Raw genomic sequence first — 69,944 nt, forward strand, 5'->3', positions numbered from 1 at the left:
GTGTTACTTATATTGTTATAGACAGCTAAACCCCTTCAACTATGCAATGAATTTTAAGGCTTTTCACAAAAGCCTTTATAACTCAAAGGAGCCTTTTCAACACACAACATAATTAAAGTCATATTTTCCCTGAACAAGCTCATTTCTAATGGAAGCCTACTTCTCTTGTTTTGATGAAGAAACAGCCCTTCAGAGGTGTAGTTTTCTGTGTGAACCCTTGCATCAGACTGCTGAGGTCACTGTAGCTCGTGTGTCCCTTGGATGGTGTCAGGGTTAGTGCTCTGTGATCACTGACACAGAGTCATGGCAGATTGGGTTTCAGTCATATTAATCTGGGTTAAATGGTAATAATGGAATGCTGGAGATGTTCCAGAACTTTTGTCACTTAACATGTCAAATTTATTTTGGGGAGAGCATCTGCTTATAGCCATTTGTCTGGTTTTATTACCAGTGTGTCATTTTTATCTGTACACACGTTTTTTTGTGTTAAGTGATTTTTAACTACATTGAAACAAATCCTACAAGAAAGTGAATACTTTTCTAAATGATGGATATGTTTTCACTGTGGATCAGTAGTGTAATTAATGAACTCCGTTGCAGATTTCATAATGGAATTTATTGTATTTCAGTTGGTAATAAAGTCTGTGAATAGTTAACAGGTCAGCCTTGTTGTTCCCTAATCATAGAAGAATGAAATAACCTGAAGAACATGGTCCTTTTAAAAAATATGCATCAATCTTCTGAAATCTGTCTTTTCATAACACACTTTTTTATAATGTTTTAAGTTTCTTGTCTAAATATTTGGAGAGAATATGACTTTATCAGAGAGAATTCAATATCTTGTCTACTGGACTGTAAAATATATGTATGAAATAAAATTAGTTCCATTGGTCTTCTAGTGTATTAAAGTGCTATCTGAAGTTGTTACCCTGTTTTGGCAAAAAAAAGAAAAAAAAGAAAAAAGTTAACTACAAACAGTTGTTTCTAATGATCAGAGATCTATTTTAGTAGTCAACTGAAGGTTTAGTTGTGAGCTTCAGATTTTTGTGAACTCCAGATGTTGTGCGGTGTTTCTTTTTTTCTTTTTTTCTTTTTTTTTTTTTTTTTTTAACAAACAAAAGGAAAACTACAAAAAAGTCCCAACCCTGAGGAATATGTACACTGGAACCGTAGTGGTAGCTTTCAGTATTGTAAAGAGATTGTTATATACAAACCTTTTTGCTGTTTATCCTGTATGTAATAAAGTCCTTTCTAGATCCTATGTGAACAGAAAAGTGAAGCGGCTCTCAATCTTCAGCATGTTTCCTCCTCAGCGAAGACTTGTGTAATGTAAATTGTGCCATGTTATTAAAAAATGTGAACTAAACTGCTAGGTGCTTCTTTGTGTGCAGTACCCCATCGCTGCTATGGGGAGGAAGTCCTTTTTCCCAACAGTGGGGTTTTGTTCAGAAGGAGTAGCTGTTAAAATTGTAAAGGAAATGGCAAGCTTTCCCAAGCCATCTTACTGGAATCCTTAGAGCTATCAGGGAAAAAGAAACAGAAAGGAGACCAGATCCTTGGCTTGTCCAGATTCTTTAAAATATAATAGCACTCTACTTGGAGTAGATTTTAATTAGACCATAATCTTGGTCTGCTGGATGCACATGATTAAAAAGCTGAGTTACTGAAGGGAGGCAGGACTGGATGGCCACAGGAGGATGTAACTGCTGGAGCCAGTGAGAGAGGCCCCATGAGGCAGGGTCTGATTGAGAGCATCATCTTCCAGGCTCATTCATCCTTACACAGGAGCCTGACAGCTCTGGCAGCGTCTTCAGGAGGGAGGAAACATGGTCTTGATTGTCCAGGCTCTGATCCTTGTCCTCCCAGGTGCTGAGCAAACTCTTGTTGATGGTCCTTAATTCCCAATTAAGCCAATGAGCCTTTGCTTCCACAGTCCAGAAAGCATCAAGGCATTTCAGTCCCTTTTAATTCAATTTCAGTGCTTCATGCCTTTGAAGATCCACGTGTCAAGTCTTCTTGTACTGGTGATGCTCAGAGGAATATGCCTGAAAGGTGTAGTAAGAGATGGAAAAAGATTTTTAATGCTTTTAAACTTCTTCAGGTACATTCACTGCTTTTCAGAAGTTTGATATAGGGATGTTAGCTTGTAGGTACAGACAATTTGATCTTTTTTGAAGGGTTTTCCATTCAGGACATTTGTCTTAAATCTTCTATTTTTGAATTCAGTTGTGTTTAAGAAATTAATTTCATTTAAAGACCATGCCAGCTACCATCTGTGGGAATGAAATGAGTCATGAGGGTATTAATTCTGTAGGTTGTGTGAGATTTTGATCATAGAAAACCCTTACTGTGCTTTATAGCAACCAGTACTTTGCTTTAGGTTTTCAAGTCCCATCTTCCCAAATTCCAACTAATTTTCCACAGAGCAGCTTCCTGTCACTAGCTGAGATGCCAAATAAAATGTTTAAGAAGGGAATCTTTGAAAACAGTCCTAACATTTGTTTCCCAATATGTTGTTCATTTTATGTCATCCTTGGTCTCTTCTTTTTTAACTTCCTATGTTTGGATCTTTGGTTTTCCTTACCAAGACTTAGCTCCGGCTCGGTTTTGTGCTTTTCATACCTTACTGCTCCCCTCTTTTTCAGTCCTGTCCTCTTTCATGGCCTAGGACAGCTAAATCTTACCAGATTTTTTTTTTATAAAAGTCATAGCTATTTTACAGTGCTGTTCCTTTTTACCTTTGCCTGTAAGAGCTCATAAAAACTGTAGTCCTTGCTGGACTAGAAGATAGGCAGATGGAGGTTGGGGAGGATTTTTCTGCAAGTCTTTTCATTTGCTGTGTCTGTGCCTCATTGAGGAAATGTTTAGCACGGTTCTTGCAGATTTGAACTCTCATCATGGCTTCACACATGCCGGTGACTCTGCTGAAGGGCTCTGGACATGGACCAAGGTCACAGAGCAGTGGTGCTGCACTTCCAGAGGAGCTCCTTGGCTCGCTGCTTGGTTTCTGGCAAGGAAGAAGAGTGAGCAGTGGTTCAGAGACCAAAGACTCCAGTTACACAGGGTTTTGTTACCGCCATGGAGGCTTGGTTAAGTCCCACCTGGATAAACCAGCTTCCTTCTTTGGACTCCACCTGCCCACTTTGGAGTGGCAGTGCTTGAATTCAGAAGGTGATCTGGAGCTCGATCCCAGTTAAATGGTCAGAATTGCCTTTGGAGTGTGACTCTGCCTGAGCTCTGGATGGAGGCTGGCCTCTAACTCAGCTGGTTGGGAATTGCATGTAAACGAGTGGTGGGGCTGCCTCCTGCCCTGCTGATGTCCTGGTCCCATCAGATCCTTCCTGCACATGTGAAAACCCAATCCTGGCCATTCCTTACATGAAGCTCTTTGAGACACAGCCTGTCTCTTTGACTGCACCATGATTGGTGCCCTGTGAATGCCCCTTGGTTGGGGCAACTGAGCATTGCGCAGTGCAGCTATACTGCAAAAATTCTCTTAGTTATACTAAAACTGAAGGCTTCAGTGAATTAGCCATGGAAACCAGTGTAAAAACTCCACATTTTTGCTAGCCAAGGAGAACCAGAGCTGCAGGTGAGGGCTGACTGTTCTCCCTGTGCCCTGTCTCCAGCTGAAGGGGCTTGGACTGTTTGTGCCTGTGGGCAAGTTGAAAGTTCCCAGCTGACATCTGTTGGGGTCACACCCCTTTCTTGTTTCCACTGGTATCTTGCACAAAGATACTTCCTGGTCATAAAATAGATTCCCCCCCCCCCACATTTGTGCACTGTGAGACTGCATACAGCAATAGGTATTTCTGGACATCAAAATGCACATGTGCTGTCAGGTACAGTACCAGGGAAGAAGTTCAATACAGCAAGGAGTATAAAATCCTGGTGCCACCCTACAATATTGCACGTCTGTTTTGCTGCCATCTGATGTTTGCTGGTTCTGGTAATACAGACTTCAGTATAGCATTATCCCAATTTAATAAACAGGAAAAGTGCTGCTGGGAATCCCAAACACAGTCACCAGTGTGATACCAGGCACCTACTGCCTGAGTGATCTCAGGAGTCAGCCAGGGCAATTGGGTTACTGCCTGAGCCACTGGGGAACAGAGAAAAGCCTTAATCAGGCAAAGTGAGGAGTCAAGGGTGGTAGAAGATGAGGAATTTCTGAGTTCCTCCTTCAGTTTTAGAAACTACTTTTAACCCTCCATATTAACAAATTGTGGCATCTCAGACTGCTAAACTTACCTGTGAAGGAATGGGTTTTACCTATTTGTTGATAAGTAGTTCAAGTATTGACCCAATCTGATAAGGCTGTGGTCATTCTGGTTACAAAGGGCAGATTTGCTCTATTTTATCACCTAATGTGGCTTGTTTGATTATCATATTGCCCAGTACTGAAATTCACTCTGAGTGCAGCATTTTTCTTGGTTGAATTTATGTTTGTCTACTGAAAAACTTGAATTTAGCCCTAGGAACTGAGCCATCCACCCCCAGTACAATCATCTTTGTTTCAAGACAAGATAATTCAGCAAGAATTGAATCACTTCATTGCATAAAGATGTTACCTATCAAATACACAATATGTTTATTAAATGTATCTTTTGCTTTGCATCTTCAAAGTCCTTTAATAGTTTCCATTGAATCAGTGTCATTGTGGGGGTTTGTTTTATGCAGCAGAAATTCCATTAGCATCAAAAGCTTGGGAATTTTTTTTCTTTTACAGACAACTGAAAACGCAAGTATAAACTTCTGAGGATTTTCAGTAGTCCCTGTTTTGGGGCCTCAGTGTATTTGGGGTTACCACGGTGTGTTTGGAGTTAATTTGATTAAAAAAAAGAGGGGGAGGTATCAAACAATGTTCAGTTATTGCCAGCCAAAAGGAAAGTTTTGTCTCCATTAATCCTAAAACAGTGAAGCAGAAGAAGATTTGTTTCAGCCTGTTAGATAAAGATGTTGTTCTGCAGTGGTACCGCAAGAGGGTGGTTAGAGAGCCTGAAACACGTGTAGGCTGTGCTGGAAGAGGGGACGGCTCTGCTGTTCTGGGCAAGGTAAATGTAGCTGTAAATGGTTTTTATGAGAGTCTGCTCTGTGAGGAGCTCTCGTGTTCCCCTGCTTGAGTGACAGAAATCCCAGTGGTGCAGTGGCAGACGCTGCTCAGGCTAACTAAGGAGTGACCTTACTTTGTCACATTTAATACAAGGGACTAGAAGTGGTCCGTACCCAGAGCATTCCGCTCGATAGAGGCAATTGTATTTTGGAGAGTTAGGTTTAAATTGCATGGTGCTACAGAACAGCAACAAAGCACATTGTGCTTGTGTTAAGGGAATAAAAGATGCTTCTCTATAGCTCATAGCAGACACAGAATGAGTTAGTGTAAGTCAGCTCAAGGAGCTGGACTCAATGATCCTTGTGGGTCCCTTCCAACTCAGGAGATTTTATGATTCTATTCTATGACCTCCTCAAAGTCTCAGCACATCTGTCTGTTTTTCCCATTACCTGGCTTTTGAAAGGAGTAGCCAAGGACTAAGCAAGATAATTGCTTCATTTGGAGATGGGGAAAGAAATTAATGCCAGGTTTTCTAAGGACATAGATTAAAATGGTTTATTGAAAATCACCAGAGCCGTCTGCATCAAACCAGCAGAAATCTTGGCTCTGTTTTTTCCTTTTCTACCCTCACTGCCCTTGCCATGTGAATGAGAGCTAACCCTTCCCTGGTGCTGCTCTCCTGACTCTTGGAGGGACGAGGGATGAGTGGGCCGAGGAGCAGCAGAGCATGGCCCACATCACTCCAGCTGCTGTCTAGCCAGAGGAGGGGGGCTGGTGGAGCCTTCCTCTTCCTCCTCACACCAGCCATCCCCACTCTGCCCACAGCAAGTGCCGGACAGTGCTGTGTCTGCCAGCTGGGTGTCCGAGAGGAGCCAGACCCCAGCTGATCCCAGGGCACTGTGCTGTGAACTCAGGGCTGCTTGGAGGAGAACTGGGCTCTGCCTCCTCACAGCCCGAACCTGGGGACCTGCACTGCTCTCCTGGAGGCACAGCAGCAGGTAAGAACAGCATTTGCCATGATCCGAGCTGCAGTGAGGTGGGAAACTGTGCTGAGGAGATGGGGGCTCGGATCTGAACCCCCCAGAGAGGGCAGGGGCACCTCAGCACCCCAATACTGGGGAGACTCCTGGCTGCAGCACCTGCCCCGAAGGCAGAGCCTCACAGAAAGAGTGAGTGGGCATTGGAATGGCCTGACCAGAAAGGCAGTGGGGTCACCATCACTGAAAGTGTTTAAGAAAAGACTGCATGTGGCACTTAGTGCCATGATCTGGGGGACAAGGTGGTATCAGGTCATAGGTTGAAGTCGATGATCTCAAAGGTCTTTTCCAACCTAGTCAATTCTGTGATTCTGTGATTCTGTGGTTCTGTGATTCTGTGATTCTGTGGTTCTGTGGTTCTGTGGTTCTGTGGTTCTGTGATTCTTTGGTTCTGTGGGTCTGTGGTTCTGTGGTTCTGTGGTTCTGTGGTTCTGTGAACCTGTGACTGGCAGCCCTGGCCAACATGTCTCATCCACCTCGCAGCATTATCGCTGGGGCTCGTTGTCAGTGGAGTCATGCTATTATAGTCATTACGGTTTTAAATGACTCATTTTCCACTTAACTGTATTATTGTGGCTTACAGAGCATCTGGAGCTTTGCAGCAGTAAATACATCACTGACTACTACAGCAATGTACTAATCTGTGACTTTGAAGAATCTCTTTAAGAAAACACAGCCGGGGCAGGCAGGTGTCGGTGTGCCTGTGTGGGCCAGCCCTGCTCTCTGGGGCACCTGTCCATTTTACTGGACCAAAACACAGCTAATCATGATGTGCTTTCAGGAACTGCTGGAGCATCTTTAGTGCAATTTGATACCGCCTGAATCTGGCATTTTTGTGGAATAAAATGAGAGATTCTTGTCAGATGCACACGACACCCTGCACTGCTGCTGAAGCATCTAGGCCTGTGAGTTTTTGGTGTACTGGGGAACACCGTGGTTCTGCCCTGAGCAATCCTTTCTGAATGACCGGAATAGTCCCCTGCTGATATAAGTAAGGACTCTTTAGATCATATTCTGTTTTTTCTCCTCGGCTCCCGCAGGTACGACCCGCTATGGAGCTGCAGAGGGCAGTGTGGGAGAGGGAAAGGCCGCCCAAGATGGCGGCGCGGCCGCGCTGTGGCACTAGAGGGAGACAGCGGGCTGGAAAAGCGGCCTTGGGGCCGGGCGGGTTTCGCCCTTGGATGGATCCTGCCCGCCAGGAGCTCTCCTGCCGTGCCTCGAGCTCTCCACAGGTCTCGGCATCTCCCGCTCCCTGTGTCAGAGCTGCGAGGTGCTCGGGTGGGAGTCGGGCTGGCATTCGTTTTGATAAAGGCACCTTGAGAAACATCTTGAGAAACGCAGCAAGTTGAAGCACAGGCTGGAAAAAAACACACCGTCTGTAAGTTCATGTGTCGCCTGAGGTGATGGAAAAATGAAGTGGGAAAGGAGCAGGTGTGACAGGCTGGGGTTTACATGTGTTCATTTATTTGCCGTAAAATGAGTCACCAAGCGCGGTTCTTTCTCTGCCAGCACCTCCGAACGACGGCTCCGGGCTTTGGTCCCGGTGCCCTCGGCCCTCAGAGGGACAGACCGGAGACAGCACCAGAACGACCAGCAAAGGTCACTGTCGTGGACTAGCTAGTCCACATAAATCTGGCTAAAAGTAAGAATTAAAGAAAGGAAAAAAACTTGTTTAGGGAAGAGAAGGAAACCCCCTACAAATCCTCTCTTTGAAATTTTTGTCACCCACATTTACCTTGTTGCCTCTTCCCCCAATAACCTGTTTAATTTCACACTTTTAACTTGAAAAGAAAGCAACATGCTTGGGTATAAGGGAAATATTTGATATTTGGTGGTTTATTTCTTCATGTAAGTTGTATTTTGTTAGACAGGTTTAAGCTGAAAAAGTTGCTTTTTCTCCTAAACACCATCCTGACACATTTGGACAATACTCCTGGGCATGGAGTGACTCTTGGGGATGGTGCTGTGCAGGGCAGGAGTTGGGCTCTGATCCCTCTGGGTCCCTTCCAACTCAGCAGATCCTGAGTACACATTAAAGCCTAGCTGTTTGTAACAAAAGAATTATATTTGAAACCTGGGGGTAACTGGTTTTGGACTCTTTTGTAGGAGCTGGGCTGGATGATCCTGATGAACACCTTCCAGCTCAGTACATCCTGTAATTCTGTGACATGGACTGAGGCAGCCTGTGGGGCTGGATGGACAGCAGGACAGCAGGGACAGGCAGTGCTCACTCATTTCTGACCCAGGGTGGGCTGCATCCTACACCTGGGGTGGAAGAACCAGGACCTCCAGCATTTTTGAAGTGGAAATTGTGTGTGCCGCAGCGTTGTGTACATTTACTGTGATGGTGGGACTTGTGAGCTCTGGGATCCCAGAGATACAGCCATACTGTGTGGAATTGTACATAAAATTTGTTCTCACACCAGTTGTGAGCGGTAAATTGTGTATTGCTTTCTAGTGCGTTTATTCAGATGACTGCATGTTTTAAAATTTGATTTCAAATCAAATAAACAGAGGCTTCAGGTTTGAGATCTGCTTCTGTCTTAAGAGGAATATTGAGAATCTGTGACTTTGTTTTTTTTCCTTTTGATAAGACTCTCCCCCCTCTGTCTCTTGTAAAGAACTTTTAACATTTATTATTAGGAATTCTATATGAGAGGTTTCATAATGGTCTTTTTGGTTGTCTCTTTTTTTCCCCCCAGTTACAATTTCTAATGATCATTAGCAATGTAGTAAGTCTGTCCCGGAGATTACTTAGTTTCATCTTGAATTTGGAGGGATTACAATCAAAGTGGGCATTGGATTTTAAGAATTATCCTGTAATGAATGCAAGGGCTCTATAACACTGCTATTTCTAAACTCTGTCAGCTTGTTCCCTGCCTCTGCAGCTTTGGCTTAGCAAACTTTGCTCTGAATAGTCCCATGACTACTTGATGAAACAGAGAACAGTCTATTTCTAGTAAATCTCACATAGAGTAGGTGGATCTCTGTCTAATTGATCATTTACATGAGTTTCTACAAAATTCTGACATCGGGACTACTTTGGGATCAAAGTGGGCTTTGGTTTTGTGCATGTCCCTTTGACAACCTTCCCCCCTAATGTACAGGACTGAATTTCCCTGTCACTAAAGGGCTGAACCAGGAATGCCCTTGACTTTTCCTTCCAATATACCTGGCACACAAATGCCTGCAGCATTCTGGTGTGTGAGCTCAGCACTTTGCCAAACCTGAGAATCCAACAGAAAAAGGAGAAGACAGCTCTGCAACGCTACACTTGGTGATTCATGCTTTTGATTTTCATTTTAAATGTATCCCATCAGGGAAACTTCACACTTAACTCATCAAGATAGCAAAAGGCCCTCACAAATATGTTCTGGTGGGGGCAAAGACAAAATGTGATGATGAATTTTAAAATTGTAGGGTTTTCTTTTATCTAGAACACTAGATTGGAGTTTTGGCTCTATAGAGGAAAATTGGTTCGCCGTTATCTTGTCTTTTTGGCATGTGGCTGTCTTCAGGAAGTTCGGGTGGATTCTTTGGATGGCTTTTTTATTGGCAAAGAAAAGCCACCCAAAAGATGCTTTTGGATGAGCTAGCACCTGTGTAATGTCTGATGTGTAAAAACCAGTGCTATAACTTGAGGCTAGGGAAGGATTTCGTGTGGGGATGTTTATGCTTTGGAGGAAGGGACCCAGGATGGTCCAAGTTGGAGATGAACAGAAGATCTAAAAAAGAAATTAATAGGAACTCAGTTGTAAAACAAAAAAAGTTTTTAATGTGAATTTTTGAACCTGTAAGTGTTTCAAAGACAGAGGCTGATGATATTTGTGAATTTTTTCTTCCTGTAGGTAGCTGAAAACCTGTTGAAAGTAATAGTAAACTTTCTCACTATTGAACATCAGAGAAATTCCAGGAACTCCTGAATTTGTCACAGGTATGGAAAAGTTTATTAGATGTGTTCTGGGAAAAGTTAGGGCAAAATCATCTATTTTGATTGATTCAGTAAAGCTGAACAGGCTGTCTGCCAAGGGCACTATTTTGGGGTTGTGATGCCCTAGTTTGCCTTTGCAGGTCAATAAGAGACTCTCAGATTTACATAGTCTTTCCAGTACCAAGATGAGCCAATTATCCAGATTTCCTCATGTGTATTATCCATTGTATCTCCATCCTAAAGATCTATGCAAACAGTAAACATCACTCTTCTGGGTGGAGAATGATATTCTCCTGATAATTTTTAAAGACTAAACAGGAAATGTAATTTTGAAATGTTTACCCACAGTGAGGTAATAGTTTCTAATGCTCCAGCACAGCCACACTCTAAGGTTGTTTGCCAACAGGGCAAACAGAGCTGGGACCATACCAGCTTCAGGAAGCAGGGATCAAGCTCTCTGTGGATCCCAGTTTCCCTGAGTGTATTCCAGAGCAAGCCAAGCCTCCCTGTACTGCTAAGTCAAGAACGGGGTCTTTGCAGTAACCAGACTTTCAGGTTCCCAAAATGCTGACATCTATCAGAACACAGGATCCCAGAGAAGTTTCTACTGAGAGTATCTTCCTTTGAATTATGACCAAAGGCTCCCCTCTCATGTTTTCCCTGAAGGGTGCACAGACCTTGAATTTGAAAGTTCTGCCAGCTTCAGTAGACACAACTTTGCTAAGGCTGGTGCTGCAAAGTTAAACCAAAAGCCCTTCAGGTGATTTATGTGTCTGCTCTGCCTGTGATGTTGTGAAATCCCTGCAGCCTAGCCTGAGAGTCTATGGGGAACTGGCCCCTGTTGTTGGGAGGGAGTATATTCCAGGAAGCATTTTCATTTTGATTCATTGCCTTTTTCCAATGTTTTCCTGGAAAATTTTCATCAGCTCTAACTCTGCCTTGTGTCTTTGGTAGCAAACACCCCAGGGCCCAGCCTGGCACACGGAATGTGTGTGTGTGTGGCACTCAGGCCTGGTTTGGGCCAAGCCTAAAGGCCATCACAGAGCTCCAGCTCCTCAGAGAGCCCTCTGGGCCTGGAGGGTTGTCCTCCAGCACAGGTAGCACATCATATGTGGCTTAAAGGGTTTGGTGCTGTGCTTAGGCACTCACAGAGCTGCCAAAATGGGAGTGAAGGGGAATTGCTGCCTAACCCAGCAGGAGGTGCCTCACCCCAAAGCAGCAGCTGCATGTTGTGCATGGTGACCCTCAGCTGTCCCTGTGGAGCTATTGCATTGTTCAGATTTGCCTTGTTTTGGGTCTGAGTCAGCTGTGCCAGGTTCTGTAATGCAGGAAAAAGTGGCCCAGGTATGGAACAGCCAAGACTGTTCAAAGACAAGGCTCCAGCTGTGTTGTAATAGGATGGGCTTTGGTGCCAAGAGTTTTTTCAGTGGTTTAAGGGTTGTGGTTTTGTCAGGCAGTAAAGAAGCACTTTAGGGTAGGATTTGATGGATGCTCAAACCAGTAGCTTTCAGGTGAGCTTCTCCCACAGGTGGAAGGTGATGGAAGGTGAGGAAGTGTGCAGGTGTTAGCTCTTAGGCTTCTGAACATCAAGCCTGAACTGGCTTGGGGGAAGGGGGCGGGGGGGGATGGCGCTGGAAAGTTTGCTCTGTTTCTTCTCTTTCAGCTGTCCTAAACCAGACCAGGATAATAAATTTAGTATTTCATTGGATCTAGAGAGTAGTTGAAGACTTGAGGGCAGAGCTTTGTCCATCTTGTGGAGGGTGTTTTTATTCCCCAGAGTCAGGTGAGTCATGGGCTTTGCTCATACCTTGTATGTGTTGAGCTGATCGTTTAATGGTCAAAGTGGCCTGTTTGTTTAGGATCTCTGTGTCTCACAGACTAAAGTATTGTTTGGTTGTTTGGTTTGGGATTTTGTCATGTCTCTAAGAGCAGTTTATGAATGGGGAACCTAATCAGAGAAACATGAAGTTCCAGACTGTATAGAGCTGGTAGAGGAGGAGGAGGTGAGCTTTCACCTGTGGTTCCCCAAGTCCATCCTTGTCACCAGCCTGGCTGACACCACTGTAGTGCTGGTATTTTAAGTACCCAGGTGACTCAAGAGTTAGGAAGGAGAGGAGGGATGCAGAGTGACACATCCAGCCCCAGAGCTGGTCACTTCAAACCACGAATGATTGTAGGGTTTAAAGAATTCATTCTAACACTGCAGGTGCTTAGGCTCCTCTTTGCAGCAACAAAGACTTATCCCTCCTGGGTTGCACTGTAGCATTTTTGCCTGCCCTAAATTCACTTAATTTTAACCTAATCACTGCATTTTTTAGTGTTTCTGTGCAAGCACCACATTGCTGTCTCAGCAGTAGTAGTGAGGAGTTGAAAGGAGTTAATCGTGCTTTGTAGCTCAATGCCTTATGGTTTATTATTAAGAATAAAGACAAGCGCTCCACTCTTTTATCTCTAATGTGCAGTTAACTTAATTCCTAATCCTCTGAAGAGATGGTGTTCTTCCCAACATTTTGGCTTCGGCCTTGCTTTCAAGCTGCACATGAAACTTCAATTCTGAAATGCTCGGTGCAGAGAGAATTTTAATACATGCATGCATAAATCAGTCTTCATGAGCTTCCCCTTAACCATTCAAGGAGAGTTTTCCTTTCCCTCTGTGCTTACCTGGAATTATTGCTTAGCAGGCTGCTTTGCTGTTCCTTGTGTGTGCAGCGGCCACTGAGTCGTGGTGCTGTGCACACATGGCCATGGGCTGATGGGATGTGAGCTCAGTTCTTCCCTTGCAGCATTGGGAACTGTCCAAAATTCCTGTTCCTCCTCACTGCAAGTCCTTCTTACCATGGCTGCGACCTCCTCCCTGTTATTTCCACAGCTCCCTGCTCAATCTGACTGCTGCAATATCCGCTGAGGACAAGGGGACTGTGCTAGGAGTTAATAAGCTTTTGCAAGTAGCTGCAGTGTTAGAAGGATGGGTTTATTCCTTGTCAGTGTATTACAAAGCAAAGGTATTTAGCAAACAGTTTAACAAGCAGAATTTTGCATTGTCCTGTTCACTTGTGGAGAAACTTGTCGCAGTTCATTCTCTGGGATAAATACTCCAGAAATTCCAAGATGACATCTGTGCTCATGTTCAATTTTCAAACTTACATAGTCACCAGAGCCCATTGTTTTAGAGGATTGTTTTCATTGCTCCTCTCTCTTGGGTACATTTAATTTTAGCCTCTTGCAATCTTTCTGTTCCACCAGCACATTGATCTTGCTCCACTCAGCTAATTGGATTAACTCATTTGCTCCATTTATTGTACAGTATTGATTTGATAATACCAATCTTCCATCAATGTAATCTCATATTTTCTCTGGCCTCATAGCAACTCTGCTAAATGCCCCTTCTGCCCCACCTTTACACTTGGACTTCATATAAAATCACAACAGTGATTAAAAGCCCTGAGGCTAATCAGGCTTTTCCCTGCAGGCCTGGTGTGCTCTGCTAAGCACTGATGGCTGAGGTAAAGGTGTTGGATGATGTTCCCACGTCTCTTAATAGCTGCTCCATGCTGACACAAGTGACCTCCCAAAACCTTGTGTTTCTGCAAGTACTCAGTCTCTTGGATGCTTGGCTTTGGTACCTTTGGGGGAGGCTAAATACCTCAAATATTTGCTTGCCTGTGCTCACTCTTCAAATGTTCAAACTTCTGGCAAGAGCTCAACACCCAAGTTCCCTGGTGACCTGTGAAAATCTCCAGGTGTCTAAAGCATATAAGTCTTTAGCTTTCATAAAGTCCAGAAATACTTGCAGTGAGGCAAAGTTTGAAACACTGAAATTAGCAGCAGCTTTTCAGGAATTGTGGCAAGACAGAATCTGTGTAGATCCTGTTTGTAAAGAAAGGGGTTTGCTGTTTGACAGTCAGGTGAGCAAGTTCAAGTACTTATGGATTCTGCAGAGTTTGAAGCTTCTTGTGCATCAGCTTTATTTTGATTCCTGAAAAAGCATGTTATGTCAATTGCATTCTCTAAAAGCCTGGAATTCTGCCCTGGGCTGGTCAGTGGATTTTCAAATGAGCTGAGACTTTCTCCGGGCTAGCCTGGTTTTACTTGTCTTTGGGTGGCCTCATCTTGTGGGAGGCTCCAGCCACCTGCCCCAGGTGAGGTGGGGACTGAGGACCACCAAGACTGATCTTTTGCAAGGAGCTCCTTGGGGTCCTGGCAGTTCTCCTGTTTGCTCCAAAACAGGACTCCAGTAATGACTTATTTGGGCACAGGGGAGATGGGAAGGCAGTGTTCTGCCTGTCCCTTTTTGCTGTTGATTCTCAGGGCTTGTTCCCACTTAGACTGGCTGTGCAGTCCAGAGCAGAGGTTGATGCTCAGGCACAGGGACTGCAGCTTCTTTTTCTGTCTCACTTTGCAATTGTCACAGGGTTTTAAAGGACATTTCTATTATTCTGTGGCAGTTGTGAAACACTGCCATGGTCTGACAGCTTCTATGCCAAATCACTGCTCATCACACAGTTGAATTTCTCTTTTACTTTCAGTGTCAATATTTCCTTTCCTGAGATCCAAAGCCTCAGCTTAAGTGAGGAGAGGACAACCATCAGAAATTAACAGGCTGTAGACATGAGGGGTGTGTGGCTGCTGTCACAGGGATGCCAATAGAAGATGTGATTGTGAGGGATTGAGGGATATTTTTTTTTGTGCTATTTGATATTACATTGACTGAAAATTTGGTTATTCCCTCAAGACCTTGGGTAGAAACAGCTAGACTGCTGAGAGGGGTGGGGGAAACACAGCAGAAAAACTGCTAGTTGTACCTGGTCAGCCTAAGCCATTCCTTGAGAAAATAAGTCTTTTTCACTTCCTTCCCTTGTGACAGTTTATCTCTGACTGAGGTTTTTCTTCTACTTATTAAAAAAGAAGTAACCTTACACCTCAGAGAAAGGATTAATACTTACTACTCCAACTAATTCCTCTCAGTTCTTTGAAGGAGCAGTGCAGGAGCTGACAGCAGGTTTTGGGAGGCCCAGCCCTGGGCTGTGGATGGCTCAGGGGCTGCACACAAATGTGTGCTCAATCTGGGACTGTCTCCAGACATTAGTGCAAGGCTCTTGAGATGGGAATAGAAAGTATTTAGGGCAAGACTTAGAAGGAGCAGCTGAGGTCACTTGTCTTGGTCAGCCTGGGTAGGAGAAGGCTGAGGGGGCTCTCTGGCCAGGCTGCACATACCTTGGGGTTAGTGGAGGGGAGGTGCTGGTCTTGCTCTGGTGACCCCAGTGGGACATGAGGAAGTGGAGACTGGGCATTGGGAAGGGCACTCTGCAGAGGGGTGCTTGGTCCTTGCATGTCCCCAGGGAAGTGCCCATGGCACCAAGCCTGCCGGAGTTCAAGAAGCCATGGAAGACATGTCTAGGAGGTTTAGTTTTTGGCAGTGCTGCAAGGAGCAGGGAGTTGAGTCATGCTCATGGGTCCCTTCCAAAGTGGGGGATTCTGTGATTCAGAAGATCTTCAGATTCAGATTCTCTTGTTTAATGGAGTAAACACTGCCAGGCAAGCAAGCACCTCAGCCCAGCTCAGCTGTCTGCACCCTGTGGAGGTACAATGGGGTGGAAGTGTCAGTCAGGTGTTCCTGAGTTGGGTAGAAACAGGTTCATTATGGCCTGGACATGTTCACATCATGAGACAAAAAGCCTCTGCTGAAAGGCTGTTTTGCAGTGGGTAACTTTGTTTAAAAAACTTCAAATTAGGGCTTTTTTCTGGTAGTAGCATCTCTAGAATCAAGTCCTGCTTGACAACTACCTGAGAGGCATGGATGTCCTCTGGTACAATTAAGCACTGTCCAGCACAGCATGACAGGGGTCTGTTACTTCATCTCAGAGCAGCTAACAAGCAGAGAGTGTTTGTCAGTGTTTGATCAGGGGATTGGTGTTAAAAGCCAGATTATTATAAAAATGGGGAAAGTTTTATAGACATGAAAGTGTCTGGTTGAGCAAAAATAACAGCTGCCAGGTGGCTTGTGCTAACCAGGTAAATAGGGCTAAATTATGGTTTTGATGCAGAGCTTGAGGAGGATATCCAACAATTTAATAAGCTCCAGGAGCATAAGAAATTCCTAAGGGCCCACTCTTGCAATGCACTCTGCAAATGGACTTAATTGAGTTGTAATGAGGCCAGTTATGGGCAACTGTTCCACCTGCATGCAGCTCATTGCAGGACTAGGTTCAACTCACAAGTGCAGCATATGTTAGAGCAGTATTTAGAAAATTCCAAGTTGATAGAAAGCATCAGAACACCTTATTTCTGCTTTAATTCACTTTGCCTTATAATGCACCTCCCTGCAAAGGGGCAGCTGAGAGGAGCTGGCTGAACCCAACCTGCCCCAGGAACGTTTAGGCTGAATCTTCTAAGGTGTTCATGTTATGGTCTGGCACAAAGTGGGTCCTGCTGAGAAATTATGCATCAGTGTGTGGCTAAAAATTACCTGGGAAGGAACTGCCATAGGAAAAGGTTTGTGGTGGCCTTCTGGTCTTCAAAAGCCATGGAGCCAATAGACTGTTGAAAGTGTGGCACACTTGTGTGTTCCTGCTATAAACAGTTGGTTTTGTTAATAAAAAGTAATATGTTCTTACATCCTTAAATGTTAATAGCCAGCAAAGTGCAGGAGAGAGCATTCTGATCAAGATTAAATTAATTTTTGTTAAATTCCTGATAGTATTTACACACTGACTATTGAAAAGAGCAGCAAATACCTTTAAATTTTTATTTAGAAATAAAATGGGCTATGGGGCTGACTAATACTGCTGAGGATTGGGTTCCAATTATGGGACATATCAGAGGGGCTGACAAGCACAATTCCCTGAATGGGATCTTGGAGGCAGGATGTGGTGCTGCAGTGATAACTTATGCCTTACAGTTTTCATCCCAAGATGCTTCCTCTGGAGGCGAGAGAACCATGTTGGAGTAAAATGCATGACTTGATTTCATCACATTTGGAGTGAAAGATAGGCAAAGTTTGAGGTTCCTTTATTAAAAACAAGTTGAGGTTATTTAAACTGCATCCCACACATCAAGTGCTTTTCTCCACACTGCTCCTGTCCCATTCTATTGAACTTGCCCTGAGGCTTACATGTAAGTCTCTGCTGAAATATAATAATTGCTGTCTAACCATGTCTTAAATAGGTAAAAATGATTTATCGATACATAATAAACAGAGATAATGAAATATTTAATTCATGTTTTCTGAAAGTCTCATTTATATGTGTGTATCAATTAGAGTTTGCATTTAAACAGAATTCAGAGTAGTAGCATTCCATTCACTTACTCTAAATTAGATGGCAGTATGTTTCACTTAATATAAATTGTGTGTGATTACTTACAATCAGTTTAAATCAATAAGTTTGTGATGGATTTTTACCCGGTGCTGTGGTTTCTCAGTAATAAATCCCTTGTTTAGTCCAGAAGGCATTGCTTCTTTTGGCAGCTTTCCATGCATTTCAGTAATGAGTATTGGATAGGCACAGTTTCAGCAAATCAGCATTTAAGAAGGAAAAAAAAAAAGCCCCCATAGAGGATAAACACATTAAAAAAATCAATTTACCTCAACTAGTCTCAATTCAAATTAATAGAATACTCTGCTCTGAGAATCTTGGAGTCTGTTCCTTGTAGCTGAAATTTGTGTATATCCTGGCTTAATAATGTGTAGGCAGGGAATGGGAATGTGGTCTGTGATTCAAGGCTTGGAAGCTTTGTTACAAAATCCTGGGAGGACAGGTGTAGGGTATTATTTTGCTTGGTTGAACTTAGTCACAAGCTGGCTTGACTTGTTCCTGAGGTCGTGCCTCCCATCTGCAGAAACCATTCTCTGCCCCAGAAGAGAAGACTCCCGTGGCCTGGAGGAGGATGCTCTGGAGAGCTTGCATGGTGGTCATAGAGGGCAGTAAGAGATATCCCAGCTGCAGAGGCATGCTGGGGTTTTAAGAGGACTGAAGAAAAGAGCCCGAGAGGCAGCAGGCACTTAGGGATGGTGACATCCTGGATGCTGCTGATCACCCTGAAACAGGGCTTGCTGCAGAGATGGGTGTGGAGGTTGTTGGTGAGTTCCTTGAAGATGAAGGAAGAGGTCAGAGAAGAGATCAGTGAGAGGGGACCTCAGCAGGGAGGGCCCAAATACTGCCCCTGCCCAGGAGGCACAACTCCTGCCCTGGGCAGTGCCCAGCCCTGATCAGGCTGCCCAGGGAGGGGCTGGAGTCTCCCTCAGCAGGGATACTGCAGAGCCCTGTGCACACAATGCTGTGCCCTGTGCTCTGGGATGGCCCTGCCTGAGCAGGGAGGTGGCACCAGGGACCCTCTGGGCTCCCTTCCAGCCTGGCATTCTGTACTGTGGGCTCTAGGGATGATGGAGCCCAGTGACAGCCAGCCTGGCTGTGCCACTCATGGGTGCAAGGGACAGTCTTCACCCCACTTACTGGTGAACTTCTGACAGAAAATCTCTTAGTCTAAAGCATCCCCCATCTCAATCACAGGGTGATGGTGGCAGTAATTAATTGAGTCAGAGTGGAGAAATTGGTTTTCATCTTCCTGAATGGAAAGCTGCTCCTAGGCCAGGAAGCTGTTCCCCATCTATCCTGTGGGCTCTGTTCCCCAACTCATTCCTGCTGATGTGTGGCATCTGCATTGTTGGGCTCTCTCCATTTCACGCCTGAGCTGCTGGTTAGAAAAGGTGCACACTGGCACAGTGCTGCTTCCCGAGCCCGAGCAGCCTTCACAAAGGGATTCTGAGAAGAAATAAAGCGTGGAAATGAATTAGGGAAATCCTGAGCTTCAAAGTGTGCCAAGAAGTCAGGGAATGCCAAGTATTGCATGGGATGGCAGCAAGGGAGCAGTGTAGGGAAGGGTCTGTGGGCAGAGAGCAATACAGTGTAAAACAAGCCTTTGTTTTGATGCAAACACAGTTCAGAGATGACTTGCACAAAATCACTGAACTTTGATGCAAGTCTTGGAGTTACGGATATGTGCTGTCATTTGCTGGGTGCTTTGTTTTTCTGTATGAATTGTCTGTCTTTTCATTCTTTTCTGGAGCATGAGGTTTTTTGGGAATCAGGTTGGCAATTGTGGGGCTCCTGCATCCAGAAGGGTGGTGAAGGGATGTTTAGCAGCATGGGTTGCCTTTTATTGTTTGAGGTTCTGCAGATCTGCTGACCATTTTGGTAAGAAACAGCAGCTGTTGGTGGTTATTTCTGTTAAGCAGAACAAAGTGTACTGAAATGGATGTTGTGGTCCTTCACCTGTTTTCTCTGTGATGGCACAGAGGTGCTTCATTCGTGTTTGTTAACACTGACCTGTGACCTCGATGTATGTGCTCTGTGTGTGCTGGCTGGAGTTGTGTCCCTGGTCTCTCCCTGCTGCTTTTTCAGAAATACATTATTAGTTCCAGAAGGTGAAGGATTATTTTGTGTCTGGGCTACCTGACTGCTCTGATTTGTCAAGCCATCACCCCTGGATGCAGGCCTTGCATCCAGGCTGGCACCAGAAGGACTGTTCAAGGTGTGCACACAGGTGTGTGGTTTAAATTCATTTGATTTAGAAGATTTTAGAGTGGTTTGGGTTGGAAGGGACCTTCAGGATCATCAAGTTCCATGTCCCCTGAGAGTGACCCAGCTGTCCCCTTCCAGTGCCTTCCTTCAGACTTGCAGTGTAGCAGTCAGTCACTTCCACTGGAATGGAAACTTCTTTGAGAAATCCTTGCCTGTGAGCCCAGCTGAAAGTGTAATTATAGCACAGGGGAGACAGGGTGCTGTAATTGAATTGTTGCTGATAGACAGTGAAAAATGACTGTCCTTTGAAGACTGTGCCCATCCTTTTCTCTCTGTCGCCCTATCTGTTTTGAGATCAGTTTGTGGTAACCACAATAGCTGGCATTTCTCATCCCTGGAGCCTTTCAGGTCTCATCCCTTCAACATAATAACTACTTGGACTTCTTGACCTGTGCTTTAAGCCCCTCTTGAGGTGCTCCAAGGAGATACTTTAGGGAAGAAATATGTTCACTGCAGTCACAAGCTCCCTTCTTCTCTGCATGTGGATACTACAGCAATTGCTCAACAGCAGGAGCTGCTGATAAAGTGTCCTGTCATTGTCAGTGAAGGCTCTGATGTTCCAGTGCTGGGGCACACCAGTTGCAATGGTGCCTCAGGGGCTGTGGTTACCTTCAGCATATTTACCACATCCAGAGTAGGGCAGATGGAAGTGGCTTTCTGTGAGGAGTGTTCCTCTGGCACAGAGCTTTGCACCTATTTCTGATGTGTGTTATTGGTAAAGACCATTTGCCAGTGCATCACAGTTCTACATGCTTGCTTTTTTTTTCCCCTGCCTTTTAGACAAATATTTGGGTGCCTGCAAAGATTTTGCATTACTGCTGGCAAAATCCCTCTCCATAACCACCTACACTCCTGCTGAAGCCTCTGCCTGAGCAATCCTACTGTCTTTAATAGGAAAGGGTGCTGCAGGCAGTGGCTGAATCCTGGGTTTTGTGGGATGGTTTGGGTGGGGTAGGGAAAGACATTCTCAGTAAAAGCAGTTCCTAAACTTCCTCCTCAGGAATGTGAGCTGGTGGTGCAGGGTGCTCTCATGGAGCAAGGGGTCTTCTCTCCTCTCTCCCAGTGCAGACTGGTGCAGAGCAGTGTAATTAGCAGGTGCCTCATCCCTTGAATCACAGCTGGTCACTGTAAGGCTGTGTGAACAGACTTGGTTCCCCCCAGCCTTGCATGTGAGGTGTGGGTGGTTGTGGTGTAGGTGTGTTTGAGCACCTCGAAGTTTGCCATTTGCAAATGTGGTTTCTTCCCTGCCTGTTAGGGCAGCTGTGCTTTCCTGCAGTCATCTCTGTGCTGCTTTTCATCTTTGGGTGGCTGTGCCCTCTGCTTCAGGCTTGCTCAACATCTTTGCCACTGTTCCAGCTGATCTCTATTCCTGTGGATGATGATGATGCAGTTTAATGTTGTGAAATTTTGGAGGGGACTTGGACTTGCCTTGGCCTTACCTTGTGTCCATGAGTAATTTCTGAGAAGATGCTGACTGAATGATGCTGAGCCCTGACAGGTAATGAGGCTGCAATCAGAGGAGGCAAAAAATGTTCTCTGCGAAACTCCTTCTGTTTGTGCTCATTTCTCTGAGGAAGAATGTGTAAGTTGACAAATCTGAAAAGCAGGAAGTTTTGGTTCCTTTCCTCTCCTTGAGAGAACAGGACTGTCAGACCAAACTCCCCTGGCTTGCTGGGGAGTGGTGTGCAGCAGCCTGGTGTCACAGGCAGGTGATTCTACCCAAATCCTGCCCATCCCATCATCTGACACAAAGTGTTTGTGTGGCTGAAGTTTGTGTGAAGGCAAACTGCCTGCAGAAGGGACTTGGAGCAAATGGAAGTGTTGCTCCAGCAGGACCTGATCCTGCTGTAGTTTGGAAACCCAGACAATTACAGATGGATTCATTTACTGCTGGGCTACTGAAGAGTCAGAGAGTCAGCTGCAAGTGCATTCATATTTCCCTCTCTCCAGTCCTAAATGGTTTCTTCTCTCTCCATGAAGACCTGGAGACAGTAGCTTCTCAAAATACCTGCTGATGAACTGAGCCACCTGCTAAAGAAAACAAGTTTCTTTTACAATTCTATTTTCTGTTGTCATGTACTGTTGTGTCAGACTGTTTTCTGCAAATAACTTGCAGTTCTTTTGGCAAGAAAGGGCCTGACAAATGTGCAGTCAGGTTCAACAAAGCAACTTCTTAGAAGCTGAAGACTTTCCACACATAGAAGGGACAGATTCCATGCACCCCCCTTGCATCCCCATGGCATTCTTAGGTTAAGGAATGAATCATGGACATTGAGCAGTCTATATTAAAAGGGATTGTGAACATGTTTCTTTTCTTCTCTCCCTCCCTTTTTCCCTTTGACTCCCTGTTAAGGTGATGGTAGTAAATTTTTATAGCCAGCAAAGATGTGACATGGGCAGGTAACGACCAATGAACTGGTGTTGAATGCAGGAGCTTTGGAAGCTCAGGTGGGAGTTTGTAGGTTATCTACAGACAAAGCTCCTTTTCATAGCAGCAGTGTGCTCAAAGAAGATGCTGGGGGTTTGCCATAGCTCTGCTGCCTGACATTTAGCAGCTTGTATCCCATCCCTGCCCCCTGACTTCCAGAAAGGATTGTCTGCGTGGTTGCTGCTGTAGCCTGGCTTCATTTCAATTGCAAACGGGAGCTATTGGTATTCCACAAATACCCGGTTAGGCACTTGGGTTTCTCAGCAGAAGGGGAACTTAAAACAAGAAGAAACAAGAATGGACGTGAGGCTCGGGATAGATGTCTCTGGGAGAGCTCGAGGCTTTGCCCAGAGGCTCAGATTTTGTCACTGACCTGGGCTTCCTTCAGAATTGCCCCCCCCAGTATTCTTCCCACGCACTCTTTCCCTTTGTTCGAAGGCAGGCTTTGAACTGGTGTTTTATTCTCTGCCTCTTTTCTCTGCTGGGCACAGGGAGGATTCCTCTGCTGCACTCCCAAAAAGCAGAACAGAACGGAGAGCTGGGGCAGTGCCTGTGGCTACTCTGGGAGTCAGCAGGTCTGGGGCAGGAGGGGGGATACCGGGAGCGATCCCACTGCCCTCGGGGTGCCTCGGGCTTTGTCCTCCCGTTTCCCCTCCGTTTCCTCGTTTCCCCTCCGTCCCGTCCTTGGCTCCAGCTGGGCCATGTCAGATGAGCACGGATAAAGCTGCAGTGCCGAGTCCTGGGACCACAGCAGGCTCTGGATGGAGCAGCGCCGAGGAGAGCAGCACTTGGCTCTTGCCGTGGCTGAGTGTGGCTGAAGAGCATAAATGATTCGGGATGCACAGCCTGTGGTCACTTTCATCTTGCCAGGAGATGACCCTACCGTGTCCTTTCTGGGTGCTTTGAAAATTTTCTGGAGTAGAGTGTGCTCTCCTGTTCCAGTGAGAGAGGAAATTTTGGATCTCTGTACTCTTAGCTTAACAGTGCTTTTTATGCAGAAAAGTGGCTTGGTTTGGTTTTTCCCCTTTCCTTTCTATTTTTTTTTCGGTAGTTGATTTGAAGTGGTTCCAACCTAACTTTAGACCAAAGCTTTTCTCTCTGTCCTGAAGGGCTGAAGCCATAATCAGTACTTGCTCATTTAAATTCTAAAAATTACCTTTCAAATTTTACCTTTTCATTTCTTTTGTGAAGGTCTTCTCAGCCTTTTAAGGGATGAGCAAACACAGTTTCAGTAGTGCAGGGTTGGTAAAAGGCCAGAGGCGTTGCAGGTAACTTTTGACATCTTAGCTACACAGAGCTGTAGAGTTGGTTCCATGTCCAGGGAGTGTTGGTGGCTCAGGCTAGGGAATATTGTTTCTTGTTCACTCTTTGTGGTTTGTTTTATTTCTGGAAGCTGTGCTTGGGTAAAAGAGAGCAAGGTACTACTCTGTTCATCCCTGGAATGATGTGTGCCACGGGGCTGATTCCTGCCTGGAGAGCTGCAGTGCTCAACTGGGAGAGACTGAGGTACAGGGCAGCACCCCTGAGCAGCAGCAGTGAGGACAGGGAGCAGCCCCAGAGCTGAGCCCCAGACTGGGGAGCCCTGATCCCTAGAGAGGCTGAGAGGGAGGTGGAGAGAGATGAGGTTTATCCCTGCCTCCCTCCCTACACGTAGCTCACCTGGGAATGGCAGTACTTGTCTCAGACCCTTTGCTTTGGATCTAGCACACCTGCTGCATTTATGTTTTTGCTGTTGCAGCATTTAATCTGCTTTGGTTTGTTTTCTCCTGAGCAGCTCTGGAGGTTCAGTGTGCTCCTGGTATTTTTGCTGTGTTCACTTGAAAGGGAAGGTGTAGGCAGCTCCATCTCCCAGCTCTCACTGACGCAGGATCTGTCACATAAATCCAAGCATCAAAATGTGTTTGCTGTGGAGGCAGGGCTGTTTTTGATTATCCACCTTATTACCAAATCCATTGCTCTCAGGCAAGTGTGGGGATCCTTTCCCTTGCTAAAGGCTGTACACACCGTTCAAATAACTTTGACAAACTACACATTAAACCACACAGTTGTGGTTATTCCCCCTTCTGCTACTGTTGGATAATTTTGCTGTGGGCTTTATGAAATGAGTAGGTAGCTGTATTCAGCCAGAGGGCTGCAGATTCACCAAAAGGCCTTCACAGGCTAATGAGCTTTCTCTTAATGGTGTCATAAAGCTGATGCTGCTGGAGGTGTAATGTCACTTCTCAGCTTGAAGTCAGATACTTGCAGATGTGCCTGTCGTGTTTCCCAGCTGAGTTAGCCCCTGCCAAGCAGCAGAACCTTGTGGGAACTGTTGGTGACTGAGGAGGATGACCAGAAAATAGCCCTGGACACCAGCCCACCCTGTGTTATACAGGGAAGAGACAGCTTCCAACTGCACACATGCATCAGGCCTTGGAAACTGGGAAAAGCAGGGATCCCTTGGTGAAAAGAAGCTGTTTTGGCAGGTGTCCTGTGTGCCATGCAAAATCTCTTGAAAGAATTAGATTTTAGGGTTTTTTTCACAGAGTCCTGAGCAATGCCAAAGGACTTAAAATATGACAAACTTTTTTTGTTAATGGCCAAGTTAATGAAGCCCTGAAGTGATTTGTCTTTGAAGGTTGTAGCATCTTCATCAGTGGTGGCTGCTAAGGTCACATTGGGTAATGGGTAATTCACCTTTTGGGAATGGTGGAGATTCCAGCTGGCCCTGTCTGGGGCAGGAAGACAGATGAGAAGGATTTATGCTCTTCCTGCCCCCTTGTTCAGTGTTCAAACTTTGAAAATTACCCATGCACCTTTATTGTGGTACCTGCTTCCCTGAGCCTCAGCTGTTTCCCCTTCCCAAACTGGATTTTGAGCAATGCCAGTCCACACTTGTGGTGAATGGTGCTGCATTGTGAGGGCATCCCAGGCCACCTGCAGGTCAGAGGTGCTGTTCACTTTTGGAGAGCAGTGCTGGGAAAACAGGGCATGGTCTAATACTCTGAAAGGACTCCTCTAATTCTTTGAGGTTTTGCGAGTTTGTGGTTTATGGATGGAGTCTATGTGAACCTTATCTCCCTCAAAGTTTGAAGAAAACATCCCTGTGCAATCTGGTTTAGTGAAGGGTGTCCCTGCCCATGGCAGGGGAGGTTGGAATGAGATGAGTTTTAAGGTCCCTTCCAACCCAAACCATTCTGGGATTCTGTGCTCTCCCTCAATCAAAAAGTGGCAAGTTACATAAAGGAGGGGGGTGTGTAGGGAAAGCATACAGTAGTTTTTGCAAGCAATTAAGTAGGTGATAGCTTTTTTGGCTCTGGAAAGAGTAAACAAGTAGAAAATGACCGTCATTTGACAGCAGGAAATCTATTTTTTTGTCATTACTGTATATTTGAGACATCAGTGAATGAGACTGTTTAAACCCCGATCAGCCACCAATCCATACAGGATCACTTTTTTCTTTCCTCTTTCTTTTAATTTATTTTCATTTCTGAGATTGACAGATTCAAGTATGAAAGGCTTTAAATAGGTGATCATTCTCATCTCAAGGCTTTGCCTGGCTTTTTAGTTTTCAAATCTCATTTTGGAACACATTGCATTAAATTACATGAAATTACCAAGCACTTTAATTACTTTCTTTTAAAAGCCCAGGCCATTCTTATCTGCTGCTATTGCTTACAGGCTGCAGCATAGAAAAGTGATTTGCTGATGCAATACCATGTCCCTTAATTGTATTGTGCTCCAGGAGATGAGGAGGAGTTCCCATCCATGGCTGTGTGAGCTCTGGGAGGCACAGCACCCCAATTCCAGCTTGCTGCAGGGCTCTGACAGTGCCCCACATGTGAAGGGCCTGAAGAGCCAGCTGTGTTCCTGAGCTGCTTTTGCAAAGAGAAGAAGCCCATCATTGATTTGGAGATGGAGATGAATGGGTTGTTTCATCCTTTTAGGTGTTGCTCCTAATGCTGTCGGTGTTGCCTTGCTGCTCTGAAGTTTTGGTACCTGGAAAGGACAAGTAAAGAAAAGCAGAGCAAAATGGAGCAAGGGATGAATTTACAAAGCTTCTAATTAAAAAAATATCAATGAGGAAAGCATTATTGTTTGTAATTGGAACAGACTGTGGGATCTTCCCATACAAATTACCATTTCTAATTGACTTGTAGGAGAGTGCTCTCCCTGGTTTTCCTGCAGTGGTGTTGCTAGGAAGTGTTGCTAGGCAACCCCTCAATGACTGAACCGACCTTTAAGATAAATATATGTATTTTCTCCCCATTTTGATGCTTGAAAGCAAACCTCTATTTTGTCTCTGTGCTGGCCTTTCTCTGGGCAGGAGGAGTACTTTGGGCAGGGGGTTGCTGGATAATAGTCTGCTTAAGATTTGGCAAAGCTTTTCTGTTGGCACAACCTTTTTGTCTGTAACATCCTCAGGAGCTCAATTTTTTTCCTTGCAATGTGAGCAGCAAAAGTTGACAAATAATATCTTGAATTATTTATCTGATTAATGTAGTGATCTTTATTGAATAAATCATTGAAGAAACCCTTCTCACTGTTCCCTCAGGTGAGCAGGAGCAGGCAGGGCAGAAGCAGAGCATGAAATAGCTGTTGGTACAGTGTGACAAAGAGGATTTAAACCCTCCCATGTTGCTCAGGCCTTCTCCTAAGCATCCTGCTGGCACAGTGCAAAGCAGCCACTGGGACCTGTTGGGAGTGGTTTGCTCTTACCAGCTGTCTATGAAGCAAATCTCTTGGTTTGTTATTCAATTCAAATCAATTGTGCTCATCATTTTTTGAATGCTTTTGCCTCATGAAAAATGTGTCAGCTGTTTAATTTTTTTCTTTCCAGGGGAACAACTGGAATAATCTGTATGGCTCTAATTTAAAAGTACCTCTAGTTAAAGACAACTTGCAGAAAGGTATAGAGGTAGTCTGTGTTTTTCCTTGGCTGAGGCTGACAAATCAAAATGCCAGGGCTTGTGGAGGAGTGTTGAGTGCCAGCCATGTAGGAGTTCTGAACTTTGGTCCTACCAGAGACCTGAAATGGAGCTTTTGCTCCCCAGAGCACCCAGGGGAGGTGGACATCCCTTAGGAATCCCTCTCCAGCTCAAAGCAGGGAGTAGGAGGAGGGTTCTGGGCAGACCAGGCTATTATGGTGCTGTTCCTGTGGCAAACCCTTGGCTGAAAGAAGATAATAGAAGTCAAGGTGAGGGGAAGCATGAACCACCTGCAGGTTCTGAGAAGGAGGGAGAACAGAGCAGCCAGGGGCTGCAGGGAGGCAGGATTGGCTTGGCCAGTGCTCAGCAGCCACAATCTGCCATGTCCTGGATCTTCTGTCCCCTGCTTTTCTCCCCCAGCCAGGCCTGGGAATGAGAACACCTCTAAACTTCCCAGTAACTTCCCAACTGTCCCTGGGCCCAAGTGTAGCCAGTCTTGGAAGATGCTGTCCTTTACTTTTGGAACTATTTTTGCCAACCTGCTGCAGCCGTGTTGAACTTCAGATCTCTTCTTCCCCATCCATTGCCCCTTATCTCTGCTCTCTGCAGAGGAGACCCCTGATTTCTGGCAGTGTTACAGGCACCCAACTGATGCAGTGCTTGTTCTGAAATAAGCCCAGTCCAAACTAAAATAAGCCCTGGATTTTGCTTTTCAGGAATTTAGGGATTCAGCCACTTTGTATATAAAGGACAGACTGTTCCAGCTTGTGAGTTATCCACCCTCTGTACAATATCTCCTGTGGAGGGGGGAATTTTCCTTCTGCTCTGGCTGCAGCCAGGTTGGAGTAGCTGTGTCTGAGACAGCAGTGGAGGTGAGAATGAGCCTGCCAGGGAGGAGCAGCAGAGCCTAAGAGTGAATAATGCTGCAAGAATTTCTGAAGGAAGGTGGCTTTGGCAGCTCTCTGTGCAATGCAGGACCTGTTCCTACTACATGTAGCAAGGACTTGGGATGATTAGCATGAAATTGAATTGTATTAATCAGTCTCAGGCAGGAGTAGAACACAGAAGTGATGAGCCTGTAATTTCATTCCTTCCTATCTCTTAACTAACAGAGCTGCAATCCCAGCTCAAAGGGGAGCAGCCACTCCTGGTGGTCAAGGGAGAGTCAAGGCTCTGAGTGCCCTCTGCAATGGAACAGGATTCTGATTCACTGGAGCAGCTCAAGGCTCTCCTGGTGATGAAGTGGAAACTGGCTCATTAGCATTTGGTCTTGTCCTTGCCCTTAGCTCAATGTCTAGGAACAACAATTGTTTTAAAATAGGCTGGAATGGAAGCATTAGATGACTGGGACAGGGTATTGTATGGATGTGAATGTATTGCATTGCCAAATTTAAAAATCCAATAAGATACCTAGTTACAATCAACAAAAAATGCAGTCCTGCATCAGAATGTACAAATGGGTGTCTTTACTCCTTGTTCAGAGAAAGTATCAAGGGTTTGTGGAAAGTCCAGATTCTGCAAAGACTTAACTTTGGTATGTGTGTAGCCACAATGAAACTGGGGGGAAATCATAGAATGAAATCATTGAGGGTGGAAGGGACGTTAAGATCATCAAGTCCAACCATTCTCTTAACACTGCCAAGGCCACCACTGCCCCATGTCCCAGGTGCCACATCCACAGGGCTGTTAAACCCCTCCAGGAATGGGGACTCCACTCCAGCCTTTGTCAATGCTTGACCAACCTTTAGGTGTAGATGTTTTTCCAATATCCAAATCTAAACCTCCCCTGGCCCAGCCTGAGGCCGTTCCCTCTCCTCCTGTCCCTGTTCCCTGGAGCACAGCCTGACCCCCCTGGCTGTCCCCTCCTGGCAGGAGTTGTGCAGAGCCACAAGGGTTGTGCTGAGCCTCCTCTTCTCCAGGCTGAGCCCCTTCCCAGCTCCCTCAGCTGCTTCTGGGGCTCCAGACCCTTCCCTGGACACACTCCAGCCCCTTGAGGTCTGCGCTGTCCTGAGGGCTGCCCCCAGCACTGGAGGTGCCCCAGCAGTGCACCTGGCAAGCCCTGCCCTGGTCCTGCTGGAGGACACTGGGGCTCATCCAAGCAAATTTACTCTTCTGAAATTTGATTTCTGGAGGAGAGAAGATTTCATTGTTTTTTAAGTGTTTAATGGCAGTCAGTTGCTAAACATTTCAGCGAGCATTTCCAGTTGTTTTCAATTTATGGAGACATAGTTGATGTTTTGGTTTGTAGATCACTATAAACTTGGACATTACCAACAAATAAAATATAAATTTATATTTGGCTTTACAGTGTTGAGTAACTATACTATACCTCAATCCTTCCTGCAAGCCACTGTCCTCTAAAATAGGAGGCATTATTGTGGTGGTATTCAGAAATCACTGAACATTTACTGTGTGTTGTTCAGAAATTACTTTTAATTGAAATAGAACAAAACTGGCAAAGCTACGTAGCTGGAGAAAGTATTCAAAATTCCACAGCTTGCCACAGAATGCCACAGCTTTCAGAATATATTGATTTTGCCACATTAAACACGATATGTGATGCCAGGGCCCAGACTGAGAACTTGTAGCATGAATAATTTACCACCTAGATGAGTGAGCCTGTCTCCAGCAGTATGGAGAGAAACAGCCCTGTGAGCTGAGGCTCTGCTCTCAGAGCCAAGAGCTTCCTTGGAGGGGGGAGCACGTGGTGTTCAAAGGCTTCTGGAGAGTGAGAAGTTGTGCACAGCAAGCAAGAAATGTCTCACTCATGTCGTGGCTTCCCTTCCCCGCCTGAAGATGTGGGAAGTTCTACGGATGCATGTCTGACCTGGGCAGAGTTCCAGGTGCTCCTGCTTTGAGGAGGCAGAGAGCTCTGCAGGGCAGGGCTCAGCCAGGAGAGAGAGATTTGCAGAGCTCGGGAAATCCTGCTGCTGCAGGCAGTGAGAGGCTGTTAGAGAGCCTTTGGGTTCAAGGATGGATCTCTCTGGAACCGAGGGTTTGCTCACACAGAGACTCTGACCCAGGGATTGTTCTGCAAAATGAATCATGAGAATTGCAGGTGCTTCCAGTTCTGTGGAAACATAAAAACTTGGTACCTCACAGGACTTCACCAACACAGATGGTTTTCCACAGAGCTGCTCTCACATTATGAGAGGTTTCTGACTTGCCCATTTTAATGGCATTGTTACTTGCAAGCTAACAATTCTTCTGTCCTTTTCCCTCACCCAAATCACCCAACACTCTGCCTCCTTTAGTCATTCCTTCCTGTTTCTTAAGGGGAGGACAGAGAGAATGAACCAAACAAGTGAAAATGCACAACAACTAACATCATATATTTTGAATAAACCAGCAAGCTGACACTTAGTGTGACAAGTGGAGGAGGAAATTGGAAGTTGATAAACAGAAATTGTTAACATTTTTCTACAAGGAAACTGTGAGAAGAGAAATGGTGGTGGAATGTCATTTCTTCTTTCTCATCTTCCCTGTCTCCTTAGCCTCCCTTTGCATGGATTTATCTGAAAACTTGTGGTTCAGAAAGTGTCACATGTTCCTGATCAGATCCCCAAACCAAGGAAGCTGCAGACCTGGGCTCATCCCCTGCTCTGCTGTTGTTTCTGAGCACATGGTTTCACTGCCCTGGGCCTTCAGTTTCCCACCCTCTGTGAAAAGGGTACCTCACACATCAGTTCAGATGCAGACCTGCAGGAAATTCATGGAAAGAAATTTTGTACACTGGATTTGAATCCCTGAGTGGGAACCTGACAAAATTTTTGAGGTTTTTCTAACCACAATTTTACCAAAATTTTGCTGTCTTCTGAAAACCAGACGCAGTGTGGGAAATTAAAGAACCATGAAACCTTGGGATATGTAGAAATGCTAATAAATAGATTGTACTGAATGGTTCAGGTTTTGGATTTCCAGAATTAGCCATGCCAACCTTTACATTAATTTGGGCTTGGTTCTGAGGTACAAGTTCTTTGTCATAACATCAAAGCCCAGATTATTCTAATTACTGTTGTCAGTGCAAAACTTGTGTTCAATCCTAACTTTGCTTGAAGGAAGCCTCAAATGAATTGAAGTTCTGGTCTGGAGTCATGGTCGTGCCTGGATGCAAAGAGTCTCTGCTTGTAGCTGTTCAGAAAAAAAGGACTCCTGACTGTGATTAGTGATACAGCAAAGAGGTGGTGTTTGGGCCATTGTTCTGACTGAACAATTTAATCAAATATTATCTTGTCAGAGGTGTCAGATTTTGTAATTTTTTTCTTCTGTACTAGTTTGAAGACAAACAGTGGGAGATTCCAAATGAGAGTAACAATTGAATAGAAAAATTAAAATAAAGGCAGAAAAACACTGTCTTAAACTGACAGAGTTAGGATAAAACCTGACACCCTGTTGGTCAGGGTGTTGGCAGCAGTCTGATTAAATGGTGGCTACAGTCCTACTGGAGTGATGAATGTGGTTCTGTTGAAGCAGTGATCCTGCAGAAGGGTCTGGTCTTCCTCTGAAGGTGCAGTGGTGGTTATGGAGCTCTTGTCCTCTGGGAATGCAGTAGGTAAGGCTGCCTGTGGTGTTGCAAGGCTCAGACTGTATCCAGGTAGGAATGCTTGGTTTCTCCCCCTGGGTGGAGCATGTCCCAATGGGAAGATGGAATTTATGAGTCATGCAGTGAGACCTCATGGCCCATTAGCAGAGACAGACCCCAGAGTTATCAGGGATGGGTCATGGAGGAGATAAGGAGCACTGCCCCACCTGTTCTAACAGCTTATGAAGGTGGTAAACAATACGTACTTTTGGTTACATCCTGCCTTGTAATCTCAGACATCTTCCCATCAGAAATCCTTGCCTTTGGGATTTCTTACTTCCATTTTACTCTTCCAACCCAACTGAGAGGACAAAAGCAAAAGCTGAGCTAGGGGAGGGTCAGGTTGGACACCAGGAAGAATTTCCCCATGGAAAGGGTGGTCAGGCACTGGCAGGGGCTGCCCAGGGAGGTTTGGAGTGCCCAGGGAAGGGCTGGATGTGGCACACAGTGCTCTGGGCTGGGGACAAGGTGGGCATTAGGCACAGGGTGGACTCAATGACCTTGGAGATCTTTTCCAACCTTAACGATTCCATTTCCCAGGAATTATTATATTTCCCGTGTTTCCACTATGGTGCTTCGTACAGGATCTCTCCCAGAGCCTTTCAAAGGCACCAGGGAGAGGAGGCTGTCCTGGGGCAGACCAGTGTGGAGCCACCCATGAGTCCCTGCTGTGTTACTGCTGGTGGCTCTGCTGCCTGGGAACAACACATGGAACTGCCCCAAGGGGCTCTGTGGCTCATTTTTTCATTTTTGCTCAGGTTTTGAGCACCCAAACCCACAACCCCCAATGGAACTGCTGAGAGCTTGCATGAGAGTACAACCTTTGCCTTTTCATTTAGCCTCAGACCTGATGTAATCTCCATTCCAGCAAGGAGGTGTGTTCTGAAATTAAAACAACCTGGTGATAAGTTTAGAAGGGTGATAAGTTTAATAGTATTCATGAGTTTAATCTCTCTTGACAAACTGAATTCACCATGATAGTGAAAGAGAGGCGTTACCAGGCAATTAAATTGTTTTAGGTTTCAGACAAGGACTTTAATGGATGCCTGATACTCTGCTTTAATACTGGATGATGCAATTATTTCCTGTCAAAAACTTTCTAAAAAAAATATCTTCAATCTTAAAAATGTATTTTATGTGCTCATTAAAAATTATTGGAGAGATGCTAGAGAGCATATTGCTAACTCCACTTTTCTTTTTAAATGAGAAGTCTTGTTCATTGGAAAACCAAGTCTTCATTTTTTTAAAGAGGGTTTTCCACACTGGATTAAAGAGCCTTCTGGGTTTAGAAGGCCTTGCTGAAGCATATAGAATATATTGGTTAAAACTAAGGAGCTGGCTGTGAGCCTCTAGCTCCAACATCTGTTGAAGAATGAACAGAATAAAAAAAGCATAATCACTGTGAACAAAGAGGGAGATAGGATTCTTGAATTGCTGAATGGGGCTTTCTGGTACCACAGTCAGCACAGAAACATTTGAACAGTCCCCAGCAGTAAATTCAGCAGTGGAGCCAGCATCTGTATTCTTTTATCTGCTCTCAGATTGCAGGGAGTTCCCATGTGCTGGGTACAGCCTCGCTGCCACATGGCCAGGGCTCTGTTTGCTCCTGATAACCTTGTTCCCAGCCCTGCAGGAGAGGGGCAGGACAAACACCTGCAGCCTGGGGAGTTCACAGAGCACACAGGGCTGGGGCTGCTGGGATGTGGGTCTGCACCAGCCTCTGGCTCTCACCTGAGCAGCTCCTCCAAAAAGGATCCTCCTCTCAGTAATGTCAAAGATTCCTGTTAGAGCTGCTCATAGACACAGATCTTTGTTCTCAGCAACACAGAGAGAAGAGCACAAATGTGGGCTGAAAGGCACCACATTCTGGGATGAGAGAGCTGCATCTATGTCAGGCTGTAAGGGGGAGAGCAAGTGTGATGGCCCCCAATGTCTTCAGTAACCTCCTGAAATGTCAGTGGTGTACAGAGCCACAGCAGAGTCAAGGTCCAGCCTGCAGCTCCTCCTGAGGGGCAGCTCCCATCCCTGCATCTGGGACAGGGACCCGGGGAACAGCTGGAGATGGGCCCAGGGCAGGCTCGGGTTGGATTTCAGGAGAGGTTCTTCCCCCAGAGGGTGCTGGGCACTGCCTACACTCCCCAGGGAATGGGCACAGCCCCGAGGCTGCCAGAGCTCCAGGGATGCCCAGGCTGGGATTGTTGGGGTGTCTGTGCAGGGCCAGAGCCTGGGCTGGATAATCCTTTGGGTCCCTTCCCACTCAGGACATTCCATGATTCTACTGCTGTTTATGTGCTCTTGAAGAGCAAGAATTTTACATGATTTTCTTCTGCTTCCTCCTTAATCCCCAGGGAGACACATCAATGCCCTGTATCCACAGAGTATATAATAATTTACTGTAACACATCAGATTCATCTTCTAGAGTCTATATGGAGAAATATTTTAGGAGACTGAGGAAGTTGCACATGTTTTTTTATTCTCCACAAGGGTTTCTTTGGCCTCTGGAGAGGATGATTCCTTGCTTGAAAAAGAGCCATTCTTTGGATGTATTTGGATAATGTTGATTGCATAGACTCTGTGACTTGCTTGTGAACGAGCATGAAAATTAATCTCCTTCTTAAGAGGGTATATAGACAAGGGGAACTTGAGAGATTGTTGCATCCTGTTTGAGGATATATCAAGTGAATAGAGCCTAATGTTATTCATAATGATACATCTCTATCTGACATTAGCATATTATACCTGTATAGAGACTTAAAAACCTATTGCTTCATTAGTGAAGGGCACGTGCATGTTTGCTGTAATGCTTCAAACTGTCACTTTGGGCTCTGCTTAAAAGGACAAATTAGGCACTTCTGGATTTGACTGAAGGCAGCTGAATATATTGCTCATAAAATCTGGTGTATTAATTTGTCTTTCTGAGAATCATCCAGGGGTGCAGCTCCTGTTTTGAGGCCTCAGGCACACATCTGAGCTGTGGATAGAAAAAGCAGGATGTGTCTCTGTTTGCTCAGAGGGCTTCTTGGCTCCATGAATCAACAGAGGCTTTCTCTTAAGTAAACTGAGGATGTGAACCTTTGGATAAATGGCCAGATTTATGCCTCTGACTGTGAAAAAATAACAGGGACAGCCATAACCTTTGTCTTGTGCTCCATTGCTTGTCTTTCTAGTGGTACTGTCAAACCACACTGACAAAACCCACCGAATTAAGAATTGCTCAAAATGCATTTGGTAAATGTTGAGGCTGTCTTGGGTATTCTGCCCTCTTTCCCAATACTAAATTGAAATAATAATTAGCATCTCCAGTTCTGCCTTCTCTCATAATTAAGGGTTTGCATAACTGGGAATCCACAATTGTTGGGAAAGCAGCCTTTGGAATCCCTAAGGATTTCTTTTCCATTTTTAAATCATAAACAATGTTGGTGTTGACCTACATAGCCTCTGATTTTTCTTTTTTTAACCTAAATTGCTGCAAAGGCTACTAATTACAGCATACTGAAAAGTAAATTACCAAGCCATCAGTAAAAATTACAATAAAATTTCCCATAACAATAATAAGCCCTTTTCGGGTGTGATTTATTTTTGCAACAATTACTGTACAGTCTCCTGGAAGATGTATTTCTGTGTAGTTAATATAATAAACATGTATGCAATTTTCCATTTTAGTGCCTATAGATTGCTTCATTTTTCATCTGTATTAGGCTATTCTTATAATTTCCTTTGGGCTTTTGAGAATGGCAGACATCAAGGGAAAATTGGAGTGCTAAGTCCTGTGGGAAATGCAAAAAAGCAAATAGATCAGAGTCGAATGGAAGGACTGAGTTCAAGTGCACTTGCATCATGAGAATTTAAACTGCCTTCCAACCTTTTGGAGATCTGAAAGTATTTTATTGAAGGAACTTTGCTTTTATGTGTTTTACTGGGAAATGAATAGTGATTGTGAGCCAGGTCCTTGTGCATGTAAGAGAAGTGTGTCCATTCTGCTCTGTTTGACAGCCTCCAAGCTGACAAGGTGAAGATGAATGTGTTTTGCTCTCAGCTGTATCATTTGAAAGTCATTTGAAAACTTAGGTGCAAGTTACTGTAGCTCAGGAAGTTTTAAATAATGCAAGCCTAGTTCCCAAAATTCAGATTTGCTGCTTCAAATGTCCAGGGTTGCAAGGCACACTGCTGCCAAAATATAAGAGAAGATAAATTCGCTTTTATCTAGCACATGTGAAGTGAGAAGCACCTGGTTTAGTTCAAATCAAGAATGTGTACAATTAGAGAGAGTCCAGAGGAGGCCACAAAGGTGATCAGAGGCTGGAGCCCCTCTGCTGTGGAGACAAGCTGAGGGAGTGGGGATCCTGGAGAGGAGAGGGCTCTGGGGTCACCTCTTTGGGGCAGTTCAGGGCCTGAAGGGGCTTTAAGAGAGCTGGAGAGAGGCTTTGAAAAGGGCATGGAGGGAAAGGGCAAGGAGAGTGGCATCAGACTGAAGGAGAGCAGGGTGAGATGGGATACGGGGCAGGAATTGTTCCCTGGGAGGATTTACAAGGCCCTGGCACAGGGTACCCAGAGCAGCTGGGGCTGCCCCTGGATCCCTGGCAGTGCCCAAGGCCAGGCTGGACAGGGCTTGGAGCAGCCTGGGACAGTGGAAGGTGTCCCTGCCATGGCAGGGGTGGCACTGGGAGGATCTCTGAGGTCCCTTCCAACCCAAACCATTCCCTGGACTGCAGTCCTTGTCCCTGTGGTGAATTGTTCCCCTTTGCTGTCCCCTCAGGCCTCCCTGTGGGGCTGTGCTCACAGGGACAGCCTCTGTCTTCAGTCAGTGTTAATTGCAGACTTGAATTTATCTTCACATCTCTCAGTGAGATAATTAAATATCATCTTATTAAATAGCCTGAGTGCTGCAGTACCTGTTAGTAATACAGACTGGGATAATGGAGTTAATTTATGTTCCACTGGCAGGGGTAGCTATAACTTCTTGCTGGTTTAATGGTTACTTGTGCTTTTACAGCCACTTGACAAAGACAGTCAGGCTCAGGATTTGGCTGCAATTGCAGAGTGCAGGAACAAAATTGGAGCAAAGGAGCTGACATACAATCTTCTAAGACTACATTATTCTGCTGAAATCAAAGGTGTTGAGCAGGGACATGGATGAGAGAACTCCCAACTAAATTCATTCAGAGCTCAAGTTAAATCTCCATCCTGAGCCAAGTCACTTAATCCAGTCTGTACCTAGTGGGGGGAGAAATATTACACAGGATGGTTCACCCAAACCATTTTAGAAAGTGCCCAGACTGGGGTTAGTGAGAGTCAGAGAGAGAAATCCAGTCTGTCCACTTTGAGCTGAGCACCTGGAGTTTTGTTACAGAAAATGGCAGATTTTGAATGGGTAAACTGGTCCACTTGTAAGGAATATTAGATTTTCAGAGGTGCCCATGTGAAGAATTTCCAGATCCCTACTTAGCCTTTCGGAGGTGTTTTGCACACCTGGCCTCTTCAGCCTGCACTGCTGGGAGCTGTAACTGTTCCACAGTGAAGACCTGTGCAAGTTCCCTGGACAAAGTCTTGTGCCTTTGTCATTTTGTGCATTGCTTTTCTTAGTGCACAGAGCAAAACACTGTAAAAAAGTGGTTCCTTGAGAACATTTATTTTGTGCCCTTCCAGAAAGCTCAGGTTTAAACATGGGGTCAAAATCAGATATTGAGCAAATACAGAATTTAAGTTCAGCTCTTTGCTTTGAATGAATTGAAAACTCTTGATTGCATTCTGTTCTCTGCTCATGATTTGGCACTCAATGCTTTCTACCTTTGCGAAAACTCTTCCACTAGCACTTCAGATTCATGTGGGTCTTCCAAGGCCACCAGCTCCCACTGTCTTGAGGAGGAAAAAAGACTTCTAGCATTGACATCTTTTGCCTGAAAAGGAAAAAATGCAATCTTTTTTATTGTGGGCTTCTCTTGTGTGAAAGATCCTTTTTTCCCTTGATCACCTCCGGGCCCTGCAGATTCTCTAGCAGGCTACTACCTCAGCCATTTGTCATAAAGGGTTTATTATTAGATGTTACAGCTTTTGCAAGCTGCTCCTCCAAAATGGCTTTTTTGTAAAAAGAAAAAAAAAATCACCTGGTTTGTAGTGGCTGTACAGTCAGCCTGCTGGACTAGTTCAGGTGCTCTTTATTTGAGGTACAGCTTCACCTTGAAGCCTCGGTGTGGTGTCTTTACATAACCTTTCTGTCATCTGCAAGGAGTTTGCTCTTTGCACTTCTGAGGGTTTTTTCTGAGCTTGCTTTGAGTTGTTCTTGATTGCAGCACGAGTCTCTCCCTTTTCTGTTATTCCAGGGTGGACCTTAAACACCAAGGGATCTCCAGGAAGAGCTGAGACCTCAGTGCTGGCCAGGGCCATGTCAAGAGTTGCTTTTCCTATGGTTCCTTAATTAGGAATATTCCTAATAAATATTTCTTCTTAGTGGAATAATCATTAGCAATATGGAAAAATCAGTCTTGGCATTATGCTGTTAAATATGACATTTACTTGATGCACATGGGGACACTGGATTCACTCTTTACAGCTGCAGTTTTTGCTCCTGTGTTTCTCTGGTCTCTCTGAGGCAGTTGGCAACTAAATCTGGTTTGTTTTTCTCTTTTAGAGGCCTGGAAGATGCTACTGCTGCCATGTGTGCAAGAGTGAGTTTGTGCTGAGAGCTGCAGCTGGGACCAGGGGCTGCCCAGCTCTTGGGGCAGTGTCTGTGCACAAGGGATTTCTAAGTCAATCCACCTGAAACTCATCCTTCTTCCAGGTCCATGCTTGTTAAAAGCAAGTTCATACACAATATCAAATGCCCTCAAGGAGAGGGATCTTTGCAGCTAAGACTGGGGGGTTGAAACACTGTAGAGCACATTTTGTATGTACCAGCCTTGAAATCCTGATCAAAACTCAGAATTCCTCACTCCTGGGTCTCACTGTGCCATTGTCCTAGGTTACAATATTAAGATGTATTCTATCCCCATCCTCAAGAGCTGCTGAAACCAGGATGGGGCATTGTTTCTTCCTTATCTGCTGTTACTGGGCCCATCAATGCCTGGACTCAGAGATAACTCCCTGCAGGAGCCATTTCTGTTCAATGGACCCCACATGGCTCAGAGCGATATCAGCCCATTGGGAGATGCTCTGCCCAGGGGGGAGAGCTGAGCATCCCCACCTGGACATAATCTGGGCTTTGGGACAGAGCAGGCACTCTTCCCACTGCATTCCCAGAGGAACAGCTGCCTCTTCCACTGGATCTTCGGAGGAAAACTACACCCTTCTACAGGATCTGCTCCAACAGACCCACACCTGCCACTCCAGGAGGGCTGCAGCCATCAATCCAACTGGACTGCTCCCAACAGGGTGTCAGCTTGTATTCTGACTTTGTCAGGGGTTTTTCTTTTGTATCATTGCATGTATTTTGGTTTTCCTTTTCCCTTTGACTAATACATTGTATTTCTGACTTGGAGTCTCTCACTGGTTTTGCTTTCAAACCAGAACAGCCACGCATGTGATGGAGGTGGCAGTTGACCCTTTTGGCCTCACTGACTCTGACTCTCCAGATGTTCCCAATTCTGCTGCAGTGCTCAAACCTGGCTCCTGTCCCCAGGTGTGTCACCCTGTCCCTGCCTGGGTGGCCATGAGGAGCTTCCTGATTTCATTTCCTTTCTGATTTTCAAGCAAGTCTCCCAGAGAGTTGCACATAGGTCCTGTTGGCTGGGTTTTGGGTGTGATACAAGTAAGGAAGGGTTTTCTGCTGAGGAGGAGATAAGCTCAGAAGACTTGAGGATGAGAAATCTAATTACCATTCTGCTGTTGCTCAGCATGACCTGTTTAACTTTCAGTCACTTCCTCAAAGGTGACTGCAGGTAAGAACCATGAGTTTGGTTACTTTGCTGAAGCAACTGGGGGCTATCAAAGCCTGGCATCTTTATAGGCTACTGTTCTGTTTTATAGAGGGAAAATATAAATTTTCTAAAAATTAAATGTGTAGGACAAAATTGCTTAAGTAAATTTGCTGAGATAAGGCTGGAGTGTTTTAGTGATGAGTTTGGAAGGAGAACTAAAGAGGAGGGTGAGACAGAGAAATCTGAGCAGGCAAACTGAGCCTTGTCTGAGCTGATGCTGCTCTCAGGAGTGCCAAGACTTTCTTTTAGCATATGGGAAGTTTTATAAGGACACAGACTGAGGCAAAAAGCCTCAATTCAAAGATCATCCATCTCTTCTAGTGCTAATAATTTCTTAGCTTTTATCTCTTGTGAATCTAAAAGCACTTACACAGGAATTGGTATAAATTTTCCCCATTAGCCTGTCGTCACCTAATAGCTGAACCAGAAATTGAACTGGAGTGCTGGTTGTCAGTCTGGTGGAGCAGTGGGCTCAGGTCTGTGCCAGGCTCTGACTGAAAAAACTGTGGGGGTGGCATTGCTGTCACCTCTGCCTGTTCCTGGCATCTCAGGCTGTTCCAGACTGGTGTTTACAGCACTGATCCTGATGGTCTCATGGTTCACCACACTGCCAGGGAACACAAGGAAAACAGCAGGTCTGGAGCTTTTCAGCCAGTTTGCTTGTTGTTTTTGGTCTGAGCAAGAGAGAGAGGAAGGCAGGTTTTGTGCCTTGGGAAAGCAAGGCAGCCTGGGAGGTGATTGTCTCAGCACTGTTACTGTCTTCCAGGGGTGTTGAGTGGAAAAATCTTCCAGGGGTGTATTACTGTTGTTGTTGTTATTATTTTTAATAAGTCTCCTGAATCTATTGTTAGAAGATAAATTCCTGTTAGAGGTCCTAAATGTACTCAAGAAGTCTGTAAGGGAACCCTTGTATCAATTTGTGTGTGTGTCTGAGGCATGGTCTGGCTGGTTTGGAAGCAATGGAATATGACAGTCAGAAGCCAGTTAAAAACAAGTGATTTCAGTAGAGGAGCTAATGTCCCAGTGACTCCAGGCTGATTAGCTGCCTGCTCTCCTGGATCAAATTACTTACCTGCAAGTAAATCATTTCTGAGCCCCCCCCAGGCAGGTTCTGATGTTCTCAGAGGATTTGGGCAATGTGAAGTCCTCACAGTGATCATGAAGGAGGTGCTCTGTCTTCACCCAAGCAGCAGATAAAACCTTCCCTTGGTTTGTTCAGTAACACAAATGTGTGTCGTATCTGCTTTCCTTTCATATCTCCTTATTCCAGTTGACATCAAGAGTCAGATGTGCCAGATATGCTTAATCTGGAAAAGAGTGTCAGCAGGATCAGTGTTTCTCTGCTTTCATATTTCCTGCCCTTTTAATATTCAGAGCTGCTGATCTGATTTCTCCTGGCCATACTTCTCTGTGTGTTTTTTTTTACTATTTCTGTTTCTCTGGCTTTGGGTGTATGACCGTATAAGCTTGGTTCTTCCAGGAGGTACAATAATAAATGAAGTCTGGTAAGTGGCATGAAGGTGGAAACAACGTTGCAGGGAACATCTTGTCTGTGACTGTAGGGCATTTGTGAAGGTCTGTGTTTATTTTAGAAGTGCCTTGGTTACTGCTAGCTTGCCTTTGCTTCTTCCACGCTTAAAAAGCAAGCAAAGAATTTTCATGCAGTAAACAGAAAGGTGGCACTTTAATGCTTTAAATAGAGATTGGAAGAGAAACCATTTTTCCACAATGAAAATATTGCATAATGACAGTAATGGTGATAATATTTTTTCATCAGAAATAACACTTGAGATCATAATACTTCAATACTTTTGAGAGGAAAATCTTGTCACTTTAAATGCTGCATTGAAATTTTTCTTCTACATTTAGTGCAAGAGCCTTAGTTTCCAGGTTGCTGGGTGGTAGAAGGCAAGGATAACACCCTCTCTGTTCCTGGAATTTATTCTCTTTGTGCTGTTTTGGGTAAATCTCACATGTGAGTGAATCCACTCCTCAAACAGGTGTCAACCACACAGCTGCCTCAGCTGTGACTTTGCAGCAGCTTTGTGAAAGGGTGCAGGGACCTTTCCCAGGGCTGGGAAATGGGAATTGCAGTAGGGAGATGTTGGTTGCTGGCCTGACCAGAGTTTCAGCCTCACTGGTCTGTCTCCATGGTGATATCTGAGCTGTGGCTCGACAGGCATTTGCTCTGGGTTGTTTTCTGGAAGGTCAAACTGGAGCTGATAGCCAAGCCATGAGCCTGGGGAGCTGGGGTGGGAGGCTGGGGCTGCTTCCAGTGGAAATGGGTCTGCCAGTTCGGGTCTGTGGTCAGGCAGCTCCAGGGAGGTCAAGGCCCAGCTCCTGCAGCAGAAGGGCTCTGTGGAAAGCAGACCTGGCACAGCAGATCCTGGTACAGCTCTTGGGAGGAACTGCCCCTTCCTGATGTCTCTGGAAAGAAGAGTCTCTCATGCGGATGGGCTGACAGACAGTTCCATACAGACACGAGACACAGGCAGAGGTGCCCTACAAGACCAGCCCCACAGAGGGTGTGTAGGACCCCAGTGGAGCTGCTTGGCTTGGGCAGGCTGAGCCAAAGCTCCCAGAGCAGTGAGGGAGGGTGAGGAGAGCTCCAGGCTTGCCCATGGCAGCCTGGCCCAAAGTGCAGTGCCACAGAACCCCCAGCAGTGCCACCTCCCATCACCTCTTCCACCAGTGCTTGCTTCTTCTGGGCTTGGGAATGAGCCAGCAGGAAAAGGGAGTTTTATTTGAACCTCTCTGAACCTCTCCCCATCCTTAAACTGGTACAAAGGAATTGGAATCATGATGAATTGAGACACTCACTTCTACTGAGGGCTGAGCTATTTGTTTCTGAATGGAGGGGAGAGGATGAGGTTTTGGGACAACTTTCTGTTGTACTGGTTTATAATGAAGCAGAACTCCATTTTTACATAAGAACAAGGAACTGAGATGTTTTAACAGTGGTATTTTGCTTGAAAACGAATTTTTCATGTTAATTACACGTCTGCAGAGCAACTCTTGTATATTGCACTTGGTGTTACAGATGGCACGGGCTGGCCCCTGAGAGCCCTGGTTTGAATCATTGCCCCTCTGTAATAGACTGTGAGCCAGCCATGTGTGATATTCTTGACAAGGATAAACCCAGCTGGCTCATAGTAGCAGAAACCAACATTTATTTCAGTCAGTTATTGAGTGATAGTCCTTTCAGTGTTGCTCTTGTTGCCAAGTTTGCTTTCCAAAACCCCTAAGGACACTGCTGAATATTGTTGGGAGCAGTGATTTTTTCACACTCCTGCTTTTTGCCACCATCTCAGACTTACCTTTACTTTCCAAGTGTAAAACTGTTTTCTTCATTGCTTAGCAAGAACATTTTGACAGAATGAAAAAAAAAATTAAAAGTAGGGGGGAAAAAGTAAAAAAAAGTAAAATAAAAAACTTAAATAAATCTGGGAAGCTCTTCCTGACTGTTCTGGAGAAAGTGCATTCCAGAGGTCGTGGGATGGGTATGTGAAAGGGAGAGTAGTTTGCTGCATGTGATATGTTGAGTTTGTTGTTTTTTAAAACAGCCAAAAGAAAGTACATGAGCAAGAATGCAGAATTTCAGCTCATGAGAACTGGAAACTGAAATGGCTCCGGGATCTGGGTCAAGAGGAAAACCTTGGTGAACTTCTGCATAGAACAGATACTTCCCTAGAGCCACACACTGTGCTTTGCACAAGTGCAGGAGAGCCCAGCATGTGCAGGGGCTCTAAGGAGAGTGAGGTGAGTCAGCTCTTGTGGGCAGTGGAATGGGGAGGGGACAGCAGCACAGCCTGGCTGGGCCAGGAGGGCACTTCAGCCCTGCTGGAGAGCTTGGGCACAGGGCTCACCTCACCTCACCCCAGGTATTCTACAGACTTGACAGAAATGCTTTTTACAGTAACACGGAGAAATATCTCTTTTAAAAAGCATGAATTAAAATACGTAGGTAACAGAAAAATACAGAAATGGATATGAAACATATGAAAAACTTGATTTGCCTATCAACTTGTAAAATGTAGGCTTTGATTTTTGAACATAAGAACATTTGTACATTAAAGTTAGCTTAGTTTGAGTTTGTTGTTTTTTCCTCTTCCATTAGTGCCTGGATTTTTGTTTTCCTTACTGACAGTCAGTGTCTCATTCATTCCTTCCTGTTGGACCCTCAGGATCTGTGAGCACATTTGGATTTCATTGTGCATGCAGAATTCCTGGTTATTGCATTTGAAACACATCCTGGATGGAGCCACTGGACATGTAAACCAGGTGCTGAAAGCTGAATTGTGGATGGAATGTGTGAGGAGTCTCTGAGCCCAGGGACATAAATCCACCCCCAAAGAGAAAGGAACAGCATTGCAGAGGTTGTAATTGCAAATCCCTAGCATGCACAGCAGAGCTGCAGAGGACAGGACAGGCAGGATGATTTCCTCTTTATCCTTCTTTCCTGTTGAAGTCTTTGCTCTGCTCTTGATGTCCCCAGGAGCTGCTGTGTGCAAAGCTGATGCTGCCTGACTGCCAAAGGAAACTCCTGCATGGTGCAAATGTTCCTTTCCCTGGAGGGAGCCCTGGGACTGGGAGCGGAACAGAGGGGGCAGCTGGGTGTGTGCTGGGTGTGTGTGACACCCAGCCTGTCCCTCTGTCCCCAGACAGCTGCTGTGGCTGCCTGGCAAAGCCTGTGCCACACCTCCAGGGCCTGGGGGAAGGGGCATGTCTGACACCTGCACCCAGCTGGCTCCACTGGGCTGTGCTTCCCCAAGAAGGATTGATGTGGTGCACCCAAAATAATGACATTCTGGTCACTGGGAAGGTACTGGAATAGAGGAGATGGCCAGAGAGTAGCTGGGAAATGAAACAGGAGCTTGGGGGATTTGATTAATAAGGAAAATCACCCCAAGGTGTGGAGGATGACTGAGAGAGGAATGGAACATAATCCACTATAAATATTTGAAGAACAATATTCAGCACAGAAGGGGGCTGAAACTAGAGAGGTATGCAATAAATGCAAGGGGTGTGAAATAAATGCCAGGCAGGTGTCTGACAGCAGGATGTTTCAGTCTGAGGAGTCAGTACCTCAGAGGGCCTCCTGCCCAATGGCTTGTCTAAAACCTGAACCAAAGAGACAAGGAATGACACACCCAGCAGGCAATCCTTTGTGGGGAGGCAGGAGGAGATGGAGTGGCTTAGATATTCCTGTCAGCACTCAGTGCTGATAACGTGGCTGGTGCTGTGATGTTTCAGAGTTGAGGCATCAGAAATGGGCAGATGAAAGCTGAGCACCTTAGTGCATGAACCTGCTGGAGAGTGTAAATCCTAAGATTTCTGGAAAAGTTGTTTCTGACTTCTCCTTGAATTAAAGAAATGTACTCTTGTGATGTAGAATGGACTTTTAATTGTGAATTGGACAGCTGTGACTGTGTGTTAGGCTGACCCAGTTCTTGCAGCAGTGGGAGTTGTGTGACATGTCCCAAACCATGCTGGAAGAGGAGCCCCAGGTCTGCACAGGTTAACAACACTTGTGTCTGTCAGCACACCTCATAAAAATCATCTTTTTAAAGCAACTCAAACAACTTCAGCAGAGTTACCTGGCACTGTGTCACTGCCCTTGAGGGTTCTCTGCTCCTGGCTGGGGAGTGAAGGCTCCTGCTGCCCTGGAGAGCCACAGCTCTGCTCTTCCCTCCTTAATTACCTCTCAGTTAATCCCATGTTAACAGGCAACCTACAATGAACTGGAGACTCAGGTCTCTGTGATAGGTCTCTATATTACAACATTTCTCATTTGTCTGGAATCCTCTGCAGGAGCACATCCCAGTAGATCTATATAAGTGTCTGCTATATTTACTATAAATTCAATATTGTCAGCAGGAAAGATCACTTACAGCACTCCCATTGTATTTTAGTTTTAGTGAAGCCATTACTGGAGCCATGTCTTTTATTTATATTAACATGTTGTTAACTGTAAGCTCATAAAGATGTAAGTGCATGAAATCAATTAGGTACAGATTTAAGGAGTGGACATAAAGGAAATTTTCTGCTTTACCTTCCCATTTGTTGAATATAGACCTTGCATTACTTTGAACATGAAAGGAATCAATTGACTCTATTTAATTCCCTTAATTAATTTCTGTTATCGTTTTCCTTGCCTCTTTACTTCCATTTAAAACTACCTGGATCACAGTTGGAAAATTCCCTGAAGTCATAGCAATTTGAAATTAGAAGGTTTATTTGAAAATATCATTTGGCCTCTAAGAGCTTATTAGTAAACAGCTATGTTCCAAGGTAAGCTTCACATAAGGGTTTAAGTTTTAATAAAATATGTTTGCTTTTATAAAGTTTTATTTGTTTTTTTTTTATTAGTTTGTAACTGGAGAAGTGTGGAAAGCCTCTTTCTCAGTAGAGAGAATTTTCTAAACATGCCCAAGCCCATGGTGTATTTTTTTTAAGCAAGGGAAAAGCCTATCAACTAATTTTTTGCTGTATTTTGTCCAAAATACTGAGACCTCTGTATATCAAATTAGATTTGGTAGGGATACAGGTTTTTTAGTGCTGTCTGCTTGTGAACCAGATTTCCATAATGTGCTTTTGATGTCAAAAGCTGCTGCTGAACTGCAGAACCTCAGGATTGCAATAGCAGTAACCACCAAGCTTTTGGGAAACTTTTTGGGTGGCCTTTGGTTGGTCAGGTTGGGGTTTGTGCTGGCCATGGACACTATAAAAATTTGGTAACTTTATTGACAAAAGAAGTGTAAATGAGTCAATAAATGATCTGGGGGTCAGCCCTGTGAGTTGTATGTGAGATGCTGCTCCTGTTTGGGTTGGGATGTAACTCCAGCAGGCTGGGCTGTGCTGCTGGGTGCTTAATTAACCTCTTACCCATCACCTGGAGCTAATGAGCAGAGCTTGGTCAGCCTGGTCTCCTGGGGCTTTTATCCCTGCTGCCCCTGGGTTCCTGCAGTCCAAGGGCCCCCCATTTTTCCATGTGATGGTGCTCACTTTGTGGGAGCCCTGCTGTGCCACTCCTGGTAGGACCTGGGTCAACTTTGGAGCCAGGCTCTGCTCCAGGCCCAGCAGTGGCACCAGAGCCACGGGCAGGGACTGAGCCCAGAACTGCCCCTGCCCAGGAGGCACAACTCCTGCCCTGGGCAGTGCCCAGCCCTGAACAGGCTGCCCAGGGAGGGGCTGGAGTCTCCCTCAGCAGGGATACTGCAGAGCCCTGTGCACACAATGCTGTGCCCTGTGCTCTGGGATGGCCCTGCCTGAGCAGGGAGGTGGCACCAGGGACCCTCGGGGCTCCCTTCCAGCCTGAGCCACTCTGTGGGATTCCATTTCTTTCAGATTCATGCCCAGAATCATTTGTGTCTCCCCAGATGAAGTCTCTTGGTCCCTGTGGAAGGAGCGTTGCTGTTGGCTGAGCAGAGCTGGACCCTCTCCCAGCTGTGCACTCCTCAGGGCTCTGTGGCCTTGGCATGGGAGTGAGGGTCAGGCCAGTGGGACTTGGAGCTGTCAGGAGGCTTTTAGTAAAATCCTGGAAAATGTGGATCTCTGATGCCTTGGGTTCTCTGCCTGAATCTCAGAGTATCTGTGCAAAGTCTAAATTTGGGATGTGAGCCCTAAATGTTAGCCCATTTACTAAATCCAACACTTCCAAGCTTCTCTGGAAGTGTTGGATTTAGTAAATGCTTCAGTGATGAGTTAGGGGACTGGAAACTGGGAATCCTGAACAGTCCAGCATTGAACCTCCAGGACAGCTGAAAGTCCTACACCACGCAAGGGCCCAGCTTTACAATTAAAACCTCAAGTGCTGATGAATAATGTATGTGGTCAAACCAGTTAATCACAGAAAGGGAATGGGCTGTGTGCTACCCTTTCATGTTCACTGTTGGGAAACAGGAGGGGAAGAGGCCACTTCTGTTCATTCTTTGAGAGGAACAAGCAGCAGCAGCAGCTGGAGTTGACTGGGGCAGAGGCTTGTGCTCTGAGATCACCCTGGAAAACAGAATTAGTGATGGATCAAAGTTGCAAAGTTGTCAGCTGACCTATGCTTGTGTCACCAAGCATTTGGAAGGGAAGTGCTTTCAAATGTGTCTCTAAATGCTCATCATCTAATAAGACAGAATAAAGAGTAATTCTTTAGGGAAATCACTGGCTGAATGGAAAACAGCAGCTATGCCCCAGCCCTCGACTCACAGTACTTGGCCAGAAAAAGGAGAGTTTCTAAAAACACTGGGGGATGTGTGCTGGTGGGCTTAGGTGGCATGTGCCATGCCTGGGATAAGCAGTTTTTGGGTCTCGTGGGGCTCTGTTCTGGGTGAACTCTTTAGATGCTACAATGGTGACAGATTTAAGTGGGGGGTTTGTGTGTGGTTTGGGTTTTTTTGTATTTTTGGGCTTTGAAATGAAGTGGATTAGTGGGGTTTCCTTCTGGGAACAATTTTCTGGGTAGATCTTCTTTAAGCTGTAATTACTCTTGGGGCCAGCTGAAAGTGAGGAGCCCTACAGCTGGGGATGTTGTCTCCCATTACAGCTGAAGGCAGGGAAGTCTTTGGGGATTAAGAGAAAAATCCCACCAGGCCCTTGCTGCATCTTACAAAACCAGGCTTTAAGTGACTTTCTCAGTTTATGACTGGAAGTCCCTTGGCACAGCAGAGTTGTCATGGATACTCCAACTCCAGGACACTAAAGCCCATCATTCATTACATTTATGAAATCTCCAGCACTTTTCAATCTGCTCTCAGCACCATTGCAAGCCTACATCAAAGCAGATGGTGCAGAGCTGCAGGAATAACCTCTTTACCTCCTCGGGCTTGGAGAGGGCTCTGCTGCTCAAAAAGCTCCAACAGTGCCAATAAAGTCATCACCTGAGCACCACTGGGGCAGCCTTTAATGTAAATAAAAGTACAATTTGTCATGGTTTCACTAGAGAGCTCTCACAGCTGTGGATGTGGGGCTGCCTTTTGCAGCCCAGAGCCCTCTGTGCTCCCTTAATCGAGGTGAGCTATTTTGGATGCATGACATCAGTCAGTGAGCACAGACCTGCTGACCCACAGCTGCTTGGCAGATTTTGGAAGTTGGGCCAAGTGCTGGGATAAAAGGTGGACTCGATTATTTCTTTCTTTCTTTGCAGTGATGTGGGGAGAAATGTTCTTCATGTTCAAGTTGCAAACTGGAGAGCGTAAGGAAAAGTTGAAAATAAAAGTTGAACCTGCCTTGGCTTTGGAGTGGGTCTGATTTCAGAGTCTGTCAGACTTGCCCTTATTTCCCTGTTTAATTGGCAATTAGTGCAATAGATCTCTCTGTACCCCTTTAGAATTAATTTCAGCTGGGTGCTGACAGATCACAAGGAGGAGGCAGGTGAAGAGAGGTTGAATCTTGAAAGACAGCTTCTTCCATGTTTCCTTAATTATTCCTTCGAGGAGCTGCCAGCAACAACAATGCCTTTGTTATTGCTTTATTGAACAGATGTAGGGAAACAAACACATTTTTTTAGGAATCTTAGCTTTTAGGCTTGGTTCTAATAAATTGTTTCAATTGACGTAAATGAGTAAGCTGTCAAGTGCACCAGTATTCACATGATTCCCCCTTTCAGTGCTAAAAATAATGAATTGTAACTTTTGTGGAGCAAGGCAGTGATGCTTTGCTGGCTGGAGTGAGGCAGGCAGTGAAGGGCTGCCTGAAGAGCTGGGAGCTGGTGGTGCCAAAGGCTGCTGGCTGCACAGACAAATCTGTGGCTGAGGGTGCTGTGCCCTGCCCGGGCACTGTGTGCCACTGCACGGAGAAATCCAGCCCTGGATGGCTCCTGAGGCATCTCCAGCTGCCAGGAACTCTTTGATGAGCACAAAGAGTGCTCATCTGGCTTTCTCTGGAGCCAGAGAAGACTTTGAGCAGCTGCTAAGGCAGGTCCCACCCCCTGGGCTCAGCCCCTGTCCTGGGACAGTCACGGAGGGTTGTCCTGCAGGAGGGCTGAGCCCTGAGCTGGACAGGGCCATCCTGCTGAGGAGGGGAGGGAAGCACAGGGAGAGATCTCTGCCTGTTCTTGGGGACAGCACAAAGCACACCAGTGCCCCAGCCTGGCCCCAAGCCAGCCCTGCGGGCACAGGAGGCTGCACCCTTCTGTCCCTCCACCCTCAGTGCTGGCCAGGGAGCCCAGGGACAGCCAGGGAGCCCAGGGACACTCAGGAAACCCAGGGCCACTTGTGCTGCAGAAACCACTGAGAACAAACACAGCCTCCTCCAGGGCTGTGCAGGGAGGTCTCATGCAGGGTCTGTAAGAAATACACATTTTTTGTGTCCTCACTGCACTGTTGCTCTGTCCATGCAGTGCAGGTGTGCAGCAGCACTCCCTTAGTTCTGCCTTTGTCCCATTTTCCAGCTGTTCACAGGGTTTTATTCTACACTTTGCTTCACTTCTTATGCAGAACATTTTTCTGATCTATTTCTTTCAAATGAAGCTACAATACAATATTGGAGAAAATTAAACAGGGGGAAACCTATCCTTTAAAAAAAAAAAGGTGTTTTTTCTTGGTGGTTTTAAACTGTAAGTGCAGGAATAAACACAGGAAGTTAGCTTTTCTTTGGATCAATGACTGAATTGAAATTGGATGAATCATTGATTTTTATTTTTTTTTGTGCAGCAGAGATGTACTAAATTGAACCAAGGAATGCCATAGCTTGGAAGTAAGGGGTTCGTGTGTATGCTTATAGAAAATGGTCTGTGTCATTCAGGATGAGAGTAATTAACACTGAAAGCCATGAATCCTACCAGGAGAGAGGACAACCTGTAAAAAGAAGGGGAATTTGTAGGCTCTGCCATAACCCTGCTTTGGTGTTTGGTGGCACCCCTGAGGCCAGGAGAGGCAGGGCAGTTAGGGATCAGGTTGCCAAGGATTTGGTGCAGATGTTGGCAGTGCCCATGGGAATGCACCAGGGCAGAGATGCAACAGCCTTTTGTACAGCAAGAGGAACCTTTCCAACAGCAGTAACTTCAGGAAATAATTGTGTGGTTTGAGATGTTGAGGGGCTGCAGCTTTATTTATGTGTTTATTTATTTATTTACCTAAACATCCAGAAGAAACAGTAAAACCATCCTTGTGAGGGGGATGGGAAAGTGATTATGGTAAATCTACACTTCAGTGGCTCTCCAGTCATTAACTGCAGTCTCAGGTACACTAACCTTGCAAGGAGAATAAATCAAAAATGCTTAAAAGGTTCAGCTACAACCCCCACCCAGCAACACCCACCTTCATCATAGTTAAAACATCAAAAAGGAAAGAGGCCTTGATAATAATGAAGTTTGGGAACTCAAGAAATTACAGAGGTCACTTCAGATCCCATGGCCCCTGAGCAAAACCATTTCAAGGCATTTTACTTTTCTGACCTTCTTTGTACATATTTGAAAGCCACAGCTTTTTACCTAAAGTGCTCTAAAGAAGATTAAACAGCTTTTTAACATCTGCTGTGTTCAGTGTCTAGGTTGCTAGCAAGATAGATGGGATTTTATGTGATTTGCAAAAGGTGTTTAAACATACTTTGATTTATGTTTTTGCATTCTGTTACACTCTGAGAAGGAGTAAAGAAATACCTTGCTTTAATTTGGTGATTTTCATTCAGGAGAAAGAAATGCTTTAAAAACAAAGCACACCCAAATCTAGAGGTCAGTTCTGTTGCAGACATAAAATGCAGCAGCTGTTTAACAGCAAGTGGTGACTGTGTGTAATGATGTGGTGCAGAAATGCAGAGTACAAAGGGAACCTGGGAGAAGATGGGGGATAAAAATACAGACTGGCTTGAAAGAGCAACTAATATTTAACAGTTGTGGGACAAATGAGAGATTTGGCAAACGTGGTGTAAGGAATCTGCCTTTCTTATTTTAGATGATGAAATATCTCTGATTTTATAGGGTCATATCTTGCCTGCTGTGGTTAATTAGAGAGGACAGAGCTATTCTGAGGATGTCAGGACTTGGAATGTCCACACCTCTCTGTGTTGGGGCTGACTGGGGTTACTGACCTGGGATAGGTGGTTGAACTGGGAAGATGTGAGTCTTTGAACTGGACCAGGTGTGAGAGAGGCCCCAGAGCTGCGGAGGGCCAGGCTGCCCTGGGGGCTGAGGGAAGGGTTCCTGGAGGAGCTGGGGGTGCAGCTGAGGGGTCTGTGTTGTAGTTGAGACAGAGACAATACAAAGCAACACACTCCATTTTCAGAAGGCTTCAAACCTGTTTTTATTCTAGCATGGATGCTTTTTCTACATAGCTCTGAAGTTTACACTTTACTCATTGGTCACAAGAGACAAAGTGCTCATTGGAACAGGCAGTTGCAGGTTTCTCTGAATTATCCTCCTTTCTTTCTTGGTTTCTACATCAATGACCTTGGTAGGAAATTCTTTTGGGGCAAACATGGATCCTCTGATCAAACTGCTCTCACAGAAGTTGCTGTAAAACCTCTTCCCCAGGTCTGCACCTGCCACACCTCAGGGACAGACACTCATCCCAGTGCCACTCACCCCTGCCCAGGGGCATCCTCCAGTCACAGGTACCCTGTCCTGGGATGCTGGCAGCTTCCCAAGAACTCTCAGTAGAGGCTCCTCTTGGAAGAGATCTCAATGAAACACAGCTGCACCTCAGCCCTGGGGGAATTGTGAATACTCAGAGTCTGTGAGTGTTAACAGGATGTTCCTGGAGAAAATACCACACACAGGGCAGGTGAAAAGGACTGGGAAGAGTCCAGAACTACAATTCTCAACCTCATATTTTCATTTTTTTATGCTGTTCTCATTTTTCCTTTTTTTTTTTTTTTTTTTGTTCTTTATTTATTTGGTTTCATATTTGGTTCTTTCTGTTTTTGTTTCTTTACTCAGTAGAAAGCACCTGTCTACTCATGACATTTAGAGTCCTCCTGGAAGCTCCCTGCAGCTGCCAGGTGATCCTTACCCTGGATGTCTCCTCCAAAACAGGGCTCCCAGCACAGTGTTGACCTTTTGGGGTGGCTTTGGCTCAGATCCAGTGGAGGAATGGGGCCAGCAGCATTTTCCAGCCTTAGGTGTTTGTTTTCTCTCCAGGGACTCTCATTCCAAGCACACATCTGAATTCAGGCTGTGCTCTGCTGTCTCAGGTCGCAGGTTGTACCTGGGGTGTGTGTTCTGTCACCCTCTGTCAGAGCTGGGCAGTTCTCTGCTGTTCCTGGGGCAGGTTTCTTTATCTCTCCCACAGCCCATCCTCCCTCCAGGAGATCTCTGCTGTCCATGGCCACTGAGTGTCCCTGCAGGGCTGATCAAATTCCACCATCCCATGGGGAGATGCTCTGCCCAGGGGAGGAGCCAAGCATTCCTCCCTGGATCCAATCTGCCCTGGGAACAGCCCAGCAGCCTTTGCCCCCTGCATTCCCAGAGGAGCAGCTTTCTGCTGCCCTGCATTCCCAGAGGGAGAGCAGGCCCATCTCCAGCAGCCCTGGAGCTGCAGAGGAAAACTCCCCCCTTGTGCAGGATCCCTGCTCCAGCAGAGCCACAGCTGGCACTGCAGGAGGGCTGAGCCCCCCTGGGATGGGACTGTGCCACCACCCTGAGCCCCCCGGGGATGGGACTGTGCCACCACCCTGAGCCCCCCGGGGATGGGACTGTGCCACCACCCTGAGCCCCCCTGGGATGGGACTGTGCCACCACCCTGAGCCCCCCGGGGATGGGACTGTGCCACCACCCTGACACACAGGGTCAGCTCCTGCTCTCACTCTGGCAGTGGGGTTTTTTTGTTTGTACTATTGCATTTGTATTTTTCATTCTCCTAATAAAGATCTGTTATTCCTATTCCCATATCTTTGCCTGAGAGCCCCTTAATTTCAGAATTATAATAATTCAGAGGGAGGGGGTTTGCATTTTCCATTTCAAGTGAGGCTCTTGCCTTCCTCAGCAGACACCTGGCTGTTCAAACCAAGACATTTGCTCAGCCTGTGAACTCCCCAGGGATCATCTCTAAGGACAGAGCAGCAGCAGATGTGGGATGGGAATGGTGTTTGCAGTCTGCTCTGCTGCTGCCAGTGATGCAGTGCTCTGCACTCAGCCATGCCTGGATGGTCCCATGAATTTCCTCTTGGGGCTTGCACCCCTTGAATCCAGGTTTTCTGCTTGGAACAGCCTCACAGTCAGATCTGGAGAAGTTCTTTTGGAGAAGTAACTGTGGATTTTTGAACTTCAGATGAAAAGCCAGGTGCTGAATCTCTTATTTATCAGAATTTCCCTTGATGTTAATAAGAGATGGAGCTGAGCAGGATGCAGAGATTCAGTCTCAGGTTTCTGGAATTCACATTTGCTGTTGCCTGATCTACATTGGCTTGCATGAGTTAATTAGCCTGTACAGAGCATCAATTTTTCTTCATTTTATATTTAGATGCTTTGCTCAGAGCTCCTCTGCTGGGATGAAGGAATTTCACATTGTCAGTTTATTCCAGTTATGAGTCTAAAACTGAAGTTGTGCAGAGCTTGTTTGATGTCTGGGCTCTGATAAAAGCATCTGTAACTTCCAGCTGTGGCTCCCTGAGCTTCTGGTGAGGAGCAGAAGGCTCTGTCCAGAGGCCTTTGTATCCCACAGAGTCTGGGATGGGTTTAAGGGATGGAATTTTGAGTGGAGGCCTGAACCTGGAACATTTTGGGCTGAATTTCAGTAGCTGAATGAGGCTTCCAAGAAAGATGGAGAGGGACTTTTACAAGGGTTGTGGTGCCAGGACAGAGGGCATGGCTTCTACTGCCAGAGGGCAGGGATGGATGGGATATTGGGAATTAGGAATTGTTCCCTGTGAGGGTGGGCAGGCCCTGGCACAGGGTGCCCAGAGCAGCTGGGGCTGCCCCTGGATCCCTGGCAGTGCCCAAGGCCAGGCTGGACAGGGCTTGGAGCAGCCTGGGACAGTGGGAGGTGTCCCTGCACATGGTAGGGGTGGCACTGGATGGGCTCTAAGGTCCGTTCCAAGCCAAACCAGTCTGGGATTCTGTGATTGTTACTGTGGGAGCCAGCAGGGCTGATTGTGCTTCCCTCGCCTCTGTCCAGTGAATTTTGTGTGTCAGGGTTTGATGTGCTTTGTCCCAGGGTCAAAAGCTTTTATAGCTCAGCATTATTTGCTGAGATCTCCACTGCTCTCTCTGTAAAGAGATTAGTTGAGGAAATAAGTTTTGCTCTCTTGGGAACTGTGGTGCATTGCCACTTTGTAAACACACAGATGCCATCACAAGAAAAAAATCCAAATATTGTATCAAGCTCTGATGTCTGAAACATTGTTTTATATTCTGAAAGACTCCTGCTTTAATATTGAAGAGTCAGATATCACAAAAGGGAATGGGTATAATTTAATTTTTTACAAGGCTACAGCTAAAAAGAGTGATAAAATTCTAATGGTGCTGCTCTTTAAGGGTATTTGCAGGGAAAACCAAACATCTTCCTAAAGGAAAGGAATCCTGCTGTATTTTCTGGAGTAGGCAAATCACAGTATAACAATCTTCACAAGAGGGGAAAGAGGAAATCACCAACCCTCTGTAGCCTCAGCCTGCCCTAAGTGCACATCATCTCCTTGTGCTTCAGCTCTCAGCTCAAGTGTCCCAGGTGATTTCAGTTTTCCTGTTGAGTTGGAGGAGAATCAAGCTGCCTGATATTTGATTTTAGCTTTGTATTTGTCACATGAGATGTTTGGCTCAGGGCAATTCCAGCCTTTTGTTTTCACTTGAGGAAGGAAAAAGGTGCAGCAGCACTGTAAGTACCATGAATAGGCTCCAGTTCTTTCATGCCTGAATTTTTTTTTCACCTTGCACTCTGAAGCTCTCCCCAGACCTTGGTGGGAGGTTGGGCTGTGGGTGCAGGAGATGTCACCTGTGTCCCCATGGGCTGGGGGACCTTTTCCCCTGCCCCTCTGCTTTCCTCTCACACACACCTGGGTCAATGCCAGGTTGTTTGTGACTCTGCTCTATCAGGTTCCCTGGTTCACCACATTTTTCTCTGAACTTACTGGGAAAAAGACAATTTGCATCAATTAGCAAGAATTGTTGCAAAACCCCAGTGCTGAGAGGTGAAGAAATGAAGCTGTGAGCAGCAGTGCTGTGAACCTGCACTGGACTGCAGAGCAGTGATGGATGTCACAGCCTCTGCCCTGCCTTTGGAGCTGTCCCTGCCCCAGCCAGGGCCACCAGGTCCCTGCTGTCACCCTGCTTTGAGCTTCACTGCCCTCTCTCCTCCCTGTGCAGAGCCAGCCCTGCAGGGATCCCTGTCCTGGTGGCTGCCAGGCTGCTCCAGGCACCCAGTGTGCCCCCAGTGCCACCAACTCTGCCAGTGCCACTGTGCCCTGTCCCCGTGCTGCTGTTTGTCCCCTGGGCCAGCCCTCCTGCTCAGCTGTCCCTCACTGGCACAGAAAGCCCAAACACACCAGGGCTGTGCCCTGCAGGGGCCCTGCTGCTCCCTCTGCTCCTCCCCACCCGGGGCACAAGCCCACACTGCCCTCTCAGCCACAAATCCATTTGCCATCTCAGGATGCTCATCAGTAAAAGCAGCTTGGGGAGAGGAGAAAACAGCTTTCACTGACTCACATTTTCAGAAGCTGTAAATAGTACAATAAACTTAAACTTCCCCAGAAAGCACTTTGTGCAATCCGAGCATTTTTCACCCTAATTTGTCATCTCTGTGAAGTATCCTTTTTTCCTTACAGATTTATTGTTTTTCTTTGCCCAGGGATTCCTGAAGCCTGTCAGTATCACTTTTAAAACTGTATGTATAATAAGGGACTTGTCAATTAAACAAACAGAAGAAAATCACCCAGAAAATGCTTTGGAGTTTGGTTATTTAAATAACTACCTTGTCCCTGTGGAGTATCTTCAGCCGAGACAAATAAAATCCCTCAGGTTTGATTCTTGAAGGAACTGACAAGAAAGATGGAGAGACACAATTTACAAGGGTCTGGAGTGACAGGACAAGGGAGAATGGCTTCAGACTGGGACAGGATAGCCTAAGATAGGCTTAGATGGGATCTTGGGAAGGAATTGTTCCCTGGCAGGGTGGGCCGGCCCTGGCACAGGGTGCCCAGAGCAGCTGGGGCTGCCCCTGGATCCCTGGCAGTGCCCAAGGCCAGGCTGGACAGGGCTTGGAGCAGCCTGGGATAAGGAAAGGTGTCCCTGCCATGGCAGGGGTGGCACTGGATGGGCTTTAAGGTCCCTCCCAACCCAAACCCTTCCATGGTTCTCCATCCCCTCCCTTCATATTGTTGCCAACACCATTCTCTTTGGGCCAGGCCATTTTTCTCCTGTTGTTGCTGGCTCTGGTTTTAAGATGAGCTGTGAGCCCTGGGATGTGCCAGGATGGCCAGGAGGGCAGGTGAGCCTGCTGCATCCTCAGGAACACAATGCTGCAGCCCCAAAGCACAAGCTGTGCCTGGCTGGGGAGCACAGCAGGGGCTGAAATGGCTGGGAGAGGGCTGAGGCTGCTGCTGTAGAGCACCTTAGTCACAGCTGATTCACCAGGGGATGCTGGCTTAGCACACAGACAGGGCCAGGCTTTGCCATTCTGCTCAGATACAGGCTAACAGCTACTTGGAGATCTGTTCCAGGGATATAAATAGGCTTTAGCAGGTAAAGCACTAGCTTGGAGTTGTAAATAAAGATGTCAAATGATAGTCCATAACCAAACTGCAGATCCTGGGTGGAGGGTGATGGCTTTCACTGTTTTCATGGGTATCTTATATCTAATGCACCATAAAAGTGCTGGGTTTTATAGGCATGGTTGTACTGAAGTGAGGGATGTTACATCCCCAGCCTCCACCACTCCCTCTGAACATTCCCAGTTCCCAGCAACTGCACAGACCAGTAAGGTTTTCATTGAAGGTCCATATGGGAAGCATATGGAAAAATATCTCTTTGATCTGTCATTTATTAATGGCACCTCATGAAATATTTTTGTTTGTCTTTCAGGGCTGTTCTTGCCTTCCCTTGAAATTCAGCTCCTCCTCTGGGTCAGCTGATACTGATGTTTAGTTCTGGGGAAGTGAAAAAAGATCCCTCTGCTGTGGTGGGGTGACCCTGGCTGGGCTCCCTGGGCCCACCCAGCCCTGCTGTCACTGCCCTGCTCAGCTGGGCTGGGCACACGGGACACAGGGAAAGGCTCTGCCTGGGATAAGGGCAGGGAGGGATCCCTCACCAGCTGCTGCCATGGGCAAACAGACTCAGCTGGGGGAAATCACTTTCATTTATCAAACACATCAAATCAGACGAGAAAACTGAGAAATAAACCCAAATCTCAAAACACCTTCTCCAAACCCCTCCTTTCTTCCCAGGCTCATCTTCACTCCTGATTTGTTCTCCCTCCTCCCCAGAGGCTCGGGGGGATGGGAATGGGGCTGTGGTCAGTCCATCACACATTGTCCCCCCTGCCCCTTCCTCCAGAGGGCTTGGACTCCTCACCCTCTGCCCCTGCCCCAGCCTGGGGTTCCTCCAGGGGAGAGTTCTCCAGGAACTGCCCCAATGTGGATTCCTTTATCCATGGGCTCAGTCCTTCAGGAACTGCCCCAGTGTGGATCCCATTTCCCATGGGCTCAGTCCTTCAGGAACTGCCCCAGTGTGGATCCCATTTCCCATTCAGGAACTGCCCCAGTGTGGATCCCATTTCCCATTCAGGAACTGCCCCAGTGTGGATCCCATTTCCCATGGGCTCAGTCCTTCAGGAACTGCCCCAGTGAGGTCCCTCCCATGGGCTCACGGGTCCTTGCAGCAAACCTGTTCCAGGTGGGCTCCTCTCTCCATGGATCCACAGACCCTGCCAGGACCCTGTTCCAGCAGGGGCTCCCAGGGGGTCAGAGCTCCTTCAGCCCCCCCTGCTCTGCCCTGGGCTCCTCCTGGGGCTGCAGGGGGATCTCTGCTCCCTGTGCCCTCGGATGTCTCTCCAGGGGCTGCACCCTGGCGTCACCTCCAGCACCTGGAGCAGCTCCAGCCTCTTCTTCAGCCCTGCCCTTGGTCTCTGCAGAGTTCATTCTCTCAGACATTCTCACTCCTCCTTTCTCCAGCTGCAGTGGGGAAGTTTTGGAGTTCCCCTCCCGCCCCCCCAGAGGTGCTGGGCTGGGCCTTGGCCAGCACTGGGTCTGCCCTGGAGCCAGCTGCAATTGGCTCCATCAGACTCCTGCAGCCTCTCCCAGACCCATCCCTGTAGCCTCTCCATCCCCTAGTCAAACCCAAAACACAGCTGAGGGTTAAACTTCAGCTGGGGGAATCAGCAGCAGCAGCAGAGATCCCTCAGAAGGCTCTTGCTTCTCTGAAAGTGCTCTTGATGATGCAGATTGAAGGGAGATCAGCATGGAAAACATGACCTAGATGTTCTTTCGAAGCAGAATACTTATATATACACACATAAATATATATATGATATAATCATCTTGCAAGGACTGGCAGCTCTTTAAAGGAGCAGCAAAAGCTCTTTTTCTTCAGAAATACCACATCAACAGCCTGAGCACAGTCCCCAGTGATTAAAGCTACACCTACAAGAGAAGCTGGAAGCTCTGCCAGTAAACCTTCCTCCTGCTAATGCTGCTGAAAGACCCTTCATTATCCACCCAAAGCAGAGCTGAAAAACAGGTCCTTTCCAGCATCCCTGCATCAGAAAGGAGAGATTCAGGCAATGGCAGCAGAATCAAATATACAGAAATATTTTACCCTTTCTGCAGTGATTTGCAGATGCCCCTGAGACCCCTATTCCATGTACAGAGACTGTGCTTCCCATTGGTGGCCATTTGATTGCTCACTCAGAGTTTTTCCAGAAAGCTGTTTTGCATTAGGAGTATGTTTTAATATGAAATCTAGTAGCTGGATAATTGATAAATTATGGTCATGAATAGCTTAAATATAATTAGTTATTATGAGGTAGAGAATTGTCATTTTTATAAGGAGGACTATCAGGTTATTATTGTAGGATTTGAATAACCATTTATTAAACATTACCATAATTAAAATTAACCCTTTTTGGGTCATTGCTTGTATCTGTCAAAATTTATTTTGTTCCCTGGTAGACCTGTAGTTCAAATTGATGTTGAGACCTTGTAGCTGTTGATCATAAATGATCTCCTAAGCCAAGATGGAACAGAATAAACAGCAAGGCAGCTCACAGGTTTGTACTGGTCACTGCTGTGATCCAGCTCAGTGAGCCACTGTAGTGAAATTAAAAATATGGGACTTAAATGGGGCTGAGTCAGAGGTAGGCATTGCCCTGGCCATTTGCACAAGGATGGGTAACAGGCTCTAGTGTGCCTCCAGGTTCCCAGTGCACTACTGAGATTCTCCACACTAAAGAGATAAAATGTAAGATGTGAATGTGAGAATTAAATCCAGTAAATGATGTTTTATTCATTGAATTTCTCCATTTGAGTAACTTGCCCCATCCCTGGTCCAAAGCTTTATTCCAAAGCCCAAGTTTTGAGATCCCAGTTCTCCCAGCATTTCCTGGTGGGACACATTTTCTCTAGATGAGCAGCATCACTGACTTCTGCAGGGCTGTCCAGGGCACTGCCCAGGCTGCCCAGGGAATGGGCACAGCCCTGAGGCTGCCAGAGCTCCAGGAGCTCCAGGGATGCCCCGGCTGGGATTGTTGGGGTGTCTGGGCAGGGCCAGGGCTGGACTGGGTGATCCCTGGGGGTCCCTTTTCTCTCAGAATATTGTGATTTCATCTGGTAGCTGTAACTGGGACGCTTCAGGCCTGAAGTCCTTAATTTCCATTGTCTCAAGAGGTGCTCCAGGCAGAGTGCACAATAGTTTCTGTATGGCCCCTGAGTGCTGCTAATGCTGGGCAGTGAGAGCTCTGTGCTGGGTGCAGTCCTGAGCCCCTTGAAGGGCTCCTTGTGAGCCCAGCCCTGATTCCTCCTGCATCCACACTGAACCACCACAGGCAGCCTAGTGGCTCAACTGAGCTCAGGGCTTTTCTCGTTTTTTTTTTTACTTAATGTATATGCATATATCATTTCAAAGTGACCTACTCAGTTTTTACTTCATGCAGTTTAGGTACAGGAAGAAAAGAATCCGTCTGTGGAACCTCCCTGTGCAAAATGCCAAATGTTCAGTTGGAAAGGAGACTTCTTCCCCCAGTCAGGTGAGTGTGAGTGCTCAGAGCTGTGCCATGTTCACCTCGCTCTCCAGGGGCCTTTTCCTGCCTTCACCCACCTTTCCTCTCTCCAGCTGCAGCAGAGGATGCAGTGTCAGAGGTGGAGACGGCCAGAATTATGCCAAAGAATCCTCGGTGCTGTCTGTGTCTGAGCACCAGAGCACTGAGTACTGAGCAGGTAAAACTGACACCCTCTATGAGCTGTGCTGCTGGAGCTGCTGGGATTTGCCCTGGGGGGTTGTGAACAGCATCTCCAAACCCTGTCCCTGCTAAGGGTGATTTCTGGAAATGGAGGAACGTTTCCCAGGGAGAGCAAAGCAATTTGGAAAGCTGCTGGTATGTGTTCAGTCTCTCAGACCTGGGGGTTTTGTGCCTCTTTATTCCCTATCACCTCTGCGGGTCATAATAACCTTTTTTTTTCTTTTTCTTTTTCCCCCAGAACTGTCTGCTCTGTACCTCAAGAACTTCCTGTAGGAAATTTTTAAACTGCTGGTGGCAGCCCCATGGAATGAGTCAGCTCTGTGCTGCTTTCAGTCTGGTGAATGAAAGGATTCTGGAGGCATAATTTCCTTATTACTGCAGCCTGGGTTTGACAAAATTGTAGAATTCACTGCTTTCTCATAGATATGTCTGTCTAATTGACAGAAAGAAAACACCAAAGCCTCGTGTGAATCAGAATTCCAGAATCATTAAGGATGGAGAAAAAGCTCCAGGATCATTGAGTCCAATCTGTGACTGACCCAGCCCAGAGCTCTGAGTGCCACATCCATTCATTCCTTGGGCACCTCCAGGGGTGGGCACTCCAAACCTCCCTGGGCAGCTCCTGCCGAGGCCTGAGCCCCCCTTTCCATGGGGAAATTCCTGCTGATCCCCCCTGAGGCTTCCCTGGGCCAGCCTGAGGCCGTTCCCTCTCCTCCTGTCCCTGTTCCCTGGAGCACAGCCCAACCCCCCTGGCTGTCCCCTCCTGGCAGGAGTTGTGCAGAGACACAAGGGCCCCCCTGAGCCTCCTTTTCTCCAGGCTGAGCCCCTTCCCAGCACCCTCAGCCTCTCCTGGGGCTCCAGATCCTTCCCCAGCTCTGTTCCCTTCTCTCAGGCCTGAATGTGTGCTGATCAGAGGCACCACTGGGCTGATAATTTATTGTGTGCCTCAGCTTTTGCCAAAGCAGGAACACAAGAACAATGCTCTGGTTAATTATTCTGATACCTCCCTTCCTTAAGAGGCTCTGAGATGAGTGTATCTTTTAAAGAAAAAAAATAAGTCTTGTATCCTGTAGGTTATTTCCCAGAGAAATACCAAAAATACCTTTCTGTTGAGAATTAGCCTTTCTGCAGTAATTTCTCTGTATAAAATGCAAATCCACTGTCCAGACCCCAGATAAACACACACTGGAATGGCATCACTGCTGATGCACAGTCCTGGCTGTGCTGCTGGGATTCTTCAACCATTTCCAGCTCCAGCACTCAGCCACAAGCCTGAAACTCCTCACCTTAGTGCTGCTCATGTTTTCCCTTTCTTTGAGGCTTTGAAGAGCTTAAAGATCACCTCTCTCAAAGTACTTGACAAAAGTATGTCTGCTCTGTGAGAAGGTAACTCCTGCACTCTTCATCTGAAGCATTTTTCTATCTGCTTGATCTTTTCATGTCTTTTTATTTTTCCCAGAAAATTCACCTTCGTCCTCTTTTTTGTTTCATGACCAGCATCCCACTCATTTGTGGCCTACTCAGGCAGGGAGGCACCTCTGGGGTGCTGTGTCCAGCTCTGGATCCTCAGCACAGCAGGGACAGGAGCTCCTGGAGCAGGGCCAGCTCAGGCTGGGAGGATGAGGAGGGCCTGGAGCATCTCTGTGCCCAGGAAAGGCTGAGGGAGCTGGGGCTGCTCAGCCTGCAGAGGAGCCCCAGCTGAGAGGGGCCCTCAGCCCTGAGTGTCCCTGTCTGTCCCTGGGTGTCCCTGTGCGCAGGGAGGGGCAGAGCAGGGCCCAGGCTCTGTCCCTGGGCAGGGACTGAGCCCAGAACTGCCCCTGCCCAGGAGGCACAACTCCTGCCCTGGGCAGTGCCCAGCCCTGAACAGGCTGCCCAGGGAGGGGCTGGAGTCTCCCTCAGCAGGGATACTGCAGAGCCCTGTGCACACAATGCTGTGCCCTGTGCTCTGGGATGGCCCTGCCTGAGCAGGGAGGTGGCACCAGGGACCCTCGGGGCTCCCTTCCAGCCTGGCCCAGCCTGGGGTTCTGTGATCCAGGTATTACAGAGACCAGGGGAAGAAACAAGATGTGAAACACATTTCGGCTTTGGCTTTCCATGCTGCAATTTCAAACTCTATTTGCCCACTGCATTCCCCAAATATTTCCTCCCTGTCCCACCATGCTTGGTCATCCTGGCCATCCCTGTCTCAAAGCCCTTCAGATCTGACCAGGACATTTAGGATTAATGGCTGAGCTTTAGTGTTTCCATCCACAAAATGGATATTGCTCATCTGAATGTTATGGTCAGAGCTGATGGCTCTAAAGCTCCTTAAAGATATGATGCTGTAAAAATTGTAAAGGCTATTGATAGTTTATTATTTTTTATCTGTAATCTTTACAGCCTTTCACTTCCTTCTTGCATAACATAGCAAATGTTGTTCTGGTTCCTGAAAACGTGTGGTAAATCAACTGATCCACTGTTGTTTTCAAGTATTCTTGCTTAGTTTTCAGGCACATGTTTTGGAATCTATGTAAAATATGCCTTAAATAGCTGAATAAAATAAATGCCAGAGCTCTTACAGCTTTTTCCACCTGCTTTCAATGCAGAGCTGCCAAACAATTTCAGTGGTTTATAGCCTGTTGCCCAAAATCAAATTCTGTGTTACTTTTGGTTTAAGGGCTAATAGCTTTTTGAAATATATTAGTGTTTCCTGGTGACAGATCCAAGATTAGCTTTTATCCATTGTTCCAAGAGGTATTCCATAATCCTGTGGCACAGTCAACTTTATGAGGAATTTTACAACCTTTCATGAGCGCTTTGTGTTTTAAAATGCTAAAAAAGCAGTTAGGGAGAGAGGAAAACAAAGCACTGCAGTGTGTCCCTCTGATGTTCCATTGGCCTTTGAAGTGCAGGGGAGCGAGGAGGGATGACTGCAGGAATGACTGCAGGAGGAACCACTTTGCCCAGACAGATTGAGGAGCCAGCCAGCCAAAGTTTTTAAGTGCTGCAGAACTGCTTTACTGGAGGAGTGTTTGCCTTGAGACAATGAACAGCCAGAGTGGGGGAGCCCAAGTCACTGCCAGACCTTGAGCACATCCTTGGGAGCAGCAGCACTGAAGAATGGCATCCATTGGAGTGATGTCAGTAAGTCCTGATTTTTTCATGTGATGAGATCAAAACCAGAGTGGGAAGCAGATTGAGGAGGGGGATTCTGTCCCTGCTCCCAGGTGAGACCCCACCTGCAGAGCTGCCCCAGCCCTGGGCCCAGAACAGACAGGAGCTGGAGCTGCTGGAGGAGCCCAGAGGAGGCTCCAGGATGAGCAGAGGGATGGAGCAGCTCTGCTGGCACAGCTGGCAATGCTCACCTGGAGAGGACAAGCTCTGGGGTGACTGAATTGTGGCCTTGCAGGACCTGAAGGAGCTGACAGGAAAGATGAAGAGAGACTGCTGACAAGGGATGGAGGGACAGGACACAGGGAATGGCTTCCCACTGCCATTCCATTACTGCCAGAGGGCAGGGCTGGATGGGATATTGGGAATTAGGAATTGTTCCCTGGCAGGGTGGGCAGGCCCTGGCACAGGGTGCCCAGAGCAGCTGGGGCTGCCCCTGGATCCCTGGCAGTGCCCAAGGCCAGGTTGGACAGGGCTTGGAGCAGCCTGGGACAGTGGGAGGTGTCCCTGCCATGGCAGGGGTGGCACTGGATGGCCTTTAAGGTTCCTTCCAGCCCAAACAATTTTGGAATTCTCTTCTATGATTGTGGGATTTGAGGCAGTGCAAAAGCAGGACTTTGGGAGTGCATCCATTGCTCCCAGGTGGTTTCTGCAGGGCAAGGCAAAGGCAGAGCTGTGCTGGGGGAGGGCAGGCTCAGGACACCCCTGCTTTGTGCACCATTGCAAACTGTGGGTACAACTGGGATGAATCTCTCCATAATACTTTATTCCTCTTTTGCATGGGGAAAAAGGGAAACACCCAAGTGCTGTGATGAGATAGACCAGAGGAGGGAGAATTAGATGGGCTCAGCACAGCTTTTTCCCTTTAAAAGCTACTCTATGTGACCTTCAGCCCCAGATGCAAATGTATATCCTTCCAGGAGAAGTATTTCAGAGGCAGGGTCTAGCACATCATTTTCTCTCCCTGCTTCCTTAAAGATGTCATATCCTTCCCCCACAAGAAATGCTATTGTTGGAAAGAAAATGGAAAATCTTTCTGGCCATTCTTCTGAAATGAAAGCAGCAATCTTCAAAGCTAAGAACAATCCCTTCAGGGTAGCTGAGTAACTGCTCAGCCTATACAAAACCAGCCAATTTGTACTTGTGAGGTATCAAGGCTCAGCTGTTCCATGGGGCTGGAGATGTTTGTACCTGGCAGTGGCTGGAGTCTGTCACTGGGACATGGTGGGCTGGGCCTGGTCACTGAATGGTGCTTGAAGCCTGTTTTTGTACTGGGGAGAAATCACAGCCAGTTCAGGGCACCAGTTTTCATCTGATGGAGGGAGTCACAGGCTTGACTGAGCCTTGGGATCTGCTTTCCTTTGCAGCTCCGCCATCCAGTGCCTGGTGGGAGCGGAGCAGGCTCAGCCTCCCCTGGTTTGTCTCCCAGCCAAAACTTGGCTTTGTTTTGTCCCTAATCTCCTACTGCAGTGCCACCTAAACATTAAACAGAGGAGGAGGCAGGGTTCTCTGTGAATAACTCCCCAGCTGTGAATATTTACAGTAAAAAGGAGACTCCTAACAAGAGCTTCTTCAGGGGGCTTCCCCAGTGGGATTGGCAGCTCTGTGACCCCACCTCCCAAACCAGCCTCTCAGCTGGGGCTGGTACTGTTTCTGTACCAGTGCCAAGCTGGGAAGTTCAGGCTGTTCAGCCACTCTGGAACCTCAGCCTTCAGTTGAGTGTCTGTGTATTTGACCCATGAGAAGATGGACAAGATGATCAGCGGGATGGAGAGTTGAAGCTCCTCTCTGAGGAGACGCTGAGAGAGCTGACAGGGAAGGTGGGAAGAGAGGATTTACAAGGCCCTGGCACAGGGTGCCCAGAGCAGCTGTGGCTGCCCCTGGATCCCTGGCAGTGCCAAGGCCAGGTTGGACTTTGGGGCTTGGAGCACCCTGGGATCATGGAAGGTGTCCCGGCCATGGCAGGGGTGGAACAAGGAGGGCTTTAAGGTCCTCTCCAACCCAAGCCGTGCCATGACTCTCTGACTACCCTAAAAACTCAGCTCTGGGCATTCTGCCTGGCTACACCAAATGAATCAACAGCAAATCTGAGATAAAATCCAGTTTGGTTTTGTTTTTCCCACTGTACCTTTCATTGAACTCCACAAGGATACACAGCACCTGTGAGGTTTTACTGGGACAGGCACTTGGTGTGTTTTGGGAACTGGAAAGAGAGTTCATATACCGATTCCCAAAATAAAACAAAAGGCTGCCTGAGAGGGAAGTTCAGTTGTTTAACTCAGAGTGTAAACATATATATGGCTGTTCCTTGACCTACTTGATTTTCTAAACATTAAGAACTGCTTTGAATTACTGTTTTTGCTGGGATGCAGACCTCTTGAAATTTTTATGAGAAGCATCTTCTAAATTCCGTAGCAAGAATTTATTGATGTCAATCAATGATGGTTAATCAGTGTGATGCAGTTCACACTGGCATTTGTCAAGTAGTTGTAGCCATCTGTGGTTCCTCTTTATTGGGAAGTTTAAATTTTTTGAGTTAAAGCAGTGTGCTATTTGCAGATGGCCAGCCCACCATTCAGAACCACAGCAGGATAAACACTGCCCTGGCACGTCTGGGATACAGTTTAAGCACAGTGCAAGAGACATCTGAGTATTACAAAAGAAGAATTACATGAAAAGGCATAAGCAGGCAAGGATTTGTGCACAGTGGCTTGTAAAAGTCACAGGTTAATTTTTTGATTTGCTTTCTTTAATACAACACTGTCTGTATTTTGAGATTGACACACAGAGAGCTCTCATGGATAAGGAATAAAAGGGAGTCAGTTTTCCATTGGCATCTATGGCTGCAGCATGGCCAAGCCTTGAATTTGTATGTTCAGTGCAGTCTCTGTGACTTTGGACTCTCATCCTGCCCAGCATGGTCCTGCTGGGGGGAGCAGGAGCATGTGCAGAGCCATGGAGGGTTCAGAAAAGGCTTTGAGCCTTGACCCTAAGCTGAGTACTTGGTCTAAGTCAGGGGATAAGTTGTCCCTCTTGAGCATGAGCTGTAGAATCCAGAAATCCCTCAGAGCCAGGCTCAAGCAGCAACCAAGAGGGGTTGCTCCATTTCTGGGCTCTCCTCAGAGGTGGGAGAGGCCAGATTGCTACAGGAAGCAAGAGCAGGATTTGGGGAGACAGCTGAGCCCTGAGAGGGTTCCTCCATCCAAACTGACTTCTGGGCTTTGTCTGGATATTGGGTTCTGGGCTTTGTCTTGGCTGCAGTGTCAGACCAGCACTTGTGACAGTCATGGAAAGGCAGTCAGGATGCCAACAGGAACAGGGATGTGCAATTTGACTTTGGGATCTTTCAGCATTTCCCTGCTCCCCACAGGCTTGGCCATACTGCAGTGCTGCTGCAGGGGCAGCAGCTGAGTGTGGCAGCCTGGGTCTGGTGACAAAAGGACCTCTTGTCCTGAAGGCCCCTAAAGGCTTCAGTCCTGCCCAGGTCCTTTGTGTCATCTCTTGGTTTCCTTGGGAATTTAAACCCCAGTGAATGGCTCCCACTTCCAGGGATGGATGGGATATTGGGAATTAGGAATTGTTCCCTGGCAGGGTGGGCAGGCCCTGGCACAGGGTGCCCAGAGCAGCTGGGGCTGCCCCTGGATCCCTGGCAGTGCCCAAGGCCAGGCTGGACAGGGCTGTGAGCAGCCTGGGACAGTGGGAGGTGTCCCTGCCATGGCAGGGGTGGCACTGGGTGGGCTCTAAGGTCCTTTCCAAGCCAAACCATTTTGTGATTCTGTGCTTTTTTCAAAGGTCTTCAGGTATCTTTTTGTTTGCTGGTGTAGCAAACCAGCAAATGGTATTCCCTGGCTCAAGGACTATTGGGTCATGATTAGGTGCTGAAATAACTTGGGACTATGTAAGTACCTTCTGTAATAAAAAAGAAATAAGTGAGAATTTATTTTCTAATGACACAAGGAGTCAATATTTAAAAAGGATTTCCTAATTTTTCGATGATTTATCAAAATTTCAATTAATTTGCTCCTCTTGCTCTTCCTTCCCCCCTGTTTTTCAAAAAATAAGCTGAAGCTTTTCAAACCAGCTCCAATACTAAAATGATTTAAGAATTAGGTTCTGGTCATCAAGATGAATATTGAAGTTCAAACCAGCAAAACTGAAGAGTAGTTGACTTTAAGCTATGATTTTGCTTTTTGTGAGTATATTCCTTAATTTCTGAAGTCACTCAAGAGCTGAAGCCATTCTAGAAGCTTTATAAATGCTGATCCTGAAAGATATTTATTGATAACCGTAGCACAGATCTTTTTAATATCCTTGAGGGAACCGTGCAGCAATCTCATTTGCTAAAAGCACAATAAGTTGCTTGTTTTTTCCCAGCATTTCCTTGATGTATCAGTGATGAGCCGTCCATGCTCACAGGCTGAACTTAGCAATTCATGAAATATGAATGGAGTTATTGTAATGTGCGACTAAATATGTTCCCAACTTTGAAGATAACACTGAGGAAAGTTACTTTTGTGCATTAGCTGTTCCCATAGTGGAGGAAAATGTTAAGTCTGGGGATAAAGAGTTCACTCCTTGATGTAAAATATGTACCTGAAGTATGTCAGAAATGGCTCAGAGAGAGCAGAGTGAGCCATCAACTTCAGAATATTGGCTTCTGAAAATAATTTAAAATCTTTCTATACAAGCTTTACTCCTTTCACCAGCCCAGGCCTCACAGTGATGTTGGTGACCCTTGCAGGGAGCAGATTCCATGTGGAGAAAACTCCAGTGGGAAAAACAAAGAATTCATAGGCAACATGGAGGCTCAAATTCATCTACCTGATGAACATGTGGCTTTCTCAGAGGTGGTTTTGGTCACAAAGCAACAAAATTGAGGCTGAAAAATCAGGAATTCTTGAGAGTCTGAGAGAAAAAAGGGAAGATGCAACTCCTGAGCACCAGCTGAAAGCAAAGAAATAGCCCAGTTGCACTCACAGCACTCCAGCCAGAATTCTCAGACTTTGAGGAAACAAAATTGGCTTTAACTTAAACATTTTCTGCAGGATTTCAGGTTTTTGTTTTTGTTTGGCTGGTTTTTTGTTTGTTTGTTTGTTTGTTTGTTTTTTCAGATCACTGTTTTCATGCAGGGATTTGGTTATGGAAAGGCTCATTTAAGCAATTCAAAGAAATTTAGCTAACAGACACAAACTTTTGGGATTTTCCTTTGAGCTGGTGGTACAAGGCTGGGAATGTAACTGGGTGCATCCTGGGATCATCTAGGTGAGGACTGAGCTGGTGCTGAGGGAAGGCACCTTTGCCCTGGAGACCCCTCAGCACTGGCAGAAGCTCCAGGGAGTAACAGAAACTATTTTTTCCTGCCTGTTTTACATCTCCCAGATTGTGAAGACAGTCTGCCCCAGATCTGTCATGGTATCATGCTACCATCACACACTCCTGAAGCAGTTGGGGGGTGATAGCTTCTGCAGATCAAGTTATTTTTGTATTTTTAATTCTTCTTCTAACTGGCAGCTTGTGTTGGCTGTATTTTAAGGAGCAAAGATTTCAGCTAAAGCATTACTATGTCATTAACCAATCCATTGAATATTCATGATTTAGTGGATTTTTTCCCCCCACAGAAGGAGAGAAGTAATTATTTTGGCTAGCACTTGAAAAGTGTGTGTGTGCTGTTCACAGAACTCCACTGGAATGGGCAAAAATAGAATTTTTCTATTAGACATGCAAACTGATCTCCTCTGCCCGATACTGATACATATCCTTTAGTTCTTCTTCTCTATTTAGTAACAATGTTTCAAGCTATTTTTTTCTTGGTAGGGATGTAATAAAAGTGGGGAAAAAGACAAAAAATTGAAGGAAAAAACCTTCAAACTCTCCATTGAAGGCTGATAGTTGGTACTTGGTTGATACTTGGTTGAACCCTGATTTGCAGAGTGGAGTCTTGACAGACCTTTTCCAGCAACCATTCTGTTTGCTGTTGAAATTTAGTTCAGTGTTCTGGGGTGCAAAGCTCAAAGGAAATGTGGGTGGGGAAGCTGCTCTCAGGCCTTGGAATGCCA

General features: G+C 46.3%; 1 protein-coding gene and 1 long non-coding RNA gene across 3 annotated transcripts in view; both read left to right on the forward strand.

Annotated features, from left to right (window-relative positions):
- AUTS2 (activator of transcription and developmental regulator AUTS2) overlaps positions 1-1,126 on the forward strand; it is a 786,103-nt gene extending 784,977 nt beyond the window's left edge. For both annotated transcript variants that reach the window (XM_050981633.1, XM_050981634.1), the window contains exon 19: positions 1-1,126. This exon is cut by the window's left edge and continues 1,788 nt beyond it. The gene's annotated coding sequence lies outside the window, so the exon portion shown is untranslated.
- A 6,120-nt stretch (positions 1,127-7,246) lies between these two features.
- On the forward strand, positions 7,247-60,657 carry LOC127060276 (uncharacterized). The gene is made up of 3 exons (XR_007779154.1): positions 7,247-7,468; positions 60,433-60,525; positions 60,612-60,657. It is a non-coding gene; the product is annotated as an uncharacterized LOC127060276 (long non-coding RNA).
- Positions 60,658-69,944: the final 9,287 nt, after the last annotated feature.

Source organism: Serinus canaria, chromosome 19, assembly GCF_022539315.1.
Source record: "Serinus canaria isolate serCan28SL12 chromosome 19, serCan2020, whole genome shotgun sequence".
Classification (NCBI taxonomy): Eukaryota; Metazoa; Chordata; class Aves; order Passeriformes; family Fringillidae; genus Serinus; species Serinus canaria.